The sequence below is a fragment of the Diceros bicornis genome, chromosome 34 (genome assembly GCF_020826845.1).
Source record: "Diceros bicornis minor isolate mBicDic1 chromosome 34, mDicBic1.mat.cur, whole genome shotgun sequence".
In the NCBI taxonomy this organism is placed as follows: domain Eukaryota; kingdom Metazoa; phylum Chordata; class Mammalia; order Perissodactyla; family Rhinocerotidae; genus Diceros; species Diceros bicornis.
In genome coordinates this window covers 37,327,178-37,399,266 of record NC_080773.1, presented here as the reverse complement: position 1 = coordinate 37,399,266, position 72,089 = coordinate 37,327,178, and the positions used below count along the sequence as shown (strand labels likewise).

Genomic DNA, 72,089 nt, shown 5'->3' with positions numbered 1-72,089 from the left:
CCAAATGTTTAACCTAGGGTCACAGCTTTGCTTTGTATAATAAATCTTCTTTTTAGACTTTTGCATGACCATGTCTAGATAAAATTCAATGAATTGATTATGGTTTCTCAGTTTGGCATTACCTAAAGCAGAAAGAGAATAGAATCCTTCTGCATTACATGATATTGTTAAGTAAACAATGTCACATTCAATTTGACAGAAAATTTTATAATCATCTAAAATTTAGATAGTTTCCAAAGAACTCAAATTAGGATTCATCAAAACAAGAACTGTCTTTATTTTTGGAATACTATTTTACATGTTTACTTTAATAATTAACAAGTTATTAAATTACAATAAGTAATTTACCTGGCATTAAAATTTGGGAAATAGGAGAATCTAGATGGAGTATAGATTAGTTAAAAGAAATTGGTGCTAAAAAATAAAAAATGTTTCTGGAAGGATACACAATGATCAATAACAGATTAACCTCAGTGTTAGTTATAGAAGATGGAGAGAATAGTGGATGAGAAAAGAACACGCATTTCACTATACGCACAAAAATTTGTTCAAATTTTTCATAGGAATAAAGTATAAGATTTGTAACAACAAATTGAAACCGTAGTAGAAATTGATCGACAAATCCAAATAAGAGAGATAGAATGCCCCGTGAAATCATAAAGGAGTCATAAACATAAAATTGAATTATACACAGTCCAGACCATTGAGTAAGAGAGAAAAGAGCAGAATTTTGGTAAATATTTTCAAACAAGAAATGATCTGAATCCTGGACCAGCTGTGGTTGTGGATCCCGTGCCCTTCAGGAACTGCACTCATTCATGGAAAAACAAAGACCTTTCTCCTTCCCTTCACCAAATCATTTCCTACGGAGTCCCAATTCGGGGCCACCGGGCACATCTTCCTTCCCGAGCAGAGATGAGCAGATGCCCGCTCCACAGCTCTCCCAGCTCGAAGCTTTCACTGCTGAAGAGCGAGTGAGGCGACAGTTTCAGGCGCCGCAGCGCATCTGGGGCAGATGCAAGGTTCGCAGACCGTCACAGCACTTTTATCTGGTTACAAGTCAGAGTCGCAGTAAGATGCCAACACATTTGTGGGGCCACCTGGTAGGGTAGAGTTTAAGTTCTCCTGCTCCACTTTGGTGGCCTGGGGTTCGCAGGTTCCAATCCTGGGCGCGGACTGATGTACCGCTCATCAAGCCACTCTGTGGCGGTGTCCCACATACAAAAATGGAGGAAGATGGGCACAGCTGTTAGCTCAGGGCCAGTCTTCCTCACACACACAAAAACAAAACAAACAACAAAAAAAAAGAATGAATCAAGGATAGTCCCTAGGTTTGCCAGCTAAGCAACTGGAAGGATGAAGTTGGCCTCAGCTGAGGGCAGGAAGGCTGTGGCCAGCGCAGCTCACATTCCTGTGAAAGTCACACACCCAAGTTAAAAATACTCCTCAGTTTGAATGCATGTTTTACTCCTAATTAAACCATAATAGGTAGTTGTGTAATGTCCTATTTAACTATCATACCATATTATGAACATCTTACCTTCAATTGAAAGTGTTATGAATGTGTGTTATTCATTTTTTAAATGGTGAGACATGGTGTTAAGATTCCATCTGTAGCCTCACCCCTTACCAACCATCTCTATGCACAGAAACCTTCAGCCTCCTATCTCTGCTCACCTTCCCTGAATATTCTATATATTTGCCTTCTGTACATTTTCATATCTGCTCATCTCTTCTCATTAACGCTTAGTGAACAAATGACACCCTGTGTGAAGTTCTGTGGCTGCAGCTGTGGACAGAGCAGACACAGAGCCTTTGCTCCCATGGACCTCCCATGCTGGAGAAAGAGGCAACTGTGATGAAACTGGTGCCTGCCCTCCATGCTCCCTGAGGACATCTCACTTCTCCTGCAAGCTCACCGCTGAGAACATTCTCTGTTACCCAAGGCTTCACTAACCCTTGCTCTGCCCTCAATGCTCCCATAACATCCCAATATCCATCATTTAGTGCAGCACCATGTTATGATTATTGTGGTCTTCCTACTCAACTGGTCCTTGGGCAGTGCATCACAGCCTCCCCATTGCCACAGAGCTCCCAGGAGGTGTTTGTGGTACATGAAGGAAGACAGCAAACTCTGTTATTCCTCCCATTGAAAGAGTCTGTTTCACTCTGAAAGTGGATGACTTGTTGACCAAAAGAATTGGTGAAAAAGTAATTTTTTAAAAAAAATTTCTGAGAACAAGATATAAACAAGACACCCTGGGCTGCCATGTAAGAAGTCTACCCACGAGTAAGTGCCCTGGTTGAAAGCTCCCGCTGAGCCCAGCCTTCCAGCCATCTATAAAGAGGCACAGCAATGTGAGTGAGGTCATCCCAGACCCTCTAAACCAACCCACACACCACCCGAGTGTCGCCAAGTGATTTCCACTGATGCCACGTGGAAGAGCAGACTCACCCAGCTGAGCCCTGTTCGATTTTCTGACCCCAAGATTTTGAGAGTTAATGCACTGTTTGATATTTTAAACTACTTACGTTTGGTGTCATATTTTCACGCAACAACAGACAACTGCAAAGTAATGAATTCTTTTCACCCACCTAATTCCTAACCTCCTAGAAGGACAAGTGGAGGTCCCACCCTCTTCTTTGTAAGTTCTTTCACAGACTCATTTTTCCCTCTGGGGATCCCGCATGGTCCAATGAGCTCACAGAAAATGAAGAACTTACCTGACAGGTGAGGTTCTCTCCTTGAGAATTCAAGAGAAAAGAAAAATTCTAACTCAGAGAAATGTAGACGTCTGAACTCTCCTGACTCTTTTCAGTGCCCCCTTAGACCTCAACATCCTTGAATATATTCAGGAGTCTCTGTCTCTCAGCCATTGCAGAGACCAGCCCTGGGGGACGACTCTCCTCCCATCCCCACCCTGGCAGGCAGAGCTTATCCTCATGATGCAAACTATTGGACAAGTCAACCAGCAGACCAGGCTTTATGGTCACCTGGAGCTGAGAGTGAACAGCGCCCTGGGGCCCCTGATAGGGGCCTGTCAAGTGCCCATGTTCCCTCAGGGAAGGCAGACTCGGCCTTCATCTGGGAGGCAGGAGTGTGAAGGAAACTTGCTTGGGTGTCAGGAGACCTGCGTTCTGGCTTCAGGCCTGACACTTCCAATTTGTGTGACATTGGATAAGTCCCTTCTCCTCTCTCCCACATAGAGGTAGCCCTCTCTGTGACTGTGTCCCATTTTGGACAATGAGAAGGTTAGGCTGTTAATTCTGGTGACCATTTAAACAAGCTAAGAGTTTTTTCCCACTTCATTGAAGCATGATTTAAAAACAAGAAAGTGCACCCATTTGAAGTATACAATTCTTTGAGTTTTGACAAATGTTTGCACTCGTGTAGCCACCACCATAATCAAAACACAGAACCTTTCCATCTCCCTCAACATTCCTTGTATCCCACTGCCATCAGTCTCCCCCAGTACCATAGCCCCAGATGACCACTGATTTGATTTCTCTCATTAGGTTTCTGTTACCTTTTCAAAAATGCTGTATAAATGGAATATATACCATGTATTTGGCTTGTTTTACTTAGCATGATGTTCTTGGGACTCCTACAGCTGGTTGCATTTAGCAATAGTTAACTCCTTATTGTTGTTGAGTAGTATCTCACTCTGTGACTGGGAACTAGGCAAGGAAAGTGTTACTGAGAATCTGATCAATAATTAATGCAAGGAGAAAACTAAACGTCCTGTCTTTCAGAAGTTGCTGTCCCCGTTTTTGCAGATGTTGCCATCTTACAGTGAAACTTATGCAGTTGCAGCAAGGCTCCCACAAATTGCTCCAGCTCCAAGTGTCCAAAAGTTACTGTGGACCTGTTATGTAATGACATGTTCCTTGAACGCATTATATAATGGTACCACGAACTCATTGTGTAATAATCTGCACATCCATTCTGATTGAGCCCAGTTGTTACACAGTTGTGACATATCTTCTGTACTCTTGTGTATAAAGGCTCCAGTTCACTAGGCTCGGGGATGGGCATATTGCTTTGGAAGCTATTCCTAGTGTTCTCCATTGCTTGTGGAAGCAATAAACCTTTTCTTCACCCACTTCAGCCTTGGTTGTGCTTTTTAGCTCCACACTCACCAAGAGACAAACTCCTTGAGTTCAGTTACAATTCAATGGACATAACACATTTTGTTTATCCATTTACCTATTTCAGAAGATCTGGTATGTTTCCAGATTTGACTACTATAGAATAAAGCTGCCAGGCAGTAATCATGTTTATTCACAGTTATTCAATAAATGAATGAATGATTAAATACTATGTATTGGACAGTTCCTAGTCACATATATTGAGACTGGATGACAACGGTGAGCTCTGTGCACATCAGGACGCAGAGCTAGTGATCAGTAACCCTGGACAAGAGTCCCCAACTCCTTGGTTCAGTGACAATTATCACTTGCTCTGTGTTTACCAATAATGAGGATTTCCTGTATTTTGCAGATGTTGCCTTGAGGTGACTCTGGCCAGTCCAAGTGGCATGAGCTGGGAAAGACTGATGGCTGATAAAGAATCCACTTTCAAGAGGGGGCACTGGCTTGACGGGCATTTTGGTGCTGACAGATGGCTGGACTCTGAGCCAGTGTGCTGGGCAACATCTCAAATGGCTCTCAGGTGAGAGTGTGGAGGAGCCAGGCCAAGAGATCCAGGGATGGGTACAGGCATGTTCCGTTTGATCCTATTCCATCCACAACGGAAATCTCATGACCAAGCTAGAAGGAAAGACGGGAGTGTGAGTGGGCAAGCGTAGGCCCAGAAAGGGGAGAAACAACGTTAATAAAAAATTTGCAGTCTGCACCACACAAACATCTTGTTAATTTTATCCTGAGGATCAGTAATTTTTTTTATATTAAAGTCAATAATATATTGTAAAAACTTCTTTTTTGTCTTATGATTCTCCTTTGTGGAATTGTAATTTATTTTTGATACTTATTTCATATATGGCAAACTCTATGAGCAAACTTATTTCATATATGGCAAACAGGTGTCATAAGTACACCAGATATTCATGACATGTTAGTTTTTGAAAAATTTCTGTGTGAAATTATGATTTCTCAAATCATACAATTTGAGAGAAATTATAGGTCTGTAAATGCTATTCCAATTACTTTAATCTTTTTTTGTCTGTGTCATAGCCCCAGCTAGAATGTCTAGTATGATATTTAATTTAAGCACTAATAATGACAACCTTGTTTGGTTGCTAATTTGAAAACCAAAATTTCTGACATTTTCTTATGAAAAATCAGGTTTATTAAGTGTTTTCATTGATAAATTTCAACTAGTTAGGGGTGTATATTTCTATGCATAGTGTGGCGTTGCTTTCTAATGTGAATGGATTTGTATTTTACCTTTTCTGCGTTTATTAAGATAGTCACATGATGTTTACAATCCATTAATATATTGAATGATATTAATGTATTTTTCAATAATAAACCATTTTTGAATTTCTGAGATGCTTTCAACTTGTATTACATTCTGTAAGCATAGCTGAATTCAGTTAACAAGGTTTATGACAATGTTATTCTAGCACTGTAAAATGAGCTGGTGAATAGGAATCAGATTTTGAATGCCTTCATAATCCTTTCATTGAATGATTCATGGAACTCTGTTTCTATAAGTCTGTCAGGGTCTCGAATTTTCTCTTGGAGATTATTTAAAAATAGGAAATATCCGGGCTGGCCCAGTGGCATAGTGGTTAAGTTTGTGTGCTCCACTTTGGTGGCCTGAGGTTCGCAGGTTCGGATCCTGGGTGTGGACCTATGCACCACTCATCAAGCCATGCTGTGGCGGCGTCCCACATACAAAATAGAGGAAGACTGGCACAATCATTAGCTCAGGGACCATCTTCCTCAAGCAAAAAGAAGAATATTGGCAATAGATGTTAGCTCAGGGCCAGTCTTCCTCACCAAAAAAAAAAAAAAAAGGAAGTATCAGATAGATTTCATATTGGTTAGTTTGTTCAAGAAAGGCATGTCTGGGGGTTTGACGCTTTTATGTTTTTATTTATTTCCATTAAAATTTTTATTTTATTTTATTTTTTAATCTCAGCTTTATTGAGTTATAATTGACATAAATTGTAAGATATTAGAGTATACATGGTATGTTGGTGATTTGATATATACGTACATTGTGAAAGGATCCCTCCAACAAGTTAATTAACACATCCATCACCTATTTATCTTTTGTGTGTGTGTGAGAACATTTAAGTTCTATTCCCTTACCAAATTTCCATAGCATCATACAGTGTTGTCAACTATACTCACCATGTCTTACATTAGATCCTTCAACCTTGTTCCTGTTATAGCTGAAAGTTTGTGCTCTTTCACCCACTTCTCCCTATTTCCTGCATGCCCCATTTCCCAGGAACCACTTTTATCTCTCTGTTTCTATGAGTATGACTTTTACTTTTTTTTTTAAAGAATCACCATGTTAAGTGATACCATGCAGTATTTGTCTTTCTCTGTGTGGCTTATTTCACGTGGCTTAATGTCCTCAAGAGCCAGCGATGTTGTCACAAATGGCAAGGACATTTCCTTCTTTCTCATGGCTGGATAATACTGCATTACATATATATATATATATATATACTGCATCTTCTTTATCCATTGATGGACATTTAGGTTGTTTCCATATCTTGGGTATTGTGAATAATGCTGCAACAAACATAGAAGTGCAGATATTGCTTTGATATCCTGTGTTCATTTCCTTTGGAATTATACCCATAATTGGAATTGCTGCATAGTATGGAGTTCTATTTTTAATTTTTTGAGGGACCTCCCTATTCTTTTCCATGGTCTGCACCAATTTACAGTCCCACAAACAGTGCACAGGGGTTCCCTTATCTCCACATCCTTGATAACACTTGTTATCTCTTGTCTTTTTGATGGTAACTATTCTAACAGGTGTGGGGTGATATTTCACTATGGTTTTCATTTACTTATGCTGATATCTAGTGATGTGAATACCTTTTGATGTGCCTATTTGAATATTTTCTTTGGAAAAATGTCTATTCAATTCCTCTCCCCATTTTTTAATTAGTTTTTTTTTCTATTGAGTTGTATGTGTTCTTTATATATTTTGGATATTAACTTATTATCAGGTAAATCATTTGCAAATATTTTCTCCCATTGGGTAGGTTGGCTTTTCATTTTGTTGCCAGTTTCCTTTGCTGTGCAGGTTTTTGGTTTGATGTAGTCCCACTTGTTTACTTTTGCTTTTGTTGCCTTTGCTTTTGGTGTGAAATCCAAAAAAATCATTGCCAAGGGAGTGATGTCAACATCATGGCAGAGTGAGTTGTTCCCTTAGTGTCTCCCCACTAAGATACAATGAAAAAGACATTCATTAACCAACAGAGGACATCCACACAGCACAATAGGAGATCCATGAGAGATCCATGAGAGCCATACATCTGAAGGTGGGGGGACTGGATCCCTGGGAAGCATTGGAAAGAGGTAAGTGGATCTCCTCCCCCTCCCCAATGGCAGCGATCTAGGGCACGGAACCTCACACAGCAGCCGGCATGCAACTCTGAGAGGAGATGGGGGAACAGGCAGCCTGCCACAGGAACACTTTCACTCTCCAAATTGCTTCCCAGCCTGTGGGAATGCCCCACACCAAGGCAGCTCAAACACCACATTGGCACCCCCACCAAGCCAAGCCGCCCAGGCCGGCTGCCAGTGAGTGCAGAGTGGGATTTCACAGATCACCTGCATGAAAGAAAGCATCCCCCCTTCCGCCTGGCACACCAGCTTGGCTGGTTGGCCTGGGCAGCAGATCCGCACCAGAGTGTCTGCGCCTGCATGTGTGTAGCAGTGGTGGCCAGCAGGCAAATGCAGAAAGCCCCATCAGCATAACTTCCAGCAAATGTGGCTGGTTCAGAAAACATAGCTCCTGCCCCCCGCAGTGGTGGCAGCTGGAACATGCAACCAGATACTAAGACTATGTGCAGGCAAAGGTCCACTCCATCAAATGCCAGGAAGAAATACATTAACACTCTAAAGCAGAAGGAAAATGACAAGTCTCCAGAATCCAATCCTGAAGTCACAGAAATTTACAATTTAAATGACACAGAATTCGAAATGGTTATCATAAAGAAACTCAATGAGTTACAAGAAAACTCAGACAGACAGTTCAATGAACTCAGGAATAAAATTAATGAGCAGAAGGAATTCTTCACAAAAGAGATTAAAACTCTAAAAAAAAAAAACAAACCAATCAGAAATGCTGGAGATGAAGAATACAATGAATGAGATCAAAACAATCTAGAATCCTTAAAAAAACAGAGCTGACATTATGGAGGACAGAATTAGTAATTTAGAGGACAGAAATATAGAAATGTTTCAGGTGGGAGAGGAGAGAGAACTAAGATTAAAAATAAATGAAGAAATTCTCCAAGAAATATCTGACTCAATTAGGAAATGCAACATAAGGGTTATAGGTATTCCAGAAGGAGAAGAGAGGGAGAAAGGAGCAGAGAGCTTGTTCAAAGAAATAATAGTTGCCAACTTCCCAAACATGGAGAAGGAACTGGAATTATAAGTAAATGAGGCTAACAGAACTCCTAATTACATCAATGCCAAAAGACTTTCTCCAAGGCATATATTAGTAAAACTGGTAAAAGTAATTGACAAAGAAAAAATATTAAGGGCACCAAGGCAGAAGAAAATAACCTACAAAGGAACCCCTATCAAGCTTTCAGTGGATTTCTCAGCAGAAACCTTACAATCTAGGAGAGAATGGAATGATATATTCAAAGTACTGAAAGACAAAACTATCAGCCAAGAGTACTCTATCCAGTGAAACTATCCTTCAGATATGATGGAGAAATAAAAACTTTTCCAGACAAACAAAAGCTGAGGGAGTTCATCACCACAAGACTGCCACTACAAGAAATAATCAAGAAGCCCCTCATACCTGAAACAAAAAGGAAAAGGTTTACAATGCCTTGAGCAAGGAGATAAATAGATAAAATCAGAAAATTGCAGACCTCTATCAGAACAGGTTAGCAAACATTTAATTATAACATTAAAGATAAAGAGAAGAAGGGGCCAGACCGGTGGTGTAGCGGTTAAGTGCACATACTCTGCTGTGGTGGCCTGGAGTTCGGATCTTGGGCGCACACTGACACACTGCTTGTCAAGCCATGCTGTGGCGGCATCCCATATAAAGTGGAGGAAGATGGGCATGGATGTTAGCCCAGGGCCTGTCTTCCTCAGCAAAAAGAGGAGGATTGGCAACAGATGTTAGCTCAGGGCTGATCTTCCTCACAAAAAGAAAAAAAAAGATAAAGGGAAGCAAAACATCAAAAATAACTATAAACACTTTATTTTAATCACAAAATCACAACACAAAAGGGAATATGTTGGACAACAATAACTTAGACAGCCAAGAGGAAAGGAATGGAAACTGCTTAGGCTAAGGAGATAAGAGGCTATCAGAAAACAGACTACCTCACCTAAAAGATCTTTTATACAAACCTCATGGTAACCACTAAAACAAAAATCAGAACAGAGACACAAATAATAAATAAAGAGAAAACAATCATAGAAAATCACCAAACTGAAATGGCTGTAAAGCATACACAGGATGAGAAACAAGGGAAATATAGAACGACCATAAAAAAAGAGATAAAATGGCATATATCAATTATCACTCTAAATGTAAATGGATTGAATTCTCCAATCAAAAGACATACAGTGGCTGGATGGATTAAAAAACAAGACCCAACGGTATGCTGCCTCCAGGAAACACATCTCAGCTCTAAAGACAAATAGAGGCTTAGAGTGAAGGGATAGAAGATGATACTCCAAGCTAATGGCAAACAAAAAAACGCAGGTGTTTGGGCCAGCCAGGTGGCGCAAGTGGTTAAGTGCACGCACTCCGCTGCAGCGGCCCAGGGTTCGCTGGTTTGGATCCCAGGTGTGCACCAATGCACTGCTTGGCAAGCCATGCTGTGGCAGCATCCCATATAAAAAGTGGAGGAAGATGGGCACAGATGTTAGCCCAGGGCCAGTCTTCCTCAGCAAAAAAAGAGGAGGATTGGCAGATGTTAGCAAAGGGCTGATCTCCTCAGGAAAAAAAAAAAAAAAAGAAAGCAGCTGTTGCCATACTTATATCAGACAAAGCAGACTTCAATATAAAAAAGGCAATGAGAGACAAAGAGGGTCAATATATAACGACAAAACAGACATTCCACCAAGAGGACATAACACTTATGAATATATATGCACCTAACACAGGAGCACCATAGTACATAAAGCAACTATTAACAGACCTAAAGGGAGAAATTGACAGCAACACAATAATAGTAGGGGACTTCAACACCTCACGTACATCAACAGACAGATCATCCAGACAGAAAGTCAAAAGGAATTAAATGAAAAACTAGACCAGATGGACTTAAAAGATATATATACAGATTCCATCCAAAAACAGCAGAATACACATTCTTCTCTAGTGCACATGGAACATTCTCAAGGATAGACTATATGTTGGGAAACAAAGCAAGTTTCAATAATTTTAAGAAGATTGAAATCATATCAATCATCTTTTCAGACCATAATGCTATGAAACTAGAAATCAATTATAAGAAAAAACCTGGGAAAGTCACAAATATGTGGAGACTAGACAAAATGCTACTAAACAACCAATGGATCATTGAAGAAATCAAAAGAGAAATCAAAAAATATCTGGAGACAAATGAAAATGAAAATACATCATACCAAATCTCATAGGATGCAGCAAAAGTGGTCCTAAGAGGGAAATTCATAGCAATACAGGACACCACAACAAACAAGAAAAATCTCAAGTAAGTAATCTTAAACTACACCTAAGAGAACTAGAAAAAAAAGAACAAAGCCCAAAGTCAGCAGAAGGAGGGAAATAATAATAAAAAAACTAGGGCAGACATAAATGAAATAGACACCAAAAAAACAGTAGAAAGGATCAATAAAAATAAGAGGTGGTTCTTTGAGAAGATAAAATTGACAAACTCTTAGCAAGACTCACTAAGAAAAAAAGAGAAAACACTCAAATAAATAAGATTAGAAATCAAAGAGGAGAAATTACAATGATGCTACAGAAATACAAAGGATTATAAGAGAATACTCTAAAAAACTGTGTGCCAAAAAATTGGATAATCTAGAAGAAATGGATAAATTTTGAAACTCATACAACCTCCCAAAACTGAACCAAGAAGAAACAGAGAATCTGAATATACCAATCACAAGTAAAGAGATTAAAACTGTAATCAAAAACCTCCCCCTAAAAAATGACCAGGACCGAATGGCTTCTCTGGAGAATTCTACCAAACATTCAAAGAAGACTTAATACCTATCCTTCTCAAACTATTCCAAAAAATTGAAGATGGAATGCTTCCTAACTCATTCTGTGAGGCCAACACCACCCTGATCCCAAAGCCAGACAGGGACAACACAAAGAAGGAAAATTACAGGCCAATATTGCTGATGAACATAGATGCAAAAATCCTCAACAAAATATTGGCAAACCAAATACAGCAATATATTAAAAGGATCATACACCATGATCAAATGGGATTTATACCAGGGACATAGGGATGGTTCAACATCCTCAAATCAATCAGTGCAATACACTACACTAACAAGATGAGGAATAAAAATCACATGATCATCTCAATAGATGCAGAGAAAGCATTTGACAAGATCCAACATCCATTTACAATTAAAACTCTCAATAAATGAGTATACAAGGAAAGTACCTCAACGTAATAAAGGCCATATATGAAAAACCCACAGCCAACATCATACTCAACTGTGAAAAATGGAAAGCCATCCCTCTGAGAACAGGAACAAGACAAGTGTGCTCAATCTTGCCACTTTTATTCAACATAATACTGGAGCTTTTGGCCAGAGTAATTAGGAAAAAAAGAAAAAGAAATAAAAGGTATCCAAATTGGTAAGGAAGAAGTGAAACTCTCACTGTTTGCAGATGACATGATTTTCTAATATAAAACCCTAGAGAATCCATCAGAAAACTCTTAGAAATAATCAACAACTATAGAAAAGTTGCAGGGTACAAAATCAACTTACAAAAATCAGTTGCATTTCTATACTCTAATAATGAACTAACAGAAAGAGAACTCAAGAATACAATCCCATTTACAATTGTAACAAAAGAATAAAATATCTAGGAATAAATTTAACCTTAAATTTAAAATTTAAGGAGGTGAAAGACCCATACACTGAAAACTACAAGACACTTTTGAAACAAATTGAAGATGACGTAAAGAAATGGAAAGATACTCCATGCACATGGATTGGAAGAATAAACATAGTTAAAGTGTCCATATTACCTAAAGCAATCTACAGATTCAATGCAATTCCAATCAGAATCCCAATGACATTCTTCACGGAAATAGAACAAAGAATCCTAAAATTTATATGGAACTACAAAAGACTCCGAATAGTGAAAGCAATCCTGAGAAAAAAGAACAAAGCTGGAGGCATCACAACCCCTGACTTCAAAATATACTACAGAGCTATAGTAACCAAAACAGCATGGTACTGGCACAAAAACAGACACACACATCAATGGAACAGAATTGAAAGCCCAGCAATAAAACCACATATCTATGGACAGCTAATCTTCGACAATGGAGCCAAGAACATACAATGGGGGCCAGCCCGGTGGCACAAGTGGTTAAGTGCATACACCCAATCATCCTCAAGAAAAAAGGGGAGGATTGGCATCAGATGTTAGCTCAGGGCTAGTCCTCCTCACACACACACAAAAAAGAACATACAATGGAGAAAGGAAAGTCTCTTCAATAAATGGTGCTGGGAAAACTGGACAGCCACATGCAAAAAAGGAAAGTAGACCATTATCTTATGCCATACACAAAAATTAACTCAAAATGGATTAAATATTCTAAGGTAAGATGTAAACCATAAAACTCCTAGAAGAAAATATAAGCAGTACACCCTTTGACATTGGTCTTAACAGCATCTTTTTGAATACCATGTCTCCTCAGGGAAGGGAAACAAAAGAAAAAATAAACAAATGGGACTACATCACACTAAAGAGCTTCTGCAAGGCAAAGGCCAGGGACAAAATGAAAAGACAACCCACAAACTGGGAGAAATTATTTGCAAATCATATATCCAATAAGCGGTTAATCTCCAAAATATATAAAGAACTCATACAACTCAACAACAAAAACAACAAACAACCCAATCAAAAAAATGGGCAGATGATATGAACAGACATTTTTCCAAAGAAGATTTACAGATGGTCAACAGTCACATGAAAAGATGTTTAACATAACTAATCATTAGGGAAATGCAAATTAAAACTACAATGAGATATCACCTTACACCTGTTAGAATGCCTATAATCACCAAGACAAAAAAATAACAAATGTGGGAGAGGTTGTGGAGAAAAGGGAACCCTCATACACTGCTGGTGGGAATGCAAACTGGTGCAGCCACTATGGAAAACAGTATGGAGATTTCTCAAAAAATTATAAATAGAAATACTATATGATCCAGCTATCCCACTACTGGGTATTTATCCAAAGAATTTGAAATAAACATTTCAAAGAGAGTGATGCACCCCTATGTTCATTGTAGCATTATTCACAATAGCCAAGATGTGGAAGCAACCCAACTGCCCACCAACTGATGTATGGATAAAGAAGATGTCGTATATACATACAATGGAATACTACTCAGCCATAAAGAAAGACAAAATCATCTCATTTGCAACAACATGGATGGACCTTGAGGATATTATGTTAAGTGAAATAAGCCAGACAGAGAAAGACAAACACCACATAATTTCACTCATATGTGGAAGATATACAAACACATGGACAAAGAGAATAGATTAGCGGTTACCAGAAAAGAAGAGGGTTGGGGGGTGGGCAAAAGGGGTAAAGGGGCACATATATATGGTGACAGATACAAACTCGACTATTGTTGGTGAGCACAATGCAGTTATACAGTACCTGATGAATAATGTACACTTGAAATTTCACAATGTTATAAAACATTATGACCTCAATAAAATAACAATAATTTTTAAAAAATCATTGCCAAGATCAATGGCAAGGAGCTTACCCCCCTATGTTTTCTTCTAAGAGTTCTATGGTTTCAGGTCTTACATTTAAGTCTTTCATCCATTTTGTGTGGATTTTTGTTTATGGTACAAGATAGGGGCCCAATTTCATTCTTTTGCATTTGGCAGTCCAGTTTTCCTAACACCATTTATTGAAGAGACTATCCTTTCCCATTGTGTATTCTTGGCTTTCTGTCATAAATAAATTAACTACATATGTGTCGGGGGAGAGGGAGAATCTCCCTCTGCCCTTTCCCTTAAGGTTCTTCTGGCTGGCCAAATAATCAACAAGACAGGTTAGCAGGAGAAAATAATACCAAGTTTAATAACATGTATACATGGGAGAAAGCAGGGACACTGCGTTTCTCAACACAATAGCAGAAATTCTTGTCTTAAATATCTTTTTCAGCCAATGACAAAGGAGGATTTTGGCGGTGGGGGGAGTCAGTTACAGGAGATTACCACTAAAGCACAGTAAACAAGAGTAAGGTTTATTATGTAGCTCAAGGCCTCACCTTCCACATTGACAAGTCACTAGAGATGAGCTCATCCCCCTCTCTTCTCCAAACAGAGAGGGAGATACATTTACAAATGGAGATTTCCCTTATAAATGTAAATGATTGTCTGGCAACTCTTCGCAGGGTCATCCAGAGAATGTGGCCAGAGAGACAGAACTCCTGATAAGAGGGGCTTGTTGGTGCCTTTCCTGTTGTAACATTTACCCTACGTTATCTTTACAGCCATCATGATAGATCTGTTCCAGGAAGGAGCCACCATGTCAAATTCTTTAGGCAGTTAGTGGGGGAGGTCAAATGTCCTCAGAGAAAACAACCAAGGTAAAGAGATAGATTTCAAGGTGGCCAAATCTTGATCTCCCACATATGCATGGATTTATTTCCGCACTCTCTATTCTGTTCCATTGATCTAAGTGTCTGTTTCTAGGCCAATGATGACATTTAAATGCTTGTTTCATTCTATACTCTTATGTTATTCTTGGAGTATGATTTCATATTTATAAACTTGCATACACTCTGTGAATAGTTATTGGGCTTAAGTTCATGCAATAGGCTGTGATGAGGCCCTATCCTTCCCATACCTACATTCACAGAACCTCCTCAATCAGGTCAAGGGTGGGTTTTGTTAAACCAGAATGACTTGAATGCTTTCCAATTAGCTACCAACTAACTTTTGCCCCCTGTAGTCCTCAGGTCATTTCTGACCCAGTCATGTCTGAAAAATTTTAGGAGGAAACATCAAAATAAAATCATACTTTGGGGGCTAGCCCTGGTTGCCTAGTAGTTACGTTCAGCATGCTCCACTTCTGTGGCCCCAGTTCAGTTCCAGGCGCAGACCTACAGCACTCGTCTGTCAGTGGCCATGCTGTGGCCAGGGCAAATACAAAAAGAGAGTCACATACAAAAAGAGGCAGATTGGCAGCAGATGTTAGGTCAGGGCGAATCTTCCTCAGCAAAAAAAAAAAAAAAAAAAATTACACCTTTGCCTGCTGACAGCTAATGGATGCTGTCAAGCAATGAAGCCACAGTAAATAAAGCAGTTTCCTTACCCACACTGACACCACGGTGTCACTCACTGTCAGAACCTTCGCAAAGAAGTGAGCACTCACTGACTTGCTCTAACTTTGTCTTTCTCGTTTATTTCATTTGTTTCCATGTCTGTCCCTCTATTCATTGTCCGTTGCCCCTGTAACAAATCATTGCAAACTCAGAGGCTTCAAACAGTGCAAATATATCATCGCAGTTTCTGTAGACAACCCATAGCAGGATCTTGGTTTTCAACTCACTGCGAAAATCACTTTGAATTGGTCTTTGAATTAGTCTTTTGCCATTCAAAGGAATTATTAATATAGTTGGAGTAATACTTACCATATTTGTTACTAATTTCCACTTTGTTCCAATTTTTGCCTTCTACTCTTTTTCTGGGGTTTTTTTTGTGTTTTTAAATCAGCATTTTATATGATTCCATTTTTTCTCCTTCTTAGCATATCAGTTATACTACTTTTTTTTACTTTTTTAAGTTGTTGCCATAGTTTCCAATCAATAATGACAACCCATCCAAGTCCGCTTTCAAATAACACTATAGCATTTCCCAGGTAGTGTGAGGACCTTACACTAACAAAATTACCCCAATTCTTTCCTCCAGTCACTTGTATCATTGATGCCATTCATTTTATTTACAGAAAAGCATAATAAGCATATATATACACACACACATAGATAGGCATACATAATACATTGTTGGTATTACTATTTTGAACAAACTGCTCTCTGTTTGTCATTTAAGAATAAGAAAAATAATACTGGGGCCGGCCCCGTGGCTTGGCGGTTAAGTGTGCGCGCTGCGCTACTGGCGGCCCAGGTTCGGATCCCGGGCGCGCACTGATGCACCACTTCTCCGGCCACGCTGAGGCCGTGTCCCACATAACAGCAACTAGAAGGATGTGCAACTATGACATACAACTATCTACTGGGGGGCTTTGGGGAAAAAAAGGAGGAGGATTGGCAATGGATGTTAGCTCAGAGCCGGTCTTCCTCAGCAAAAAGAGGATTAGCACGGATGTTAGCTGAGGGCTGATCTTCCTCACAAAAAAAAAAGAAAAATAATACTTTTTATTTTACCTTCATTCATTCCTTCTTCGATGCTCTTCCTTTCTTTATGTTGATCTCTGAGTTTCTGACCTACATCATTTTCCTTGTCTGGAAGGAAGTGCTTTTAACACTTCTTGCAAGGCAGGTGCTGTGGTCTCAATGTTTGTGTCCCCGCAAGATTTATATGTTGAAATCCTAACCCTTGAAGATGATAGTATTAGGGGGTGGGGCGGTTGGGAGGGGCTTAGGTCATGAGGTTGGAGGCCTCATGGACACGATCAGTGTCTTTATGAAAGAGGCTCGGGAGAGATCCCTAGCTCCTTCTACCACATGAGGACACAGCAAGAAGGGCTATGAACCAGGAAGAGGGTCCTCACCAGAGAACTCATCCAGGCTGGCACCTTAACCTTGGACTTCCCAGCCTCCAGAACTGTGAGAAATAAACACTTATTTTTTATAAACTACCCAGTCTGTGGTATTTTGTTATAACAACCGGAATGGACTAAGGCGGCAGGTTGACTGGTAACAAATCCCCTCACTTTTTGTTTGTCTGACAGAGGCTTCCTCTCCCCTGCACTAATGAAGGGTAATTTCGTCAGGTACAGAATTCTAGGAAGGTGATGGTTTTCTCTCAACACTTTAAATATTTCATCCCTCTCTTGTTGCTCGCATGGTTTCTGAGGAGAAGTTGAGTGTGATTCCTATCTTGTTCCCCTACAGGTAAGGTATTTGTCCCCTCTGGCTTCTTTCAGGATTACTTCCTCACTTTGATTTTCTGTAATTTGAAAATGACAAGCTACATGGAGCTTCTGGCATTCATCCCGCTGAGTGTTCTCTGCGCTTTCTGCCTCTGTGGTCCGCTGTCTGATATTCATTTCTCCCTCGACAACACACCACGGACAACCGAACCACGGACTTGAGTCCCGACGGTCACGTGCGCCGCCAGGGGGCGCCCGAGCGGCGGGCCGGGGCGGCTCCGAGCGTCCCCGGGCCGGGGGGCGGAGGGCGGGGCGCTGCCGGGGGCGGGAGCTGGGCCGGGACCGCGCCGCGTCCCTCGGGGCCGCCGGGCAGGAGTGCCGGGAGCATTGGGCGTGGCGTCGCCTTAGAGGGAGAAGAGGGCCCGGTGCGGAGGCTCCTTCCTGAACCCCCTCCGCGGGGTGCGACCCCCCGGGGGTCTCCTCCGGGCCGCCCGCCCCGGCACCGTGGGTCTGCGCTGCCCCGTGGGCCCCCAGCACCCCACCCTGCGCCCGACCTGGCTCGCCCCCACCTTCCGTCCCCTCCAGATGCGACCTCGGACCCCACGAGGCTCTGGTGACTGGAAGCACGTGGGGCCGCGGAGGACAAGACCTCCCCAGGGGCCCCGGGAAGCGGGAGCAGGGAGACCCCAGCGGGACCCGCCCGCGTGGGGCGCCCGGAGGCCCCTCGACCCGCCGCCCCCCACCCCGGGAAGGCAAGAGTCCTCCCGGAGCTGTGGTGTCTGGAAAAGCAGCCCACAGCGGTGGGAGACGCACGGAAGGGGAACCCCGGTTGGAGACCAACAGGCAGTGAGCACCGAGGGAACGAGGAAAAGGGCGGGACGGAGAGCGTCCAGAGGGTGAGAAGCCCTTACAAGGTCCCGGTTGGGGTCGGAGGAGGCAACTGAGAACCGAAGGTGTCTGCTCTGATACCTTGTCACTAAGGTCAGGCCACTCAGGGTCTCCAAGACCCCCCAGGATGTTCAGGGAGAACTCTCCCCTCCAGCCCGTCAGGATTCTAATGTCTCCCGCCTGTGAGGCCTCCGCAACCTCCCACCTCCCCACAGCCCCCAGCTGCCTGCCTGGCCTTGTCAAGTCTCCTGCACATGCCAAGTTTGGTTTTTCACCGAACACCTGGGGATCCAAGTGGAATTTTTCTGCTCCTTCTCTGTGCCCATCTCACTTCCATGGTGGGAGAAATTACAACGTGGAAATTGGCAAACACTAGAAACCAGGGCTAGATTTACTATATTACTGAATGCCTGGAGTTAACTGATGGAGGTTATGGTAATAATGCAGACGAAACTTAACCGTGTATGGTATTCCTCACCATGACATTATGTGTGACACAAAAAGCTTGAGGAAAAACAATGAGGAAACAGCGTTCTAGTATTTAGAGACAATGACTCCATACAGAAAAATGTCACGCCATTTAAGAGTAAAATTCCAACATATGTCTGTGTTGCTTCAGTGTCTTATTTGAAAATGAAAAAGTAAATAGCCATAACTCATATGGAATAAAATAGGCAAATGGAATGAACAGAAATTATACAAAAGATAAACAATTGGCAAGTAAATACACGAAAAATGCTAAAAATCAAGAATCCTTTAGGCAATGCAATTAAAAGGCCACTGAGGGGCTGGCCCCATAGCTTAGCGGTTAAGTGCACGCGCTCCACTACTGGTGGCCTGGGTTCGGATCCCGGGCATGCACCGACGCACCCCTTGTCTGACCATGCTGAGGTGGCGTCCCACATAGAACTAGAAGGATGTGCAACTATGACGTACATCTACTGTGGCTTTGGAGAGAAAAATGGAAAAAAAAAAGGAGGATTGGCAATAGATGTTAGCTCAGGGCTGGTCTTCCTCAGCAAAAAGAAGAGGATTGGCATGGATGTTAGCTCAGGGCTGATCTTCCTCACAAAAAAAAAAAAAAAAAAAGGACACTGAGATAGCACTATACACTTATTAAAAAGATGACATTGAAGAATGACCATATCAAGTATTGGCAGGGACTTGGAGGAAATGGAACTTTCACACACTGCTGGTGGGAGTTCAAAACCAAGCAATCATGTTAGATCAGGGTCTGGCAGTTTCTTCAAGAGTTCAACAAGCCATTTGCACTCTAAGTTATTGACGAAACATAATAGAAACATACATTGTATAAAGAACTGACACAAATGTTTGCAACCGCTTTATTTTCAATAGTCAAAATACAGACATAACCTCAATGACCACAAAAAGATGAACAGTGGTATATCCATAGATAAGAGTATTACTCAGAAAGAGATGAGCTACTCATATATCACTGATGAGTCTCAAATTATGAAACATAGAGGCAATCAGATAAAAACAGTAAACAGTTTATGATTCCAGTCATACAAATTCAAGAAAATGTAAAGTTATCTATTGTAAGGAAAGTAACTGAAATGTTAGCTGGAAAGGTAGGAATGGTGAGAAGAGATTATGATAAGATGTGAGGAAAATATACAGAGATAAGATCATTATCAGGGCTATGAGGATGGTTTCAGTTCACACCTATGTCAAAACTTATCAAACTGTACACTTTAAATATATGCAGTTTAGTACAATTATACCTTAACAACGCTTTAAAAATTGGCTCAAGAGAAAAAAATCTGTATACCCCACTTTTCGGAAAATAGGTTTGGCAACCCTGTACTGACTCCACCGTCTCCTCGTGCCCTCTGGGGATCAGCCATCTCTCAGTGACAACAAATATGGCGAGAAATGAAGGACATTTCTACCTGAGTCTACAGGAATGTTGCCTGGGTCAGAAGAGCCAGGTCCGTGGACTATAAATCCCCATTTTCTTTTTCCTGCCTGTGTAGTAATGACCTTGAAGTAAACAGCATTGTGAGGTTATAGAAATCCACAAAATCTTTTATTTTTGATGACTTCAGCTACAGAAGATAAACATGCCTGGACGTCCTGAGATTTGTGTACAACCTGATCCTCACAGTTGCTGTCACAGAACCATTTCTGGATGCACTTCTAGAAAAGGCACATTCCATCTAGTTGGCTGCAGTCTCCTCCACTCCCTGGTAAGCCAGTCTCTCTGTACCAATTATGGTTTTCCCTGGACCAAATGGTCTTACAACCAGTGACCCTCACCCAATGAACTGTGGACAACAGCACACATGGCTCTTCATAGATCTGGGGAAGATATCCCCTACGCAGTGCTGACATCCCATGAGACCCCCTATGTAGAAGAGGTAACTGCTCTCAGATGCACTTGAGGTTCTCACAGCAGCCCTCCACTCAGGGTCATCACTGAGACTCCTGAAACACGACAAAAGAATGTGCAGCAGGCAGGCTGAGTTCATGATTTGGAAGCTGGAAAAATTCATCACAAGGATCATGTGAGACCACATGTCTCTGAAAAAGGCAGTCATTTTCTGCAAGCTGACAGCCCAACTCATATTTTCTGGTCCAACACTGATTCAGGTCCACATCCAGTAGTCAAGGCAGACAGACAGCTGACCCCCAAGGGCTCACGTTACTCCTAACTTGCTATAATACTTGGGAGAACAGAGGTCAGCTTCCTTGAGCACATGGGGGTGGTGACCGATGCACACCTGCCAGGTGGTAGAGGGGAAATGGCTTTGGCCACAGAAACTAGGAGTGACAGCAATCTAGAAAGAGCTTCGGACAGCTTAGAAACGTCCACATATTTACAGAACCTTCCCACATAACTAAGAGGAAATCTCCTCACTGTTCACTCAGATGTATGAGAATCAATTCAGACAAATGGCTCCTCACAGCTTCCTCTGGTGTCATTCCACTGAACAGGAAACTGCACATTCCCTGCATATCTAAGGCCTTTCTCTAGCATGAACTCTCTGATGTTGTGAGAGGGTAGATTTTCGCATAAAAAATTTCCCACATTCACTGCACTCATAAGGCCTTTCTCCAGTGTGACCTCTCCGGTGTTGACTGAATTGGGAACTATCCCTAAAGGATTTTCCACATTCACTGCACTCATAAGGCCTTTCTCCAGTGTGAACTCTCTGATGATAACGGAGTTTGGAGCTAGAGATAAAAGATTTCCCACATTCACTGCACTCATAAGGCCTATCTCCCGTGTGAACTCTCTGATGGTAACGGAGGGTGGAACTAGAGGTAAAAGATTTTCCACACTCACTGCACTCATAAGGCCTTTTTCCTGCATGAACTCTCAGATGATAAGAGAGGGTGGCACTACTGGTAAAAGATTTCCCACACTCACTGCACACATAAGGCCTTTCTCCTGTGTGAACTCTCTGGTGTCGAATCAGTATTGAGCTATTAGTAAAAGATTTTCCACATTCACCGCACTGATAAGGCCTTTCTCCTGAGTGAACTCTCTGATGATAACCAAGCCCAGACACAGAGGTAAAAGATTTCCCACATTCACTGCACTCATAAGACCTTTCTCTATTATGAATTTTCTGGTGTATTGAGAGGGAAGATTTTTGGCTAAAGGATTTCCCACATTCATTACACTCATAAGGCCTTTCTCCAGTGTGAGCTCTCTGGTGTTTATTGAATTGTGATCTATCCTTAAAAGTTTTGCCACATTCACTACACTCATAAGGCCTTTCTCCAGTGTGAACTCTGTGATGATAACGGAGGCCTGAGCTAGAGGTGAAAGATTTCCCACATTCACTGCACTCATAAGGCCTATCTCCTGTGTGTACTCTCTGATGATAACGAAGGGTGGAGCTAGAAGTAAAAGATTTCCCACATTCACTGCATTTGTAAGGCCTTTTTCCCGCATGAGCTCTCTGATGATAACAGAGAGTAGAGCTACAGGTAAAAGATTTCCCACATTCACTGCACACATAAGGCTTTTCTCCTGTGTGAACTCTCTGGTGTTGAATGAGTGTCCACCTATTGTTAAAAGATTTTCCACAATCACTACACTTATAAGGCCTTTCTCCTGTGTGAACTCTCTGGTGTAAAGTGAGGTTATTTCTTCGGATAAAAGATTTCCCACATTCGCTACACTCATAAGGCCTTTCTCCAGAATGAACTCTCTGATGATAATGGAGGTCAGACTTAGAGATAAAAGATTTCCCACATTCATTGCACTCATAAGGCCTTTCTCCTGTGTGCGCTCTCTGATGATAATGGAGGGCAGAGCTGGTGGTAAAAGATTTCCCACATTCACTGCACTCATAAGGCCTTTCTCCCAGGTGACCTCGCTCATGATACTGCAGGGTGGAACTACAGGTAAAAGATTTCCCACATTTACTGCACACATAAGGCTTTTCTCCAGTGTGAATTCTCCGGTGTCGAATGAGTGTCCACCTATCATTAAAAGATTTCCCACATTCACTGCACTCATAAGGCCTTTCTCCTGTGTGCACTCTGTGGTGATAACGAAGGCTGGAGCTAAAGGTAAAAGATTTTCCACATTCAGTGCACCCATAAGGCCTTTCTCCTGAGTGAACTCTCAGATGTATAATGAGGTTATTTCTTCGGGTAAAGGACTTCCCACATTCATTACACTCAAAAGGCCTTTCTCCAGTGTGAACTCTGTGATGATAACGGAGTGCAGTACGAGTGATAAAAGATTTCCCACATTCACTGCACTTGTGAGGCCTTTCTCCAGAATGAACTCTCTGATGATAACGGAGGTCAGACCTAGAGATAAAAGATTTCCCACAATCACTGCACTCATAAGGCCTATCTCCTGTGTGAGATCTCCGATGATAACTGAGGGCAGAGCTAGAGGTAAAGGATTTCGCACAGTCACTACATTTATAAGGCCTCTCTCCAATTTGAACTCTCCTATGTTGAATGCACACCGAGCTATGGCTAAAACATTTTGTGCATTCACTGCACACATAACTCTTTTCTCCATTTTGCCATCTTTGAGGATGAATGAGGACAGATTGGTGGCTTAAGGATTTCCCACATTTGCTGCACTCATATGGCCTTGTCCCAGTATGAATTCTTCGATGTTGATTGAGGGTTGAATTTCGCCTAAAAGATTTGCCACATTCTCCACACACATGAAGCCTTTCTCCAGTGTGGACTCTCTGGTGCACAACAAATGAGGATTTGTACCTGAATGTTTTCCCACATTCATGGCATGTAAAACACTGTCTTCTAGCGTGGACACTCTGGTCCTGAACAAGTGTGCGTTTGGGGCTGAAGGCTTTCTTGCATTCTCCCCAGGTGTAATGACTTTTTCTGCCTGGTAAAGTGGCTCCACACTGTGTGATTTTGCTTGGCTTCTCCCTGGTATGAGTGGCTTGTTGCTGCTGACGTCCCAAGCTGCCCAGGAAGTCCTTCCCAACCTCCCCCCAAGGAAAGGGCTTCCCTGACACGTGGAATCTGCAGCTCTTCACAAACAAGGCCTTGTCTACATTGCTTCTGAGGGGTTTCTCTCCCACGTGCTGCTCCTGGTGCTGCTGAAAGTTTGCACTGAAATAAAACCGTTTTGCACAAGCCCCACACCTCAACAGTTTCAGGCTGTGTTGTGTTCCGTGCTGCTGAGCCCAGTGGAAAATCTCTCTCAAGACTGGACCACACATCTCCCAGGGGTGGGTCTTCTGGGAAGATGGAGCTCCCTTGGGAGTCCTGGCAGGTGAAACTTCTACAGAAATGCTCTGCTCACAAGGAGCCTCCACATCCTCTGCTCCACAGCAGCAACCTGAATGCAAAGAAACCTTGGTGAAGTACATGTTGACTACAGGGAGGGGCAACCCCATCACAAATGTGCATCTGTCTCATCTCACAATGAATCTATGGGATGCTTCTCAAGACAAAGGAGTTGGAATCCAGCTGAAGGGGCAGTTAGCTGCTCTACATTACTGGGCCCTTAAGGTCACAGATTGCTGGAGACCTCACCAGGGGAAGGATAGAAAGACACAGAGTGACATAAGGAAGAGAAGCAGAGTCTACACACTGTTCTCTGCCCACAGCTTCCTGCAGGACTTTTTCTGTTGCTGATATGAGGCTCAGTAGAAGATGTGTCCAAGCCCAGGAAAATCCAATCACAACAAATTAGCAGCTGCTCAAGGTCAATGTAAGGATATGTTTACACTTTACAGCCCAACATGTGAGGGCCAATGGTGGAGAGCACTGCAGAAGGAGTGTTAAGTGTTTACAGACATGGACCACAGGTGCCTGCCTTGCAGAAAACACTAGCAGCTTTCACACTAAGGTAACTAATAGTTATTGCCATGGGAGACCTGCCAGAGAAGAACTTGCTGAGTTGTGCCGCCTCACGAAAGAAGGAGCTATTGCTTCATCCCAGGACCAGGACTGCCACCTCTCTCAACTGTACATGCTGCAGACACCAGAGCCCCACGTGCTCCACAGATGCTCATACTCCATAACCTGACTCCATGGCTATCACTCGAGCACCTGTACCTCAGGCACCAGAGCCACGGCTGCTGTGGGCAAGCCAGCTCCTCAGACCCCAGAGACACTGTCTCTCTGTGTTCACCCATGCTCTGGTCACACACTCCATTACTGCTCAGGGTGTGACTGCATCTTACACAGTGAAATCAATGCCACTGCAAGCTACTCAGAATCTGGGACCCTAGAACTGCTATTGCTCCACGTCTGTTCACACCCTAGAATCCAGATCCCTACCTGCACCACAGGTGCCTGCGCATCAGACACCAATATCACCACCATCAGGAAGGCACCCAAAAGCCAGACTTGCCATCAAGAGGGACCCCTCAGTCAAAAACTTTCTCATGGGAGAAAGAGATCATGAGTTCCCTAGCAGCATTCTCCACTGCTGTTGACACCCACAGCCCTAACTGTTGGGGACCCCTTCAATCTTCGCTGATGCTGACCTCAGGTGACAGAGCTATGCAGACACTAAGCTGCTGGGACGTTTTGTAGTAGCAACCACCACACCCCAACAAGATGGTAAACTTGCACCCTCACACAGGTGAAGAGCTCCTGCACCAAAACCTTTCCGTAAAGTCTGGAAGAAGTGACTGCTTCATGAAATGTACAGACATCAACAAAAGGCTACAAGAAACACAGAAATCCAGAAAACATGATAGCCCAAAGGAACATAATAACTTACCACTCACTTAAAAAATGCAAACCTATGAAGTATCAAAGAATTCAAAATAACTGTTTTAAGGAAGCTCAGCAAGCTACAAGAAAACAGACATAGACAATTCAACAATATAAGAAAACAATATGCAAACAAAATGAAACTTTCAACAGAAAGACAGGAAATATAAAAAAGAACCAAACAGAAATGATGGTGCTGAAGACTATAATGAATGAAAAAATGCAATAGAGAGCATCAACAGCCAACTTGATCAATCAGAAGCATGAATCAGAAACTGAAGGTAGGTCTTTTGAAATCATCCAGTGAAAGAAGAAAAAAGACCAAAGAACTAGAATGAAGAGGGCCGGCCCCGTGGCTTAGCGGTTAAGTGCGCGCACTCCGATGCTGGCGGCCAGGGTTCAGATTCCAGGCGCGCACTGACGCACCGCTTCTCCGGCCATGCTGAGGCCGCGTCCCACGTACAGCAACTAGAATGATGTGTAACTATGACATACAACTATCTACTGGGGCTTTGAGGGAAATAAATAAATAAAAAAAAAAAGAATGAAGAAAGCCTACATGAATTACAGGATATCATAAAACAAAACAATATTTGCATTATGGCAGCCCATAGGAGAAGAGAGAGAGAAAGGGGCCTAAATCTCATTGAAAGAAATAATGGCTGTAAACTTCCAAAAGAAGTGGACATCCAAGTACATGAGGCTTATAAGTCTCCTTACAGATTCATTCCAAAAAAAGACTTCACCAAGATATATAATAAAACTTAAGTGATGACAAACAAAATTCTGAGAACTGCAAGACAAAAGAAACTCAATGTATATAAGGGAACCCTCATAAGGATATGAGCAGTTTTCTTTGCTGAAATACTGCATACCAGGAGAGAGTGGGATTATGTTCTAAATGCTGAAAGAAAAAAACTGCAAACCCATAATACTTTACCAGCAAAGCTGCCCTTCACACATGGAGAAGAGAAAAAGACTCTTCCAGACAAACAGAAGCTGAGGAAGTTCATCACCACCTAACCTACCCTACAAGAAATGCTAAGGGGAGTTTCTCAAGGTGAAATGAAAGTACACTAATTAGTAACATGAAAATACAAAACACAGTGCTAAAGTATACAGTCACACTCAGAATATTCTAATGCTGTAATAGTGTGTTAATCACTCAACTGTAGTATAAAGGATAAAAAATAAATAGTATAAAAAATAACTATACCCACAATTGTTTGTTAATGGTTACACAATATCAAAAGATGTAAGTTGTGACATGAAAAACATAAAATTTGTGTGTGAGGGAGTTAAACAGTAGAGTTTTTGTATGTCGTCAAAGTTAAGTTATTATCAGTTTAAAATAGAATGCTATAGGGGGCCGGCCCCGTGGCTTAGTGGTTAAGTGAGCGCACTCCACTGCTGGCTACCTGGGTTCGGATCCTGGGCTCGCACCGACGCGCTGCTTCTCTGGCCATGCTGAGGCCGCATCCCACATACAGCAACTAGAAGGATGTGCAGCTATGACACACAACTATCTACTGGGGCTTTGGGGGGAAAAAATAAATAAATAAATAAAAATAAAAAAATAAAAAAATGAAATAGAATGCTATAACTATAAGATGTTTTATAGAAGCCTGACGGTAACCACAAAGCAAAAGCCTATAGCAGATACACAAAAGAGAAAGAGAAAGGAATGAAAGCATACCACCATGGGAAATCATAAAGGAAGACAGCAAGAGAGGAAGAAAGGAACCAAGGAACTACAAAACAGCCAGACAATATTTAACAAAATGGCAATAGTAGGTCCTAATAAAATTGTCCAATCAAAAAACATACAGTGGCTAAACAGAAAAGAAAACAAGATCCAACTACATACTACCTACAATAGAGTAACTTGAGATTTCAGGACACACACGGGCTGAAAGTGAAGAGATTGAAAGAGATATTCAAGGCAAATGGAAACCAGAGAGCAGGGGTAGCTATACTTATGAGATAAAATAGACTTTACGTAGCCGGCCTGGTGGCGTAGTAGTTAAGTTCGTGCGCTCCACTTCAGCGCCCTGGGGTTCACAGAATCAGATCCTGCGCGCAGACTTATGCACCACTTAGCAAGCCATGCTATGGCTGGCATCCCACATATAAAAATAGAAGGAGATGGGCACACCTGTTAGCTCAGGGCCAATCTTCCTCAGGAAAAAAGGATTGGCAACGGATGTTAGCTCAGGGCTAACCTTCCTCAATAACAAGAAAATAGACTTTAGGGGCCAGCCTGGTGGTGCAGCGGTTAAGTGCGCATGCTCAGCTGCGGCAGCCTGGGGTTCGCAGGTTCGGATGCCGGGTGCGCACCAACGCACCGCTTGTTAAGCCACGCTGTGGTGGCATCCAATACAAAGTAGAGGAAGATGGGCAGGGATGTTAGCCCAGGGCCAATCTTCCTCAAGAAAAAAAAAGGGGGAGGACTGGCATTGGATGTTAGCTCAGGGCTAGTTCTCCTCACAAAAAAAAAAAAAAAAATAGACTTTATGTCAGAAACTGTCATAAGAGACAAGGAAGGTCATTATATAATGACAAAAGAGTCGATTCATCAAGAGGATGTAACAACTGTATGTATATATGCACCACACATCAGAGCATCTAAATTAAGTATTAAGCAAATACAAACAAATCTGAAGGCAGAAAAGACAGCAATGGAATATTCAGAGGGAACTTCAATATCGTGCTTTCAACGATGGGTGGATATCCCGACAGAAAATTAATAAGGATATATGAATTGAATGACACTTTAGTTCAAACAGATCTAACAGACATATACAGAACATTCCACCCTACTACAGCAGAATACACATTCTTCTTAAGTCCATACAGAATATTCTCTAGGGCAGATCCTATGTAACGTCAAACAAGTCTTAAGAAATTCTGAAGACAGAAATACTATCAAATTTGTTTTCCTAACACAATAGATAAAACTGGAAATCAGTACGAGGATGAAAGCTGAAAAATTCACAAATATCTGGATATTAAACAACACACTCTTAACCAATCAATTGGTCAAAGGAAAAATCAAAAGGAAACTCAAAAAACGTCTTGAGACAAACGAAAATAAAAACAAAACATATGGAATGGGAAAAAGCAGTTCTAAGAGCAAAGTTTAGAATGATAAATGCCAGCATTAATAAAAAAGAAAGATCTCAAATAAACAACCTAACTTTACACTTCAATTAGAAAAAGAGAAAACTAAGACCAAAGTTAGCAGAACAAAGAACAAAACAAAGATCAGAGCAGAAATAAAAAAGAAACTACAAAAACAATGGAAAGATGAACAATACTAAGAGCTAGTTTTTTGAGAAGACAAGCAAAACTGACAAACCTTTAGCCACACTAACTTAGAATAGAGAAAACTCAAATAAGTGACCTCAGAAATAAAAGAGGAGGAATTACAACCGACAGTACAAGAACAGAAACGATCATAAGACTACTGTGGACTGCTATATGCCAACAAATTAGATAACCTAGAAGAAATAGATAATTCCTAGAAACATACAACCTACCAACACTGAATCACAAAGAAACAGAAAATCTGAATAGAAAAATAACACAGAAGGAAATTGAATCAGTAATCAAAAATCTCCCAACAAAGAAAAGGCCACAAACAGATAGATTCACTGATGAATTCTATGAACGTTTTAAGAAAGATTAACATCAATTTTTCTCAAACTCTTCCAAAAATTTGAAGATGAAAGAACATTTCCAAGGTCATTTTAGGAGGCCATCATTAACCTGATACCAAAGCCAGACAAGCAAACTACCAAAGATTACAGGCCAACATCCCTGATGATCACAGATGTGAAAAAACTCAACAAAATACTAGGAAATCAAATTCAACAGCACATGAAAAGAATCATAAACTGTGGGACTTATCCATCCTTGGGATGCAAGGATGTTCATCAAAAGCAAATCAATAAATGGGCTACACCACATTAACAGAATGAGGCAAAATATCATATGATCATCTCAACAGATGCAGAAAAAGTATTTGACAAAATCCAGAATCTTTTCATGATAAAATCTCTCAAAAAATTAGGTATAGAAGGAATGTATCTCAATGTCAAAAAGTCTATATAAGATAAGCCCACAGCTACCAGCAGATTCAACAGTGAAAAGGTAAAAGCTCTTCCTCTAAGATAAGGAACAAAGCATCCTAAAATTCGACTATAAATGACCTCGAATAGCCAAAGCAATCTTGATCAAGAAGATGAGAGTTAGAGGAATCACACTTCGTGATTCTAAACTATAGTACAAAAGACCTGTAATCAAAGCAGTAAGGTACTGAAATAAAAAGACACACAGACCTATGAAAAGGAACAAAAAGCCCAGAAATAAACCCATGAGTATATGACAACTACTCTTTGACAAGGTTGCCAAGAATACACAATGGGGAAAGGAAAGTCTGGATATGCACATTTAAAAAAAATGAAACCAGGACCCTACCTTACACCACTCACAAAAAATAACTCGAAATGGATTAAAGACTTAAATCTAAGATGTGAAAATGTAAAACTCTTTGGGAACAAACAGAGAAAAAGCTCCCTGATACTGATTTTTGCAAGGATTTTTTCAATATGACACCAAAAGAACAGGCAGCAAAGGCAAAAATAAACAAGTCAGGCTACGTCAAACTAAAAAGCTTCTGAATAGCAACGGAAGTGATCAACACTATGAAAAGGGAGAAAATATTTGCAAATGTTGTATCTCATAAGGGGTTAGTATCTAAAATATACAAAGTACTCATAGAGCTCAATAGCAAAAGAACAATGCAATTAAAAAATGGGCAAAGGACCTGAACAGACACTGTATGAAAGAAGACCTACAGATGGCCAGCAGGTATATGAAAAAATACTCTTCCTCACTAATCATCAGGAAAATACAAATCAAAACCACAGTAAGATATCACCTCACACCTGATAAAATGGCTACCATCAAAAAGAGCAGAGATAAATGTTGGTGAGGGTGAGATGTAAGTAAGGGAACCGTCGTTCACTGTGGTTGGAACGTAAAAAAGAACCGAAATCATAGAAACACAGAGTAGGATGCCAGAAGCTAGGGCTGGGGGGAAATGGGGGAGATGTCGGTCAAAAGGTACAAACATTCAGTTATAAGATGAATAAGTTCTGAATGTGACGTACAGCTTGGTGACTATAAACAAACCCATAGAGACAGAGATTGGATTGGTGGTTACCAGAGGGGAAGGGGGAGGGAGGAGGGCGAAGGGGATAGTTCAGCACACGTGTGTGGTGATGGGTTGTAATTAGTATTTGGGTGTTGAGCATGACATAATCTATGCAAAAACAGAAGTATAACGACGTACGCCTGAAATTTATATAATGTTATAAACCAATGTTACTGCAATAAACAAAAAATTAAAAAAAAATGTACAGCATGGTAACTATAGTTAATAATACTGTATTGTATGCTTGAAATTTACTGAGTAGACCTTAAGCATTCTTAGCAAAAACATAATAATGATAATAAGGTAAATTTAATAGGTGATGGATGTTTAATTAACTTCATTGTAGCAATTATTTCACAATGTATACAGACATCAAACCATCACGTTGTACATTTTAACATACAGGCAGCCTCCATACCCCCGGGTTCCACACCTCTGGTTTTTCTACCAAGGACGGATCAAATATATTTGAAAAAAGAAAATTCCAGAAAGTTCCAAAAAGCTAACCGTGAATTTGCCACACACTGAAAACTACCCTGAATCCACATGAATAAAGCGATGTGTGGGCAGCTAGTGACACAGCACTTACACTGTATTAGGTATTAAAAGCTAGGGGAAAAAAAAAAAAAAAGTAAGCTAGAGATGATTTAAAGTACACTGGAGGATGTGCACAGACTATATACAAAGACTATGCCATTTTACGGAAAGGACTTGAGCATCCTCAGATTTTGGTATCCATGGGGGGGTCCTGGAACCAGTCAATCCTACTGTGGATACCAATGGCCGAGTGTATACAATTTTATATCCACACAAGGCTGGAAAAAAAAAGAAAAGAACACATCTAAACACTATAAACCATGCAGGAGAGTAGTGAAAAGCAGCCCATGGTTCAGGTTAGTAGTGACCACGACAATGCCTATGTGCCTGGCACAAGCAAGCATGAGGAAATGTCAGGGAAAACAAGAGAGAAAACCTGGGATACAGAAGTGATATGGATGTGGACACAGTGACCTGGAGAGAGGGCAAGCACGGTAGAATCCATTAAGCTCCTGGAATCCTTTCTAAGAAGGTCCATACAGCAGGTATTGGGGCTGCAGGAGAGAGAAGAGGGCAGTGCAAACACCCTAGCCCTAGCAACACAGCAACGACCCAGAAAACTGAGGAAGCAAGCAGCGTCCATGGTCTTCATGAAGAAGGATTGAGCAGGAGTGTGTAGTGGGGAACAGAGCCTAGTCCAGGTCACTGTGAGGCTGTGAGAGTCTTACCTAGTGAGGATATGAGTGCAAAGTTCTCCAGCATCACATCCAGGTACAGGCGTCTCTGAGGCTCATCAAGGAGCCTCCATTCCTCCCAGGAGAAGTACACAGCAACGTCCTCAAAGGTCACACAGTCCTGTTATGATTGGGACAGATGAAATCATCAACATTCTCTCTCTGAAATCCCATAATCCATCTCCCCACACATCTACTCCACACTCATCCTCCTCCAGAGCTCCCCATCTCAGAAGAATTCCGGCCTAGGTGTCACTGATCCCCACCTTATCCCCAGGGTCCCTTTATTCACTGTGTTCAGCCCTCAGAAACATCAGACAGCAGGGCACAGAGACGACATCCAAGCTCTGGTCCTAGCCTGTAGGGTCCCACCCATCCTGTAAATCAATTCCCCTGGAGTCTCCAGATTTGGACTCCAGGACACAGCCAAACTTGGGCCCGTGCTTCACCCTTCAGTCTCCAACACCACGGCCCTAGGGCCATCAGCTCACATGTCCTCTCCACGTACACATCATTCTGTAGATTGTACCTCTCTCAATTCTTCAGTGCCCACAGTTGCACTCTCACAGCTCTGTATTTAACGAAATCCCCAAATGCTGCTTTGAAGGCCTCCTCTATAACTCTGATCCTTGCTTCAATATTAGCCACCCAGAAGCACGTGTGAACTACAGATGCCCATGACCTACTTCCACTTCTGTGCTGCACTTCCTGTCTCCTCAGAGACCACAACCCTCTTCTCTCCACTCAACCTTACTTAAAACCCCAGCCCTGATGGTCTCTGTGCCAGGCACAGTGACTCTCACAAATGACCACATTCGCCCCACACCTCATCCACCATCAACACTGAACACCCCAGACCCCACTGAAACTCACCACAAAATTCTGGTGAAGCAGTACATTAGTGAATGAGCAGGAGCCCTGGCCTCAGTGTGATCTTGTCTCAGTTACTCCTCTGTCTCCATAGCCATCTCATGTCCACTCATCCCATGGAAGCCTTAGTCACCTGCCAAACCATGCTTTCTCCCATACGGTCACCATGACCACTTCTCCCCTTCACCTGGGTTTGTGTGCAGCTCTGCAGCTCATTAGGTGCAGACCAAGAAAACCACTTTTCATTGTGCATCCCCCTCTTTCTGACCAGCTAATAGCATCGTCATGACAACCTGCATTCCTCCACCTAAATGGGATGCACAGCTCCTTCCTGGTCCACACAATAGACAACACTTTTTGATGTCTCCATCCTGAACCCCTCCTCAGATTTCCAGACCTGTGTGTCCAGCTGCCCACTTTACGCCTCCAGTCACTGTTCTCTGAAACATCTCAGACTCCCCACAGGGCCAAAAAAACCCTTCTTATATTCCCAAGGAAAATGAATCTGTCATGAACTGCCACATCCCAGTTGGATCTTCCATCCCTACAACTACTAAGACCAGTGACATGCAGTCATCCTTGGCTCTTTTCCTGCTCTCCCTCACCTATAACATCCAGAAGTCTACCTGACCCTTCTTAAAAAAACAGACAGAGTTCAACTTTTTGCCCACTTCTATGGCCACCACTCTGCTCCATCAACACTCATCTAAGTTGTAGTTGCCTCCTCCTGGGCTCCCTGTGTCCTCCTTTAACCTCATAGTCTAGACTCCACTGTGCAGCCAGATGGAGCCTGTTAAACCTGGATAAGACCAACTCCTTCCTCTTACCCAAACCTCCCATTACCTCCCAAACAAATGCCAACTTCCCAGGCAGTCACATTACTGGCCTTTTTCTTGACCCCCTGCTCCTTGTTCTTAACAGAAAGAATGGAGACTGGATGTCCCCTGTCTCCAGCTCAGTTACATCTCCAAGCATTTGCACACACTGGGGTCTGTTCCAGGGATAACCTTTCACACGTGTTTACACCGTTTGCCAGAAATGGAAACAGCTCCATGTCACCCTTGGCCTCACTCAGGACCCTGCCTGGGCTTAAAGGGTATCCCCAGGGTGCCAACACCCAAAAGCAAGGAAAATAGCAAGAGAAGAGGCTCAAGTCACCGAAATCCCTGATACAGGTGGTGTCAGGTCCACTGAGTGTCTGGGACACCCTCTCCTTTCCTGTGTAGGTTCCCTAAGTGATTTTTCTAGTATCAGAACCTGTGGCAAGAGGCAGACAACCCCGGCTGCGCTAAATGTGCACAGGCCTCCTCTGTATCCCCGCCCAGCCCTGGAACTTGGTCACCTCGGGTTCACTTACTAATCTCCGTGCCTCAGTCCTCACAGCTGCCACTTACCAGCTCTGTGACCTTGGACGAGGACTCAGCTCCCTGTGCCTCACTGTCCTCATCACCCCCATTCCACTCTGTTCTCTCTCTGAGCAGCTTTTAGAAAACTTTTTAAACCCTAACGCACACTGTGTCCCTCTTCTGTTCACAACCCTCCACGGCTCCCAGGGCCCTCGGATTGAAGGAACAGCCCCTAAGCCTCCAGTCCAAGCGACACTCCGCCTCACACTCTTCACTCCACACAGAACACGGACCCCGGGTCCCCGACTCCTCCCGGCTCAGTCGCCCTGACGCCTCTCCCCCGCGGGCCCTCCCCTGGGACCCTCTCCCACACCCGTCACCCCGGCTCTCACAAACAGGCCCCACGAGCGCCTCCCCGTCCCGGACACCGGGGCCTGGGCTGCAGGCCCGTGAGCGGCGCCTGCACTCGGGGCTCTAGGGCTGGGCTGGGCTGGGCTGAGGGCGGGGAAGGCGCGGAGCGCAAGCACTGACCTGAGCCGGCTCCCTCCGCGCGGCCGCCGCCATCGGACTCTGGGGGCGGAGCGGGGCCGGGAGCGGCGGGAGAGGAGGGGACCCGGGCACGGCGGTCCCTGTCCCGGCCCTGGCGCGGGTCCCCCGGGCGGCGTCGCGGAGCCTCAGACCCACCCTCTGCTGCGCGTACAGCGCTTCCTTCTCGGTCCCGTCACCTCAGCGCCAGACCCAGCACCCAGCAGCCTCTGTTCGGGCGAATAGACCCAGCAGCAGACAAAATGGTCGCCCCGGGAGGACGCCGGAAGTCCCGCCCCTGACTCATTGAATTCGCACGGAAATACTTTCACCTTGATCTTTCATTGGGTCAACTCTGCGCACGTTCTTTCGGGTAATGTAGTTCCCGGAGCTCTAGTGCCACAAGGAAGGCGACCGTCCGAGGGATGCTTAAAAGTGGTGTTCCTGCCTAGAGGGGCCTTTGCTCCTTGTGAAATGCAGGGAAAAGATGTACTTTCATTCTCCGTGAAGCTTAGCCCGCTCCCAGAGCATAAAATTGTTAGAGATGCTCTCAAATCTACTGCTCTAAATGGCCATATCCTTCCATAGTCACTCAGACATAAAATGATTCCACGCATAGCTGGAGACATTATGTTATTCCTCTTCCAGTGCATACAGCCTGGGGCATTAGCGAGTTTGTGAGTTTCACTATGGTTGGCTAGGAACAAGAGAGACCCTGAGGGCTATGAAGGGAAGGAAGAAGAGGGATGTTAGGCTGCCCTGAAACAGGTGGACAAGGAGGACCTCTGCCTCTGGTTCCCACAGAAAACTTCTGCCTTGCTTGTATAGTGATTGTGTTCTACCTATTGAGGAACAGTTTTACCAACATAATATTTCTTACTCCATACCCTAAGACATACTCAATTCCATTTAGCAAACTGACTTCTATCTCAAACGGAGACCAACTTAGCTAATGCTGTTTTGGCTTGGGTCAGTGGTTGCAACTTGCAGTCGCAGTACGTCTGCAAAAGGAACATCTGAACCTCGAGATAAAAGAGACATCTGAACCCCATGATCTCTTCTCCTTGTTGATAAATGATGATCATTTTCCAGTGATTGCAGGTACAGTTCTGCATGGGGAATTGAGATTATCTCAGAAAAACTGTTTTGAAATGCAAATTTCAGAAAATTAGTAGTAATGTTTATGCAGTTTTATCACACAAAATTGGGGTTCTCTTGCCCGATGTGCATAAACAGCCAATTAATTACAGCATCAGCTTTTGGGGAGAAATCAGCTTTATTCTGTGAGCTCGATCTGCAGGGAGATGGGGCATGTGCCCTCAGTTCTGTCTCCTCAATTCAGGATTTGGGGTGAAATTTGAGAAGTTAGGGGGCCAGACAGGCTGGCATGCAGAAATGCTAGCAGGACAGGTTTTGACTGGTGGGATTCAAGCACTTATGGTAAGGTTTTAAACATTTATGACAGGGTTCTAAACATTTATGATGAGCTTCTGAACTTTTATGATAGGGTTCTAAACATTTTTGATGAGGTGGGGAAGGAATTTTAACACCGGATCTTCCTGAATGAGGGATCCCTGCTTCTGATAAGAGTCCGACTTTCAAGTTCCAGTCCTGTCCTGGTCCTCGGGTTCCGTGGGGAGGAGGATCTTTGGTTCCTCAGTCATTTCAGGTCAAAATTTCTTCTTCTGCACATGCTCTGGCTATGTGATTCTGCACATTTTCTGAAAGACAATTCTTAATCACTCTGTTGGTAAGAGGTGGGGTCAGTTGAACTGGTCCTGGAGGGCCCATGGTTACAAGTTGTTCAAAGATAGGTCAGAAATAGCTCTGGGGAAATATCAGGGGATGCTGAAGAAAGTTAAGACCTTAGAGAATTTTTACCAGGACAATTATTTTTGAAAACATTAATCAATACCAGCTTGGAGGGAAGAGTTGAAGTGGACATTTATAGTAGCCAGATTAGTAAAAATGAACAAGAAACTGAGGTGTCCTGTTTATTCACAGCTCTACAAATGTTCATTGAGCAAATACTCAGTTGCAGGTGATACCGGCTCAACACAAGGTTCACGTAAGGGAAGCCACATTGTAGAACAGAAACCATATTGTAACTTTGAATGACCTCTGACTAGCTAACCCAGCTAGGTATGGACCCTACAGGAGATCTAACTGCTCTGTAGATTTTACAACCCCTGCTTGTGCATGTACCTCCTAGCTGTGATAAGATAATAACTTCATTCTTCTGAGTTTCTTAGGAATGTGATGACCGCCAGACAGAGAGTCTATCTGGTGTGGCCACTCCCTGTCAGTGACGCAAGAGGATCAACATTCCTAACCCTCTCACCTGTAACACACTGGCCTATATAACTGCTTCAAGATTCTGTGCCCCCCTTAAGATGGTTCATTTGGACATTAGTCGGCCATCTTCCCTCTTGCTAGCAAGCTGTAATAAAATGCCCTTTCTCTGCCACCATCTTGCCTCTTGACAATTGGCTTTTGTCTCACAGCGAGCAGATCGTGCCCTTTGTCCAGTAACACAGGCATTTATGTAGGTGGGTAGAAACATTAAGAAACTAGAGAGACCAAGACCCTGGTATTCAGACAGCTTAAATTCTTCCAAGAACACAGGCACATAATAGGAAAGAAAATTACTAAATTATATAGCAAGTTAGAATGTGGTAATACAACTCTGCACCCAATTCCAAGGTGTAGAGTTTTTCCCTCCACACCAGCATTCTCCAACACCAGCGAGGCATCCTACAATTTACCTCAATTCCGAAACAACCTAGAAATAACATCAGATCCCATGGGTTAAGGGATCTGCCCCCCACTTCAGATGCCAATTGCAAGTCCAGGTTGTTACCTGTGCTTCTGTAACCTCAGGACCAGGAACAGAATTTGCCACCTCAAAATATGCCTCTTTGGCATAAGGGCTATATTGAGCTGATGATTATTAAAAAACAGCTGATGTAGGAAAAGCTCTGAAAACCTAGTAGAAGTTACCCATTTGTAAGGGAAATTTACATTTATAAGAAAAATCTCCATTTGTAAGGGTGCCTCCTTCTTTGTGCCAGGAAGGGGAGGATGACTCTAAATCTCTAGAAACTCTTTTGACTTAAATTTGCATAACAACTTTACCCTTATTACTGTGCTTTTCCTGGTTACCTCCCATAACTGATTTCATCTTAAACTGATTTCATCTTAACAACAGGATGTTAAAGCTATTTTTCAAGGGCCACAAGCCAGTCAGGAGCATGTGCAGAAGAGAACATTTTGATCTGCCAATCAAAACTCATTCTGCAGTGCTTCTGCACACCAGCCTGCCCTCCCTGATCCCTTAAACCTTACCCCATACCCTGTATCAGGGAGACAGAGTTGAGAACCTGTCCTTCTGTCTCCTTACTGATTGACTGCTTCTTTTCTCAAAGACCTGTGTGCCACGGTATCAGCTTCTGTGGGCATCGGGTGGCGAGCCCTTGCTCAGTAACACTTTGGACCAACAGGCTATAATTCAGAGGTTCCCACAACCCCCTCCTTGGGCTGGATTAATTGGGTAGAGTGGCTCACAGAACTCATAGAAACATTTTACTTACCACAGTACCAGTTGATTATAAAAGGATATAACTCAGGAACATCCAGATGCAAGAGATGTATAGGGCAAAGTATGTGGGAAGGGGCATAGAGCTTCCATGCTTTCTCTGAGCTCACCACTCTCCCAACATCTCCATGTGTTCACCAACTTGGAAGCTCTCCAAACCCCATTCTTTTGGATTTTTATGGAGGCTTCATTACATGGGCATGCTTGATCAGATCATTGGCCATTTGTTTGATTCAACCTCCAGCCCTTCTTCTCTTCCTGGAGGTCAAGGGGGTGGGACTGAAGGTTCCAACCTCCAATCATTTTGTTAGTTCCCCTGGCAACCAGCTGCTATTCTTAGATGCTTTCCAAAATTCACCTCATTAACATAAACTCAGATGTGATCAAAAGGGGCATGTTATGAATATCAAGACACCTTTGTCGCTCATATCACTGAGGAAACTCTAAGGTTTTATGAGCTCTATGCCATAAGTGGTGACAAAGACCCAAAAATATATTTTTTTTATTATAAATCACAATATCACAGGTAGAAACCATGAAATGAAGGGAAGACGAGTGTGCCCAGAAGTGAGGAGATGAGATGTAGTATTACACATTGTAGTAAAGCAGTCCTGCTTGATAAGCAGGCAATTGAGCCATAGAGGTATATTTGGAATAAGTTTGGGGCAGAAGAAGCAGATGACTAGCTGGCTTTGACACGTGGAGCCCTCATAGGGTTCAAGAGTAGTGAGGGCCTGGGACACAAGCACAGTTGGCCATTGATCTGCTTTGCTCACTGCAGAGACACTCAGAGAATGTGGGTGAGAAAACCTGGATCCCTTCCTTGGAGCCAGCACATCTCCACCTTGGTGGACTTGGGCCTGGAACCAAACAGCCAGGACTTCATAGAACGCTGGTTTTCATAGTCTGATCCTTCGACCTTTCACTATCAGTGTTACCTGGGGAGTCATTGGAAATGCACATTCTCAGTCCTGAACTCAGACCTATCGAATCAGGCACTTGAGGGCAGGCCCTAGAATCTGTGTCTTAAAAGCTTCCAGGTGATTTTGATGTACATTGAAGAACATTCCATCTTTCTATTGTGATTCCTGTGTACAGGGTACCTGCGATTAAGTGGTGTGAAAATTAATAAACAGAAATCTCATTTAAAATGCAGTCATGAAACCAGAAGGGAGACTCTCATGTTCTACACCCATAGCAAAACCCAGTAGGAAGAAGAAAGACTTCCTCTTCTTGCCCAGCAACAGCTCAGCCAAAAGAAACTGTCACAACTCAGCCAATGAAAAGCCACTACATTTTGAACTCTCAATTCCTCCAATGAGCTCTTTTCTTACAAGAGCCCTACCAACTTCCTCTTTGCCTCTATAAAAGAGTTTGTTTTTATTTTTTTCTCTTTTTTGTTTTTTGGTGAGGAAGATTAGCCCTGAGTTAACATCTCTTGCCAATCCTCCTCTTTTTGCTGAGGAAGATTGGCCCTGGGCTAACATCTCTGCCCATCTTCCTCTACTTGATATGCGGGACGCCTGCCATAACATGGCTTGATAAGAGGTGCGTAGGCCCACACTGGGGATCCAAACCTGTGAATCCCTGGACACTGAAGCAGAGCGTGCAAACTTAACTACTATGCCACCGGGCTGGCCCATAAAAGTTTGGGTTTTTTTGTTTATTTATTTATTTATTTTTGTGAGGAAGATTGGCCCTGGGCTAACATCTGTGCCCATCTTCCTCCACTTTATATGGGACGCTGCCACAGCATGGCTTGAGAAGTGGTGCATCAGTGCACGCCCGGGATCCGAACCTGCGAACCCTCAGGCCACTGAAGCAGAGCACGTGCACTTAACTGCTACGCCACTGGGCCGGCCCCAAAGAGTTTGTTTTCATAGAGCCCTTATTGCTGGGGACTTGCACATGGCTTTCCATGGTTGCAGACCTCAAACTGCAATTCTTTGCTGATCCCAAATACACACTTTTGCTGGAGAAATAACTGGCTATTTGTTTAAGGTAAACAGTGAAATCCCTTATACATCTACAAAATTTTTGCACTGAGGGTGCATAAAGGCTTCGGTGTACATTTGTATCCTAACATTTAAAAAAACATACAAAATGTCAAATTTTTTATTAAAGGGGTACTCTCCACCCAAGGAAAAAATTGTGCAGGGACAACAGAAAGTACCTCTAAGACCTCTGGTCACCAAGAAGGTAGTAAACATGGAGCGTGTTTGGGTTGATGTAGGACCCACAGCTCGCTGTGGAACAATCACAGATGGCTGTACGTGATCCCGACACACAGGAGGTTACTCCCAGGGAACAGCCAGCCTGGTGGATTGGATAAAGGCCACTGTAAGGTCTGCTTACCCTGAAAAGGGGGACTGTCCGTCTCCCCTGTGAATGCCAAGTGGAGCGCCCAGACGAAGCAGCTGATAGGCTTCATATGCAAGCCATGGGGGACTGGCTTCAGGATGACTGGGACATTCATTTGTCGATTATGCCCGTTACCTTGGTCATGGTAAATGCTGTGGTTGAGGGGGCCCCTTTCACATGGGCACCCCATATAACCTTGTTTTTGCAAAACCAAAGAAACCTTATGGAAATGCTGTCTCAGCTTCCCCTCAAGGGTCTTACAGATAATAATAAAAGTATTAGGTTAATTAACAAGACAATGGGGAAAGGCAGAAGAAAGGGTCAAGAGACTCATTTTAGCAGGGTGGAAATTTTTAAACGGTTATTAAGACATAAGATGAATAAAACAAATATTGATTGGAGTGAAACAAACAGGATGGTTATTAAGAAATTGGAGGAATAAAGCAAATACGGATGGGGTTGAAACAAAGGTTTTAATACACCACCACCAAAGGTTGGGCAGGCCAAAGGGACTCCTTGCTGGCCCCAACATTAAAGGGCCCCAAACAAATCCAGATATTTATCGCAGTTTAGAAAAATTTAAAAAGCCAGAAGACAAAGATTACAATGAGAAACCTGACCAGCAATTGCTTGGGACAGTCGTTAGGCAGATTATCAAGTTAAAGATTGACAGAGGGCCAGGGTCCCTTGGCTCCACTCCTTGCTGGGGACCCAAAGTCTTTTGCACAGGAGTGGATAAAACACTCAGGCGGTGGAGAAGAAAAGTTTCCAGGACTCCCTTGATTCATGAGCACCATGAACTGTGGTACCAAAACCTATCGGTGAAGTGCTGATGCAGGCTACAGTTAGATTGAGAGAACATAAAAATGTAAGCGCTGATAAGATTATAAAGGTTGAAATGTTTAAATAAGCTTTATGTAAAGAGGTTGTGTCAACATTACCTGAATGTCTGATGGGAATAGATATTATGTCTGCCTGGGAAAGACTTCCGCTACCTAGTGCTGTGAAACCAAACCCTGTGGATGACATCCTAATGGAGGCTACAGTTAGGAATGTGAGGGTTGATGGAATTAAGGTAAAAGTTTGTGGGAGAATTGGTATGTGTGAACAGGCTTCATGTGAGATGGTTTCATCTGATTGTACTATGAGAATGGAAATCGTATCTGACTGGGGGATGTTTCCACTTCTGAGTATTGTAAACAGAAGGCAGGTAAATCAGGAAATGTTAATTGGACCTGCTAGATGGGAACCAGTAAGACTGCCTGAGCCCACACAGTGTGGAATAGAAGCGGGAGGGCTGGTAGGGACAAATTCTCTGTGACATAGATCTGTGGAGCCTATACAAGGCTTATGGCAAAAGCCTGTGAGCACCTCCCTGTGAAGACTACTGGGAATTTTGACTAGAGAACTGAAACACTCTAATGGGGATGGCAGTGCCCAGTAGAGTCCCATCATAAAATGGAAATGGTTTATACAGGATCATGCTGTCTGGGAAATGCAAGGAGGAGTTACGAGCAAGGAGCCACTTTTCCTCTGGGACAGACTCTGGAAATGTGTGAGGAGCTGCTGGATTCATTGTCATTGAGGCAGTGTTCTACAAAGAGCTGCTTGGTTTATGGTTGGCAGTTCCAAGCTGAGTGGACAACACCCCATTTGGAAGGACACCACTCTGATTGAAGAAGATAAAAACAAATCAGCTAGGTGGGCTGACCTGCATGCTTTTTTCCCCCAGCAGTGATGGAAGAATTAACAGTGGTAAAAGTCCCTATATTTCAGGTTCTACTGACTCATGGGTAATCAACAATGGCCCAGCGTTATGGTCAGGCAAGAGGACAATGGAGACCTGGCCTATTAAAGGAAAGCCAGGGGGCTGGCTCGGTGGCCTAGTGGTTAAGTTTGGCGTGCTCTACTTTGGTGGCCTGTGTTCGGGGGTTCGGTTCATGGGCACAGACCTACACCACTCATCAGCCATGCTGTGGTGGCGACCTACATACAAAATAGAGGAAGACTGGCCATGGGTGTTAGTTCAGGGTGAATATTCCTCAAGCAAAAAGAGGGAGATTGGTGACAGATGTTAGCTCAGGATGAATCTTCCTCAGCAAAAAAAATAAAAAAAATTTTAAAAATAAAGGAAAGCCCATATGGGGCACAGCCCTATGGAAATCACTATGGGAATTGGAGGGTGCATTAAAGTAGCACGCGTCCAGGCCCATCAGGGGAACTCCCTTCTGGGTTTGGAAGGTGACTGAAATCAACAAGCAGATATTTCAGTGTGCCTCCTAGAGGTGACCACCTGGGTCCATGACATGAGGGGACACGGGTGTACTGCAGCAATGCAGAGATGGGCTGAATCTAGACATAGTCCTCTTACATGCTCTAAGGCACAAAATGCCAAAAAGAGAAGTTGTGTGCCAATAAGAGCAAATCTGCAATAAAAGAACCAGAAGATATTTTACCAATATGGATGGCTAACCGTCACTTCTTCAGACCAGAGAACACACTTTACAGCCCATAATGTCCAACAATGGGCAGAGAGAGATCCTCCTCAGAGTACTAGTTGGATAGAGAATTGAAACAGGCAATTAAAATACTGGTTGTCTAGGGGCTGGCCCGGTGTACTGGTTGAGTTCATGCACACCGCTTTGGCGGCCTGGGGTTTGCAGCTTCGGATCCCGGGTGCAGACATACACACCACTTATCAGGCTATGCTGCGGTGGCGACCCACATACAAAATAGCAGAAGATTGGCACAGACGTTAGCTCAGGTACAACCTTCCTCAAGCAAAAAGAAGAGGATTGGCAACAGATGTTAGCTCAGGGCCAATCTTCCTCACCAAAATCAATCAATCAATCAATCAACATAGGTTGTCTAAAATGGGGGAAATAAAGTCATGAAGGGCTGGCTTACACGCCTTCAGGAGCATGTGCTCACCCTCATCATGAACATGAGTGGGGCTAAAGGAGTGGCCCCATGGGATAGATTTGTTTTTCTGGTGAATCTGGGGAAGAGGGGTAGGGAAGGCGCTGGTATGACTCTCTAATTCTGGCCAAGGGAGGAAACTGGTGTAAATGACTATCCTTTTTACTCTTTCTCTTTCTTCCTCACATCACCTTAACTTTTTCCCCCCTACTTGATGCAGTGGTCACAGGACCAGGGCTGCAACTCTAAGGGCTGGAAGCAAGGATGACTCCCAAGCAAGAAATTAATTGTGCTTTTAACCTTAATGTCAGAATTCCTAAGGGCTGGATGGGGCAGGATGTGCCTTCACTTCTCTGGCAAGATTGAGGTTAACAGTGAATGCAGCTCTAGTGCCTGGTGGTAAAGACAGCCCGCCAGTTCTGCACCTGTGTGATTTTAAACCAAATGAATAAATGAGTTACATAATGAGGGAAATCCAAGATTTCATTAACACCTCGAAAGAGGCTCAGAGCAACAGATGAAGCACAGGTTGGCAAGAAGCACAGCTGACAACCTGGACTGGCAAGTGGTGTCTGAAGTGGAGAGAAGGCAGTCTTGTAGGACTGAGCTCTTAACCTGTGGGATCTCATGCTATCTTCGGGTAGGCAGTGTCAGAAATGAGTTAAATTGTAGGACACCCAGCTGGCATTGCAGAATTGCTTGGTGGTGTGTGGAAAACCAACTCCCCCAACATTGGGATTGGGTTCAGAATCTTTAGGCAGTAAGCAGAAACCATTGTGTTCTAAGATGTAAAAGAATTAAGTTAAGCCCATGCCTAAGCTGGAAACTTGGCTACTGAGAATCTCTTGTTTCTACAAAATTTGGATTTCTTTTCACCCATGAGAACTCTGAGGAAATTTAAACTTAAAGGGAAAGAAATAATCAAGTGAGAGTAGAAAGAGGTGGAAGAGTGGAAGAAAGCTACAGCCTTGTGCTGTTTCATTGTTTCAAAAACATTAAACATCTCATCTGCTTCAGAGGTTCGTCTAGATGTTATAAACCAGTGAAGAAAGAAATGCGTCCTCATGCAGCCTTCATTCACAGCCTTTAGTTAGGGGAGCAGCCAATAAGTAATGAAGAAAATATTCTATATTACAGTAAATTATAAGGTGACAGGTGCTGTGGAAGCATAAAAGAGCAGCACCGAGTAACGGCAGCATGTGGAGTCAGAAGGATTTCACTAGGAAAGAGAGGAGTCAGAGTTGTTCTCGCAGGGAGATGACACTGGAGCACAGTTAAAGGGGGGGAAAGGAGAGATTTGGATACATGGGAAATATGCTCCATGAGGAGAAATAGCCAGTACAATGTCCAAGTGCCAGGAGTCTGCCTGAAGTGCCAGAAAATCAATGTCATCATTGTTTGACATGGTTGCTGATATATTATGGTGAACTGTAATAAGCCAGAAACCTTCCTACTGTGCACACATTCCCACATCCATATACCTCTACTGCAGACCTCCTTGTCAACTGTCTTCTTAACTTTTCCTTCCTCACCAGGGCAGATCATTGGCTGCTACCCTGGAGTCTATATATATTGTCACCTTTGGATAATGATTCTTCCACACAAAATGGATGGTCAGATCATAGCATAACCCATCGGAAAAATGTTGCTTCTTCATTATCTTTCAGGGATATCCTAAATGTGACTGTGATGCAGCCACCATGCATTTTACTTGCAGTCATAAACCAAAATGACCCAAGCAGAACCCAAGCTCAGGCTTTCTCCTGCCCTCAGCTGGTTGTGCAGGATACCCACTGCAGTGAGCTGTTACTACCATGCTGCAGTCTCACCTACCTGCTCACACAGCCTACTTGTGTTCTCTGGACCTGATGTGGCTCCATCCTGGCTGTACATCTCTACCTTACAATGGAATACAGCAGTGCCCTTCTGACCTTATGACTTGGTTGGTCCAAGAGAACTCTCCTCACAGTGGGTCGTTCTGGATGCATGGGGACTTGATACCCCATATTCAAGTGTTCTGTTACGTGCGCAAAATGACACAACAGTTGTTGTTTCACAATGATTTATAATTCTGTACTGCAGATGGCATGGACTTCCTCTAGAGCCTCAGCAGCCTGCACTGTGATTCCCTGGATGGGACTTGCTAACACTCCACACTGCATGCTTCCCGGCCACTGACACCATCCACACCAAGAAGTCTGCCAAATCATATGGCCCCAGTGGCAGGACTGCTTGTGCCACAGCCCAAACCTGTGCCAACTTCTTCCTGCTCTAGGACCCCCACAAGCTGGCCCTTCTTCCACTGGTGGATGAGTTGGATTCCTGTTGTGGAAAAGGTGCCTCTTGAAGTCAAAGGAGGCTACCAGGCACTGTTCTTCCATTTATTTAATTTATTTATTTAGCAAGAATAATCAAGAAACACACATTAGAATGGCTAGTATTAGAAAGACTGATTACACAAAGTGTTGGTGAGGATCTTGAAAACTCAAATTCTTATACACTACTGGTGGGAAAATAACATTGTATAACCACTTTGGAACACTTTGGCAGTTTCTTTTTTTTTTCTTTCCCTTTTTCTTCCCAGAGCCCCAGTAGATAGTTGTATGTCACAGTTGCACATCCTTCTAGTTGCTGTATGTGGGATGCCGCCTCAACAAGGCCAGACAAGCGGTGCGTCGGTGCGCGCCCGGGATCTGAACCTGGGCCGCCAGTAGCAGAGTGCGTGCACTTAACCGCTAAGCCACGGGGCCAGCCCCTGGCAGTTTCTTAAAGACAAAAATTTTGGGGGCCGTGGCCTGGTGGTTAAGTTCAGCATGCTCTGCTTCAGTGGCCTGGGTTCAGTTCCCGAGTGCGGACCTACACCACTTGTTGGTGCCCACGCTGTGGAGGTGATCCACATACAAAACTGAGGAAGATTGGCAAAGATGTTAGCTCAGGGCCAATCTTCCTCAGGCAAAACAAGGAAGATTGGCAACAGATGTTAGCTCAGGGAGACTCTTCCACAGCAAAGAAAAAAAAAGTTAATTATCATCTGCACTAGCTACTATACTCCTCAATATTAAACCCAAAAATAAAACACATTTTCATATGAAGTCTTGATATAAATGTCTGTGGTAGCCTTATCTATAACAACGAAGAGTGGAAACAACATAAATTTAAAAAAACAGATGAATGGATAAAACACTGTGTTCTATCTGTACAATATTCAACAATAAAAAGAATAAACTAGTCATATACACAATGATAAAACTCAAAATAATTATGTAGCAGGAAAAAAGCCACAAAAAAGGAATAAAGATTTGCTTTATTTAAAATTCTAGAAAAGGAAAATTAATCTATACATGAATAAAGTAAACAAATGGTTGTCTAGGGAATGAAAACCATGGAAGGCAGGGAGAGAGGGATTCTCTAGGGGCAGGAAGTAATGTTGAGAGATATATTTATGTTCATTAATTTCTTCATGATGATGGATTCACATGTGTGTGGGCGTGTGCTTGTGTGCCTCTCTGTGTGGGGAGGGTGGGAAAAGAATGTCCTATACATATGTATATAATTTATTTTACATATATACTTGACATAAATATGTCAAACCTTACCAATTAAATATGTGCCATTTATTACATATAAATTATATATCATTAAGGTGTGGAGAATTGGTTCTACATAAAATTCTGCTTTTCTCACCTGTCTTTAAAACCCAGGAGGGGCCAGCCCCGTGGCATAGTGGTTAAATTTGTGTGCTCTGCTTCGGCAGCCCAGGGTTCACGAGTTTGGATTCTGGGTGCGGACCTACACATCATTCATCAAGTCATGCTGAGGCAGTGTCCCACATAAAACAACTAGAAGGATGTACAACTATGACATATAACTATCCACTGGGGCTTTGGGGAAAAAAAAGGAGAAAAACAGGAAGATTGGCAATAGATGTTAGCTCAGGGCCACTCTTCCTCAAAAAGGAAAAAAAAAGAAAACCCAGATTTGAAATTGCTACATTTTTACCACATCTCTCTTCATATGTTTGGAGAAGTAACTCTGCCTCAATGGCAGAGAAAACTGGTGAGTAATAAAGGCTTTTTTCCCCAGAGCCACCAGCAACCAGAATTTGGTCATATAAGACCTATCTATGAACTACAGGCCTCCTCTTCTCTCAATTCCTGTTTTCTTGACTGTGCAGCAATGCCCTCCAGGAATAGCTATGGGCACCTGCAGAATCTTTAGATTGATTGTATGGCCAGTGACCTGTGTCATGAAAGACACAGCACCAGCCATACTGAGAATTTCTATACACCCACATGGTGCACCTCCAGATTCTTGGGAATATTTGTGGAGGCCACCTCAAAAGGGGCATGTCTTCTCTACTCAGCTGCAGTCTTCCCAACTCCCTATTCACCTCGCCTGATTCTGTGCCAACTATGGTTCCCACGTCATCCCCACAGCCAGTAACAACTGTCCATCAGATTCTGGACTTCAGGGCACGTGGATGATGGGCAGGTCCCAGGGAACAGGTTTCCTCCATCAGCGCTGGAGAAAATGGAACATACGCTGGAAACAAGTGGCCCAATTCATGCTGCTCCCACCTGCACTGGATGTTATCACAGCAACTGCCCCTCTCCAGTGACCTCAAGGACGTTTTTACTGAGATTGTGTTGTTAGGAAGATACCTGGGGAGCATTCATGGCAAATGTCTCCCTATGGGTGCTGCATGACTCACTCTCTGAGAACAGCCCCTCATCCATGACTCTGCTACCGGGCTGTGGGAACACTTCTCCCAACCAGGCTGGGCTAGCTTCCTTCCTGTGGAATCTGGAATAACAACCTCATATTGAGGCCCACATGTGCTAGGCACTGGGGTGAGGGTTTGTGTCTAGAAAGTTGACGTTGCTACACAAAGATCCCTGGTACAGACACAGGGAGGCTGGAAAAGAGATGGGTCTAGAACATGGTGAGAGCTAGAAGTAGGAGAAAAGGTGAGCTCCATTGCTCTTCTCAACCAGCCACAGGCCTGGACGGAGAAGGCAGAATCAAAGAGGCTGCAGATCCCCTGCATGGAGAGGGGAGCCTTTACCCAGTGAGACCAGGAGCCCACAGGCCTCTAGCGTCACCTGAAAATACAAAATGTGTCAGCTCTGGGCTGGGCTCAAAAAGGGAGGAGCACTCAGTCTTTGGACTTGACATAATTATGGCTGAGAGAAAAGCCTCCCATGGGTGAAGGCACTGGAGAGAACACCATCAGTGGCATTCCCTTGAGAACTTGGGGGCAGACCATAAGTGCTCTGGGACATCAAAGGAATAGGGTGAAATGATCACGACAATAATTCCAACAATGAAAACAGCAGCAGCAACAGCTGAGCCTCCCTGGTCCTCACTGTGTGTCTGCCCTGGGCTGAGAGCTTCACATGCTGAGGTAAAGGGATTAAATTTCTCAAGCTCTGGAGCTAGACTCAGTGGTATGAATCCAGCCTCTTTAATCTGACACTTGTCCACTGTGTGAACCAGGAGAACTCACTTCATTTCTCTGATCCTGAATTTCCACAGCAATACAGTAATAGTCCCCACTTCCTCATGTTGTGAGAATTAAAAAGAAAACAACTCAAAAAACAAGTAAGAACTCAATGTGGTTTGTTACTTTTATAAATCCTCACAGAGACCAAGGTAAATGCTATCATCACCTGCTGACATCACAGTCAACTGAGCCTTCAGGAGCTCTAGTGGCTCAGACATTTCCTGGTGGGGAACCCACGCTGAGACTTCAGTACCCCACAGCCCCCTCCTGCCTGCAGGGATGGAGGGGTGCCTTGTCTCGGAATCATCATTGCACACAGGTGGAGACAGGTGTAGCCGGTGCGAAGTGAATGGGCACCTTGGCTATTCACCTCTTCCAACGGCCCAGGTGCAAGGTCATCCCTAACCTCCATTTTATACAGGAGTAAACTGAGGCTTAGAAGAGAGTCATTGTCAATAAGCTCCAGTGATGGATAGGGATTCGAGATTCAAACTCTGGTCACATGGGGTGTCTGATCAATGTCCTTGTTCCCTCCCCACAGGGCTTTGAACACCCAATCCATCTTGATGCCATCTGGTCCATCTGTTCCAACCCACCAATGATAAGTCAGGAAAATGAACAAATACTACAAGGCAAGGCAAGACATTATTTTATTATTGAATGTCTAGACTTAAGAAACAGATGGAGAATATGTTAACAATGCAGATTAATGTAAAAAATATGGTGTATATGTCCATTACATTGTGCATAGCACAAAAGATATTTTTAAAAATTAGAATATATTCTTCCAGTATTGAAAACTATTCCATTAAAAGAGGAAGTCATGCACGTATTTGAGAATGAGTGAAATTCCAACATACATCTTTGTTGCTTCACTGTCCTATTCATCAAACAAAAGGAAAATAACCAAAGTTCATAAAAGAACAGACAAAAGATATCGACAGACATTTTACCAAAAACACAGAGAGCAAATAAACATCTGAAAACCTGCTTATCAAAAATCCTTAGGAAAATGCAATAAAAAAAAAAAAAAACACTGAAATAGCACAACAAAGTTATTAAAAGGGTTAAATTTAAAATGATTTATGACATTTGGTACAGCATAAGGATGTCCTACATTGTGAATTTTCCTGTATTCGATGAGACTGGAGTTTTTGGAAAACATATTCCACATTCATTGCACACGGTGCACTGTGAACTATTGATTTAGAAGGAACATAATACTTTAGCTAAAGAATTTCCCACATTTGCTTCACTCTTAAGGCCTTTACCCAATGTGGACTCTCTGGTGTTTACTGAATTGGGAACTGTACCTAAATGACTTCCCACATTCAGTGCACTCAAAAGGCCTCTCTGCAGTGTGAACTCTCTGGTGTCGATTGTAATGTGAACTACTCATGAACGATTTCCCACATTCACTGCACTTATAAGGCCTTTCTCCTGTGTGAACTCTCCGGTGTCGATTGTAATGTGAACTACTCATGAATGATTTCCCACATTCGCTGCACTTATAAGGCCTTTCTCCTGTGTGAACTCTCTGGTGTTGATTGTAATGTGAACTACTCATGAAGGATTTCCCACATTCCCTGCACTCATAAGGCCTTTCTCCTGTGTGAATTCTCCGGTGTTGAGTAAGTGTTGAGCTATTGGTATAAGACTTCCCACATTCACTACACTCAAAAGGCCTTTCTCCAGTGTGAATTCTTTGGTGTTTTTTGAGTTGGGAAACATCCCTAAACAATTTTCCACATTCAGTGCACTCATAATCTCTTTCTCCAGTATGAACTCTCTGGTGTTCATTGAAATGTGAACTACGCCTGAAAGATTTCCCACATTCACCACACTTATAAGGCCTTTCTCCTGTGTGAATTGTCCGGTGTCGAATAAGTGTTGAGCTATTGGCATATGACTTCCCACAGTCGATACACTCATAAGGCCTTAACCCGGTGTGAATACTTTGATGACAACGAAGGCTCGAGGGAGACGAGAAAGATTTCCCACAGTCATTACACCTATAAGGCTTTTCTCCAGTGTGAAATCTCCAATGTTGAATGAGATGAGAATTTACTCTAAAGGATTTCCCACATTCACTGCACTCATAAGGCTTTTCTCCAGTGTGAACTCTCTGATGATCACGAAGGGTGCTCCTAATGCTAAAAGATTTCCCACATTCACTGCACACATATGGCCTCTCTCCTGTGTGAACTCTCCGGTGCACAACAAGATTGAATCTTATGATAAAGGATTTCCCACAATCACTGCACTCATAAGGCCTTTCTCCAGTGTGAACTCTCTGATGATCACGAAGGGTGCTCCTAAGGGTGAAAGATTTCCCACATTCACTGCACTCATAAGGCCTCTCTCCTCTGTGAACTCGCTGGTGTATAAGAAGTTTGGATCTTCGGATAAAGGATTTTCCACATTCACTGCACTCATAAGGCCTATCTCCTGTGTGAACTCGCTGATGTCTAACAAGATGGCATCTTTGGATAAAGGATTTCCCACAATCACTGCACTCATAAGGTCTTTCTCCTGTGTGAACTCTCTGATGATTACCGAGTTTGGAACCAGATGAAAAAGACTTCCCACATTCACTGCACTGATGAGCCCTTTCTCCAGTGTGAAACTTCTGATGATAATGGAGTCGTGAGGTAGAAATAAAACATTCTCCACATTCACTACACTGATAAGGCCTTTCTCCAGTGTGAACTCTCTGATGATAACGGAGGCCAGGACGAGTGATAAAAGATTTCCCACATTGACAACACTCAAAAGACCCTTTTTCACTATGAACTCTCTGGTGTTGAGTGAGGTAAAATGGATGGCTAAAAGATTTCCAACAGTCACTACACTCATAAGGCCTTTTTCCTGTGTGTACTCTACGGTGTAGAATGAGTATGGAGCTACTGTTAAATGATTTCCCACATTTACTGCACTGAAAAGGCCTTTCTCCTGTATGTACTCTCTGGTGGAGAACAAGTACTAAGCTGTTGGTAAAAAATTTCCCACATTTGCTGCATTCATAAGGGCTTTCTCCAGTGTGAACTTGCCAGTGTACAATAAGGTAAAATTTTCTTCTAAATGATTTCCAACACTGAGTACACTCATAACGCCTTTCTCCAGTGTTAACTGTTCGTTGTCGAATAAGGATGGATTTACGGCGAAAAGACTGTGTACATTCACAGCACAAATGACAATTTTCTCCAGTGTGACTTCTCCACGGATAAATGAGGACAGATTTTTGGTTAAAGGATTTCCCACATTTGCTGCACTTGCACTGTCTTGCGCCAGAATGAATTCTTCGATGCTGACTGAGGGTTGAGCTCCGCCTAAAAGACTTGCCACATTCTCCACATACATGAAGCTTTCCTCCAGCATGGACTCTCTGGTGCACAACAAATGAGGATTTGTACCTGAATGCTTTTCCACATTCACAGCACACAAAACACTGTCTTCCAGTGTGGACACCCTGGTCCTGAACAAGTGTGTGTTTCAGGCTGAAGGCTTTGTTGTATTCTTCCCAGGTGAAATAACTTTTTTTCAGACCTGCCTTGGGAGTCCTGGTCTGTGACACACCTACAGAAATGCTGTGTTCAAAGGGAGCCTCTGCATCCTCTGCTCCACTCCAGCAGCCTGAATGCAAAGATACCCTGGTGAAGTACATGTTGACTTAAGACAGAGGGGGAAACCCCATCACAAATATGCATCTGTAACGTTTAGGAAGTGGTCTTCTCCAGAGAAGGGAGTTGGAATCCGGTCGGGGAAGTGGCTACTGGGCATCACTGGGCCCCTAAGGCAAAAGAATGGCGGATACCTCACCAGTGATGAACGTAAGAATAAATGAACAGAATAAAAAGTGAACATCAGAATAGGAAGAACTTGAGAGGCATATTTTAAAATTTTCTCTGCAAAAGGACTCCTGCAGGACCTTTACTGCTGGTGACATGAGGTTATGTAAAAGCACGTGTCCAAACCCAAGAAAAAACAACTGCAATAGAGTGGCTGCTGTTGAAGGCCAATGTAAAATACGTGCACACTTCACAGCACATGTACACAAATGTTGCAGAGCAGTAGAGGAAGGGGTATGAAAGAAATGGGTGAGATATGAAGTACACAGAGGTCGAGATTCTCCCTGGGTTAAAAAGTCAGAGTAGAAAAACGTAGTAAAACTGACTAGAAGACAAAGTACCAACCATGGAGAAGGAAAAGTAGAAATGTGGTGTGGCACTGGCAATGACAACAAAACACTGATTAAATGAGAAACGTTCCTGGTATGATCTGAACACAGATCTGGAGACATCACACCCTCCCCAGCCTCACAAGGTCCAGGTACCTGTGAGTTCACCTTGCAGCCTTGGCTACTGAGAATCCCTACAATCTTTGTCACCCCAGATCTCAGCTGATGGAGCTGCACAGTGATTATGTGGCTGCTTCCTCCCTAGAGCCAAAAGCATCACAACCCACCAGGCTGGTGACTTTGCAACTAACACAAGGTAAAGGTCTTTCCCCACCAAACCAGCCACTAAAGGTGGGAAAAGATGACTGATTTACCAAATATGGAGCTATCAACAAAAGGCTATAAGGAACATGAGAAATGAAGAAAATATGACATCCCCAATGGGGCACAATAAGTTTCCAGCAAGGGAAACCAAAGAAACACAGATCCACAAACTGCTGGACAAAGAATTCAAAAAAATTGTTTTAAGGAAGCTCACCTAGATCCAATAAAACACAGGCAAATCAGTGAAATCAGGAAAACATATATGAACAAGTGAAGCAGTTCAGAGAGAGAGAGAAAAAAAGACAAAAGAAATTCTGCAACTGAAAAATACAATAAATGAAATGAAAAATACAATAAAGAGTATCAACAGCAATCTTGATCAAACAGGTGAAATATGTGTGACCTCAAATCAGGTAATTTCAAATCATCCGGTCAGAGAAAAAAAAAAACAAAAGAAAGACTATGTAAATTATGGGATGCCATTAAGGGAAATAACATTTGCATTATGGGAGTGCTGAAAGGACAAATGAGGCAGAAAGGGGCAGAAAGCTTATTTAAAGAAATAACAGCTAGAGCTGGCCTGGCGGCATAGCGGTTAAGTTCGTGCGCTCCGCTTTGGCAGCCCAGGGTTCACAGGTTCGTATCCGGGTGTGGACCAACACACCACTTACCAAGCCATGCTGTGGCAGCATCCCATATAAAGTAGAGGAAGATGGGCACAGATGTTACGCCAGGGCCAATCTTTCTCAGCTAAAAAAAAGAGGAGGATTGGCAATAGATGTTAGCTCAGGGCTAATCTTCCTCAAAAAATAAATAAATAAATAATGGCTGAAAACTTCCAAAATCAGAAGGATGTGGAAATCCAGGTACATGATGCTCACAGGTGCCCATACAGATTCAATCCAAAGAGGTCTTCACCAAAACACATTATAATAAAACTACCAAAAATCAAAGACAAAAAGAATTTTGAAAACAGAAAGAGAAAAGAAACTCATCGCATACATGGGAACCCCCATAAGGCCGCAAGCAGATACAACACCAGAAACTGGGCTGGCCAGAAGAGAGTGAAATAAATTGAAAATGCTGATGGAAAAAAACTGCCAAACACGAATGCTTTATCCACCAAAGCTGTCCTTCAGAAATGAAGGAGAGATAAAGACATTCCTAGACAAACAAACTGAGGGAGTTCATCACCACTCAACCTGCCTTACCAGAAATGCTAAGTTCTTCAAGCTGAAATGAAAAGACATTAATCAGAAAACATACGAAAATACAAAGCACACTGATAAAAGGAAGTATATATTTTATCCTTCAAGATAAAATATCCTTTTATCTTAAAGGATAAAAGACGAGAGTATTAAAAATAACCATAGCCACAATAACTTCTTAATGGTTACACAATATAAAAAGATATAAAATGTGACATCAAAAAGATAAAATGCAGGCAGTGGCATACTAAAAGAGTACTTTTTATGTGATTGATGTTAAGTTGCTATCAGCTCAAAACAGGCTGTTTTAAGATGCTTTACGAAACCTTATGGTAACCACAAAGCAAAAACCTACAATAGATAAAAGAAAAAGGAATCAGAGCACACCACTATAGAAAACCATCAAATCACAGTGGAAGAGAGCGAGAGAGGAAAAAGAGACTATAAAAGAGCCAGAAAACAATTAACAAGATGGCCATTGACAAGTCCTTACAAAATTCTCCAAACAAGACACACACCAGATGAGCAGATAAACAAAACAAGACCCCATTACATGGTGCCTATAACAAATACATTTTAGTTCTAAGGACACAAATAAGCTGAAAGTGAGGGAATCCAAAAAATTATTCCACGCAAATGGAAAATAAGGGAGAGTAGCTTATAAGACTTTAACTCAAAACCTGTCATAGAAAACAAAGAATGTCACTATATAATGATAAACGAGTCAATCCATCTAGAGAATACAACAATTATAAGTATACATACACCCAACATCAGAGCACCTAAACCTATTAAGTATTAACATATGGAAGGTAGAAAAGACACCAACAAAATACTAATAGTAGACTCAACATACAACTTTCTAGAATGGCTAGATCATCCAGACAGAAAATCAATAAGAGTGAGAGAGAGGTCAAGATGGCAGCGTAAGCAGACTCTGAACTCACCTCCTCCCGAGGACACAGCCAATTTACAACTACTCGTGGAAAAATTACCCCTGAGAGAGAACTGAAAACTAGATAAGAGGAACTCCTGCAACAAAGGACCATCCTAATTGAGGTGGAAGAAGCAGAAACTCCCTTCTGGAAAGGAAAAACGCCACCTTCACAAGCCGCCAGCTTCACAGCCACCCAGGGGCAGCCCAAAGGTACACAGCCCTCCCTGGAGGACTGGGGCCCTGAGCCGGGGAGTGCTCCTGCTGTGGGCATTCTGTGGACCCAGCACAATTGAGACAGGTAACATAATATCTGACTCTCCCCGCTATTAAAACATTGGGGAGTACCACCAGAAAAGCTGGTTCACAAAGAAATTAAAACCGGCTCTTAAAGGGCCCACGTGCAAACTCACCTGTTTCAGAAAGCAACCTAGAATCACCAGAAAGAAAGGTGCCCAGTACTTTGGTGAAAAGAGACTCACCTGATAGGCTCTGAGTGCATTGCAGTGAGAGGTGAGACCTCTCCAGGGACTGGGACATTGGCAGCGGCCATTGTTGTGGCCTGGTGTGGGCTTGCTGACACAGGCACCATTGGAGTTCTCCCTGAGGCCTGCTAGCCCAGGGTCTGCCCCACTCACTAGAACACTGATTTAATCCAGCTCAGCCAGGGCAGGCAGCCCACCCTAGAGACTGGCCACACTCAACAACAAGCCCTCAGGCAACTTGTGGGCCTGCATAGATTGGTGACTGGATTCTCTGCAGCCTGGCAACTGAGCCCACTTCAGTGGGGCAGGGCGTGCACAATGAGCAGGTGGAGAGTATGGGACGGTGGTGGAGTGTGTGGGGCTCCCGCCGTGGAGAGACTGGGTCCACTTCAGGAGGTCGGGGAGCGCACCTGGGGCAGGACTGAGTTGACTGTGTGTGTGGACCTGTGGGCAGCAGGACTTGTCAGCTGCAGAAGACTTGTGCTTCTCAAAGACCCACATAGGGGGTTTGCCCCACCTTCTGAAGCCTGAAACAATGGGGTGCTCCCGTGCCTGAGGCCAGCCCCACCCAGCTGCAATCCTCAGAGAGCTGACAAGGGACCTAAAGGCTGCAGGCTTATAGCATTTGTAAGCCCCTGAGCCTAACAACCTGCCACGCTGGGGGCCTACTCACTTAAAAGAAATACTGCAACACAAATGTGGTATTAGAACTTGCAGCCAACTGTGCTGGGGCTCCCCACACCTGATAAAGAGACTGAAGAGCCCACAACAACTACAAGCAGCTGAGCATTACAACAGCTGGCCAGGAGCATAACTCAGCCTCCCTGGGCGCCTACAGGGAGAGCAAACAGGCCACAACAGAAGGACACACATAGCCAACATAGGGGTCATCCCTGGAACATTGAGAACTGAGGGAAGCACACTGCAGGCCTCCTAAGCCATCACTTACATAAGATCACCTATCTAAGAGCAGGAGATGTAGCTGACCTACCTAATACGTAGACACAAGCACAGGGAAAGAGGCAAAATGAGGAAGCAAAGGAATACATTCCAAGTAAGGGAACAGACAAAACCTCAGAAAAAGAACTAAGTGAAACAGAAATGAGCAACCTACCTGACAGAGAGTTCAAACTAAGAGTGTTAAGGATGCTCACTGATCTGGGGAGAAGAATAGATGAACTCAGTGAGAATGTCAACAAAGAAATGGAAGATATAAAAAAGAACCAATCAGAAATGAAGAATACAATACTGGAAATGAAAAATTCACTAGAGGGACTCAAAAGCAGAGTAGAGGATACAGAAGAACGAATCTGTGAGCTGGACGAAAGACTAGAAGAAATTATCCAAGCTGAACAGGTAAAAGAGAAAAGAATTAAAAAGAGTGAGGACAGTCTAAGGGACCTCTGGGACAACATCAAGCACACTAACATCTGTGTTATAGGTGTCCTGGAAGGAGGAGAGCGAGACAAAGGGGCAGAGACTCTATTTCAAGAAATAATAGATGAAAAATTCCCTAACCTGAAGAAGGAGGCAGACATCCAGGTACAGGAAGCACAGAGAGCCCCAAACAAGATAAACCCAAAGAGGCCCACACCAAGACGCATCATAATCAAAATGCCCAGAATTAAAGATAAAGAGAGAATCCTAAAAGCCGCAAGAAAAAGTCAAGTTACATACAAAGGAAACCCCATAAGGCTATCAGCTGACTTCTCAGCAGAAACCTTACAGGCTAGAGGAGAGTGGCACAATATATTTAAAGTGCTTAAAGGAAAAAACTTACAGCCAAGAATACTCTACCCAGCAAGGTTATCATTCAAAATGGAAGGAGAGATCAAAAATTTCCCAGACAAGCAAAAATTAAAGGAGTTTGTCACCAAGAAACCAGTGCTACAAGAAATGTTAAAAGGACTGATTTAAGGGGAAAAGAGAAGACCACAAATAGGAAAAATTATCTATTTCCATGATAAGAGGGCAATGGATACAAATGCACAAAAAAGAGATTAGATATGATATCAAAAACATAAGAGGAGGGAGGAGGGGAGTTAAAGAGCAGAGCTTTCAGACAGAGGTCAAACTAAAGAGACCATCAATTCTGCATAGAAGAAGAAAGGAACAGAGAAGGACTACTAAAACACTGAGAAAAAAAAAGTTAAAAAATGGCAGTAAGTACATACTTATCAATGGCTACTTTAAACGTCAATGGACTAAATGCTCCAATTAAAAGGCATAGGGTGGCTGACTGGATAAAAAAACAAGACCCATATATATGCTGTATACAAGAGACACACTTCAGACCTAAAGACACTCACAAACTGAAAGTGAAGAGATGGAAAAAGATACTCCGTGCAAATGGCAATGAAAAGAAAGCTGGGGTAGCAGTACTCATATCAGACAAAATAGACTTTAAAACAAAAACTGTAAAAAAAGACAAAGAAGGGCATTACATAATGATCAAGGGAACAATCAAACAAGAGGATATGACACTTGTAAATACCTACGCCCCCAATGTAGGTGCACCTAAATATATAAAGCAATTATTAACAGACATAAAAACAGAAATAGACAGTAACACAATAATAATAGGGGACTTTAACACTCCACTTACACCAACAGATCATCCAAACAGAAGATCAATAGCGAAACAGTGGCCTTAAATGACACACTACAACAGATGGACCTAGTAGATATATACAGATCATTCCATCTAAAAATCGAAGAATACACGTTCTTTTCAAATGCACATACAACATTCTCCAGGATTGATCACATATTAGGTCACAAAACAAGTCTCCATAAATTTAAGAAGATTGAAATAATACCAAGCATCTTTTCTGACCACAGTGGTACGAAACTAGAAATCAACTATATGAAGAAAATCAGAAAAGCCACAAATACGTGGAGATTAAACAAAATGCTACTGAACAACGACTGGGTCAACGAAAAAATCAAAGAAGAAATAAAAAAAAATACCTGGAGACAAATGAAAATGAAAATACGACATGCCAGAATTTATGGGATACAGCAAAAGCGCTTCTAAGGGGGAAGTTTATAGCAATACAGGCCTATCTCAACAAACAAGTAAAATCTCAATTAAACAATCTAATAATGCACCTAAAAGAACTGGAAAAAGAAGAACAAACAAAGCCCCAAATCAGTAGAAGAAAGGAAATAATAAAAATCAGAGCAGAAATAAATGAAATAGAGACTAAAAAAAAATAGAAAAAATTAATAAAACCAAGAGCTGGTTCTTTGAAAAGATAAACAAAATTGACAAACCTTTAGCTAAACTCACCAAGAAAAAAAGAGAAAAGGCACAAATAAGTAAAATCAGAAATGAAAAAGGAGAAATTACAACAGACACCTCAGAAATACAAAAGATTATAAGAGACTACAATGAAAAGCTATATGCCAACCAATTCAACAATCTGGAAGAAATGGATAAATTCTTAGAACCATACAACCTTCCAAAACTGGATCAAGAAGTAGAGAATTTGAATAGACCAATCACCAGTAAGGAGATTGAAACAGTAATCAAAAACCTCTCCAAAAATAAAAGTCCAAGACCAGACGGCTTGCCTGGTGAATTCTACCAAACATTCAAAGAAGACTTAATACCTATCCTTCTCAAACTCTTCCAAAAAATTGAGGAGGGAGGGAAGCTCCCTAACAGACTCTACGAAGCCGACATTACCCTGATACCAAAACCAGACAAAGACAACACAAAAAAAGAAAATTACAGGCCAATATCACTGATGAACATCGATGCAAAAATCCTCAACAAAATACTAGCAAATCACATACAACAATATGTTAAAAAGATTATACACTATGATCAAGTGGGATTTATTCCAGGTATGCAGGGATGGTTTAACATTCGCAAATCAATCAACGTGATACACCACATTAATAAAATGAAGAATAAAAATCACATGATCATCTCAATAGATGCAAAGAAAGCATTTGACAAGATACAGCATCCATTTATGATAAAAACTCTGAAAAAAATGGGTATAGAAGGAAAGTACCTCAACATAATAAAGATCATATATGAGAAACCCATAGCTAATATCATCCTCAATGGTGAAAAACTGAAAGCTATCCCTCTAAGAACAGGAACCAGACAAGGATGCCCACTGTCACCACTCCTATTTAACATAGTACTGGAAGTCCTAGCCAGAGCAATCAGGCAAGAGAAAGAAATAAAAGGGATCCAAATTGGAAAGAAAGAAGTGAAAATGTCACTATTTGCAGATGACATGATTTTATATACAGAAAACCCTAAAGAATCCACCAGAAGACTTTTAGAAGTAATAAACGAATATGGTAAAGTTGCAGCGTACAAAATCAACATACAAAAATCAGTTGCATTTCTATACACTAACAACGAAGTAGCAGAAAGAGAAATTAAGAATACCATCCCATTTACAATTGCAACAAAAAGAATAAAATACCGAGAAATAAACTTAACCAAAGAGGTGAAAGAGCTGTACACAGAAAACTATAAAACATTGCTGAAAGAAACTGAAGAAGACACAAAGAAATGGAAAGATATTCCGTGCTCTTGGATTGGAAGAATTAACATAGTTAAGATGTCCATACTTCCTAAAGCAATCTATAGATTCAATGCAATCCCTATCAAAGTTCCAACAACATTTTTCACAGAAATAGAACAAAGAATCCTAAAATTTATATGGAACAACAAAACACCCAGAATAGCTAAAGGAATCCTGAGAAAAAAGAACAAAGCTGGAGGTATCACACTCCCTGATTTCAAAATATACTACAAAGCTACAGTAACCAAAACAGCATGGTACTGGCAAAAAAACAGACACAGAGATCAATGGAATAGAATCGAAAGCCCAGAAATAAATCCACACATCTATGGACAGCTAATCTTCAACAAAGGAGCCAAGAACATACAATGGAGAAAACAAAGTCTCTTCAACAAATGGTGTTGGGAAAACTGGACAGCCACATGCAAAAAAGTGAAAGTAGACCCTTACCTTACACCATACAGAAAAATTAACTCCAAATGGATTAAAGACGTGAATGTAAGACCTGAAACTATGAAACTTCTAGAAGAAAACATAGGCAGTACGCTCTTTGACATTGGTCTTAGCAACATATTTTCAAGCACCATGTCTGACCAGGCAAGAGAAACAACAGAAAAAATAAACAAATGGGACTACATCAGACTAAAAAGCTTCTGCACAGCAAAGAAAACCATCAACAAAATGAAAAGACAACCTAACAATGGGGAGAAGATCTTTGCAAACCATACATCTGATAAGAGGTTAATCTCCAAAATATATAAAGAACTCATGCATCTCAACAACAAAAAAACTACCAACCCAATTAAAAAATGGGCAAAAGACCTGAACAGACATTTCTCCAAAGATATACAGATGGCCAACAGGCACATGAAAAGATGTTCAAAATCATTAACTATCAGGGAAATGCAAATCAAAACTACAATGAGATATCACCTCACGCCCATCAGAATGGCTATAATTAACAAGACAGGAAACAAGTGTTGGAGAGGATGTGGAGAGAAGGGAACTCTCATACACTGCTGGTGGGAGTGCAAACTGGTGCAGCCACTATGGAAAACAGTATGGAGATTCCTCAAAAAATCAAGGATAGAACTACCATATGATCCAGCTATTCCACTGCTGGGTATTTATCCAAAGAACTTGAACACACCAATGCGTAAAGATACATGCACCCCTGTGTTCACTGCAGTGTTATTCACAATAGCCAAGACTTGGAAGCAACCTAAGTGCCCATCAAGGGACGAATGGATAAAGAAGATGTGGTATATATACACAATGGAATACTACTCAGCCATAAGAAACGATGAAATCCAGCCATTTGTGACAACATGAATGGACATTGAGGGTATTATGCAAAGTGAAATAAGTCAGAGGGAGAAGGTCAAATACCGTATGATTTCCTTCATTAACTAGTACATAATAACAACAATAAACAAACACACAGAGACAGAGATTGGATTGGTGGTTACCATAGGGGAAGGGAGGAGGGAGGAGGGCGAAAGGGATAATTCAGCACATGTGTGTGGTGATGGGTTGTAATTAGTATTTGGGTGGTGAACATGATGTAATCGATGCAGAAATAGAAGTATAATGATGTACACCTGAAATTTATACAATGTTATAAACCAATGTTACTGCAATAAACAAAAAATTTTTAAAAATTAAAAATTAAAAAAAATCAAGTAAAAAAGAAAAGAAAAAGAAAATCAGTAAGGAAATATTTGACTCGAACTACACGTCAGACCAAATGGACCTAACAAACATATACAGAACATTCTATCCAACTACAGCAGAATACACCTTCTTCTCAAGTGGACACAGAGCGTTCTCTAGAACAGATCATATGTTAGGTGACAAAATAAGTCTGAACAGATTAAATAAGACTGAAATCATGTCAAGAATCTTATCCAGCTACAAAGGTGTGAAACTAAAAATCAGGAACAGAATGAAAGCTATAAAGTTCACGAATATGTGGACGTTAAAAAAAACACTCCTGAACAATCAGTGGGATAAAGAAAAAACCAAAATTTAAAATAAAATTATCTTGGGCTGGCCCGGTGGCTTAGCGGTTAAGTGTGCGCGCTCCGCTGCTGGCGGCCCAGGTTCAAATCCTGGGCACGCACCGACGCACCGCTTCTCTGGCCATGCTGAGGCCGCGTCCCATATACAGCAACTAGAAGGATGTGCAGCTATGACATACAACTATCTACTGGGGTTTGGGGGGAAAATAAATAAATAAAATCTTAAAAAAAAAAAAATTATCTTGAAACAAACAAAAATGGAAAGAAAACAGGCTAAAACTTATGAAAAGCAGCAAAAGCAGTTTTAACAGTAAAGTTTTTGGCAATCAATACCTACTTTAAGCAAAAAGAAAAATCTCAAATAAACAACCTAACTTTACACCACAAGGAATCAGAAGAACAAACTACACCCAAATTTGGGGGAAGAAAGGAAAAGAACAAAGATCAATCAGAGCAGAGACAAAAGAAATACAGGTTAGTAAAACAATAGAAAACAGCAACAAAGCTAAGTGTTGTTTTTCGAAAAGAAACAAAATCGAAAAACGTTTAGCTAGACTAACTTAGAAGAGAGAGAAGATTCAAATAAATAAAATCAGAACTGAAACAGGAGACAAAAACTGATACTGCAGAAACACAAACATCTTAAGAGAATACGATGAACTCAATTAACTAGAAGAAGTGGAAAAATTCCTAGAAAAATACAATCTATCAAGACTAAATCATAAAGAAACAGTAAATCTGAATAGACCAATAATGAGTAACAAAACTGAATCACTAATCAAAAATCTCCCAACAAAGAAAAGCCCAGGACCAGATAGATTCACTGGTCAATATTACCCAAGATTTTAAGGAGAATTAATGTCAATCCTTCCTAAACTCTTCCAAAACAATGAAGAGGAAGGAAAATGTCCAAACTGAATTTACAAGACCAGCATTACCCTGATACCTAGCAAGATATGGACTACAAGAAAATTAACTTACAGGCCAATATCCTTGAAGAACATAGAAGGAAAAATCCTCAACAAAATACTAGCAAACCAAATTCAACAGCATGTTGGAAGAAGCTTACACTATGATCAAGTGGGATTTATCCCTGGGATGCAAGGATGGTCCATCACACACAAATCAATAAACGGGATACACCATGTTAACAGAATGAAGGATAAAAATCATATGAAAATTCAATAGATGCAGAAAAAGCATTTAACAAAACAGCATACTTTCATGTTAAAAACTCTCAAGAAAATAGATACAGGAGAAAGGTAACTCAATATAACAAAGGCTATATACGATGTGCTCACAATAACATCAAACTCAACAGTTAAAATCTAAAAGCTTTTCCTCTAAAAGCAGGAACAAGACAAGGATGCCCACTCTCCTCACTTCTACTCAACACACTTCTGGAAGGCCTAGCCAGAACACTTGGGCAAAAAAAAGAAACAAAAGGCAGAATCACAAAAGAGGAAGTAAAACTGTGTTTGCACAAGACATGATCTTATAGATAGAAAACTCTAGAAGCCACCGAAAAACTCTCACAGTTTTCCTGAAACAATTTCTGTAAAGTTGCAGGATACACAATCAATATACCAAAATCAGTTGTGTTTCTATACACTCACAGTGAAATATCTGAATAAGAAATTAAGAGAGCAATCGCCCTGACAATATCATCTAAAAGAAATATGTACGAATAAATTTAACCAAGGAGGTGAAAGATCTGGACTCTGAAAAAAATAAGACACTGACGAAAGTGAAGACACAAACAGAAAGACATCCCATGTTCTTAGAAGAATTAATATTGTGAAAATGCCCATATACCCCAATGTGACGTACAGAATCACTGGAATTTTTCACAAAAATAGCAAAGGAATCCGAAAATGCATATGGAACCACTAATGACATCAAATAGCCAAAGCCATCTTGAGTAAGAAGGTCAAAGCTGGAGGTATCACACTTCTTGATTTCAAACTTCATTAGGAAGCTATAGTAATCAAAACAGTGTGGTACTGGCATAAAAACATGCACACAGAGGAATGTAACAGAATAACCCAGAAAAAGTCCTATCCATATATGGTGAACTAATCTTTGACAAGGGCGCCAAGACCACACAATGGGGAAATGATGGTCTCTTCAATAAATGGTGTTGGGAAACCTGGCCATTCACATGCAAAAAGATGAAATTGGAGCCCTATCTTCCACCACTAACAACAATGAACTCGAAGTGGATTAAAGAGTTAAATATAAGACATGAAAATGTAAAATCTCTTGAGAAAACAGAGAATAAGGCACTAGACAGTGGTCTTGGCAATGATATTTTGGATATGACACCAAAAGTCCAGGAAAAAAACATCAAAAATTAACAAGTGGAACTACATCAAACTAAAAAGCTTCTGCACAGCAAAAGAAACAATCAACAAAATCAAAAGCCAACCTACAGAATGGGAGAAAATATTTACAAGCCATGGATCTCACAAGGGGATAATATTTTAAAAATATAAGGTACTCATACAACTCAAGAGCAAGGAACAATCTGATTAAAATACGGACAAAAAATTTGATTAGACATGTTTCCAAATTTGATACACAAATGGCTAATGGGTATATAAAAAATTGCTCTTCCTCACTAATCATCAAGAAAATGTAAATCCAAAGCACAATGAGATATTACCTCATACCTCAGGATGGCTATCATCAAAAACAGGAGGGATAAGTGTTGACAAGGGTGTGGAGAGAAGGGAGCCCTTGCTCACTGTTGGTTACTTGGAAATTGGTAGAGCCATTATGAAAAAGAGTATGGAAGTTCCTCAAAAACTTCAAAGTAGAACTACCATATGATCCAGCAATCCCATTTCTTGGTATAAATCCAAAGGAAATGAAATCAGAATGTGGAAGAGATAATCTGCCCTCTCATGTTCACTGCAGTGTTATTCACAACACACAAGATATGGAAACAACTTCAATGTCCATTAAAGGAATGCGTGGAAGAAAAAAAAGTGTGATGTACACACACACCTGGAATATTATTCAGCCTTGAGAAAAAAAGGACATCCTGGGGCTGGCCCCGTGGCCTAATGGTTAAGTTTGGCACACTCTTCTTTGGCGGCTGGGTTCGGTTCCTTGGCCCGGACCTACACCACTCGTCAGTGGCCATGCTGTGGCCATACAAAAGAGAGGAAGACTGGCACAGATGTTAGCTTAGGGTGAATCTTCTTCAGCAAAAAAAAAAAGAAAAGGAAATCCTGCCATGTGACCATATGGATGAATCTGGAAGGCATCATGCTAAGAGAAATAAGCCAGTTAGAGAAGGACAAACACTGTATGATATCATTTATATGAGGAATCTAAAACAAACAAAAAATGTTGAACTCATAGACAGTAGTATGCCAGGGCCTGGGAAGTGGGCAAAATAGGGAATTGTTGTTCAAAGGTACAAACCGGGCTGGCCCAGTGGCGCAAGCAGTTAAGTGCGTGCACTCCGCTGCGGTGGCCCGGGGTTCGCGGGTTTGGATCCTAGATGCACACTGACGCACCACTTGTCAAGCCATGCTGTGGCAGCATCCCATATAAAGTAGAGGAAGACGGGCATGGATGTTAGCTCAGGGCCAATCTTCTTCAGCAAAAACAACAAGAGGATGATTGGCATCAGATGTTAGCTCAGGGCTGATCTTCCTCACAAAAAGACAGGTACAAACCTTCAGTTATAAGATGACTAAGTTGTGAGGATCTAAATTACAACATGGTGACTACACTTAATAATACTGTATTTTACACTTGAAATTTACTAGGAGAGTATATGTTCAGCGTTCTTACCAAAAAAAAAATTACTATTTGAGGTGGTGGAAGTGTTCATTAATTTGATTATGCAGTTATTTCATAATGTATACATATATGAAATTATGACATTGTACCCTTTAAATATATACCATTTACTAGAACGACAATGCTAGAACAAAACAAAGAAAAAAAACAAAAAAAAAGAGATCTAAACTAAACAGTACAAACCCTGCAAGAGGGTCTTGAAAAGCAGCCCATGGCCCAGGTAACTAGTGACCATGACAATACCTCCAATTCCAACCACAGGCAGGCACAAGGAAATGTCAGTTAAATGAAGCCACCAAACCCCCAGGACACAGAAGTGTCATGGAGCTGGACACGTTCACTAGCCAGGGAGAGGGCAGGCAAGGTGCCATCCATTAGTCCCACTGAAAGACTACTGACCTGGAATCCTTCCCTATGAGGGTTCAGTACAGAGGGTACTGGGGCTGCAGGGGAGAGAAGAGGGCAGTGCAAACACCCCAGCCCTAGTAACACAGCAAGGACCCAGAAAGCTGGGGAAGCAAGCAGTGCCCACATTCCCCAGTAAGAAGGACAGAGCACCCCCCAGGGAAAGGGGGTGAGGCAGGATACAGAGCCTAGTCCAGGTCACGGGGGGAGAGGAGGGCCTTACCCAGCGAGGATATGAGTGCAAAGTTCTCCAGCATCACATCCTGGTACAAGTGCCTCTGAACTTCATCAAGGAGCCTCCATTCCTCCCAGGAAAAGTATACAGCAACGTCTTCAAAGGTCATACTGTCCTGTCAAGATGGGGACAGATGAAACCATGAACTTTCTCTCTCTCAGAACCCACAATCCACCACTTCACACATCTACTCCACACTCCTCCTCCTCCAGAGCTCCCCACCTCAGAGCAGATACCAGGCCCTGCTGCCACTGATAACCTCTCTCTTCTCACTGTGTTCAGCCTGCAGCAATAACAGGCAGGGGGACACACAGATGCTATCCAAGCTCTGGGCCTGGCAGGCAGGGCTCCATCCCTTCTGCCTGGCAATTCCCCTGCATCTCCCAGATTGTACCTACAAGACACAGCTAAACATGGGCTCATGCTTCACCCCTGAGTCCCCACTACCAGGGCCTTGGAGCCCTCAGCTCACACTACCTATTTAAATGCAAATCATTCTGGAGATACCACCTCTCTCCATCTCTCTCACATCTTCAGTCCCCACAGCTCTGCCACCTCCCTGCCCTACAATACAGGCATCTCCCTGCCCTCACCCATGGACGTGGCACACGGCATCCAGAGGGTTCTGACAAACTCAAACACAGTCCAGTACCTTCCCAGTTTTGATGGATCCCATAGCCAGGGAAAGCCCCAAATGCTGCTTTGAAGGCCTCCCCACCTGCCTCTGATCCTTGATCAAGATCAGCCACCCAGAACCACATAGGAGTTGCAGATCCCCAGGACCCTCTTCCACTTCAGTGATGCACTTTCTGTCCCCTTTGCAGCCACAATCCTCCCCTCTCCGTTCAATCTTCCTTAAAACCCCAGCCCTTGCAGTCTCCCTGCCAGGCACAGTGACTCTCACAAATGACTACATTCACCCCACATCTTACCCACCAGCAAGACTGAAACACCCCAGACCCCATCAAGGCTCACCACACAATTCCGGTGAATGTGAACAGTAGGGAATTAGCAGAAGCCCCAGTCTCACTGTCAATTTGTCTCAATTACTCCTCTGCCTGTGAAGTCATCTCACACCCACTCATCCTATGGAAGCCTTGGCCACCTGCCAGACCATCCTCTCTCCCACACCATTCCATGGCCACTTCTCTCCCTCACCTGTGTTTCTCATACTCAGGAACCTCCACTAGGTGCAAAGCAAGAGAACCATTCCTTAGCATGCACCCTAGTCTTTCTGACTTGCTAACAGCATTATCACCATATCCTGCATTATACTTCGTAAACGTGATCCACAACTCCACCCTGGTCCTCAGAATAGCCACCACTTTTTCTTTTATTTTGTGAGGAAGATTGGTCCTGAGCTAACATCTGTGCCAATCTTCCTCTATTTTGTATGTGGGATGCTGCCACCACATGGCACATGGCTTAATGAGGAGTGTCTAGGTCCGTGTCTGGGGTCCAAAACTGCGAACCCCAGGCAGCCAAAGCTGAGTGCACGAACCCAACCACTATGCCACCAGGCCAGCCCTCCAGCCAACTCTTTTGAAAGCTTCCATGCCAACCCCCTCCCCAGATTTCCAGGCCTGTGTCTCCAGCTGCCCAATTGATGCCTCCACTCAGTTCTCTGAAACATCTCAGACTCTTAACGGGGCCAAAACAAAACTTCTGATATTCCCAAAGAAAATAAACCTACCGACAACTCCCACATCCCTCTGGATGGAATTCCCATCCCTTCAGTGGCTACAACCCAAAACCCTGGAGTCTTCTCTAACCTCTCCCTCAACTTTGTTGCTGTTAGTGCCATTGAGTGGATTCAGACTCCTAGATACCCTGTCTGCAGCAGAGCAGAACCCTGCCCAGTCTTGTCTGTGGCATCCTCTCATCTTCCAGAGCTGTATCAGACAATGCCCTATCGTCATTCATAGGGTTTTCAGAGTCAATTCTTTTGGAAATTGGTGGCCAGGTTCTTCTTCCTCATCTGTCTTAATCTGGAAGCTCTGCAGAAACCTGTCCACCATGAATGACCCTGCTGGTATTGAAGTACTGGTGGCATAGCTTTCAGCATTACACCAACAACCAGCTGCCACAGTATGACATCTGACAAAAACGTGGTGTGGTTCCCTGACTGGGAAACAAACCTGGGCGGTGGCAATAAGAGTGCCAAATCTTAACTAATGGACCAGCAGGGCTGGCCCTCCCTCAACTACAACATCCCAAAATCAACTTGGCCCTTCTTCAAAAATGGACCCAAAATCCAAACATTCCTCCCACCTCCATGGCCACCACTCTGGTCCATCAACACGCATCTGGCTTATAGCAGTAACCTCCTCCTGGGCTCCCTGCCTCCTCCCTTAACCCCACAGTCTGTGCACTTCTCTGCAGCCAGATGGAGCCTATTAAGACCTGGGTAAGATCACCGATTTCCTCTTATCCAAACCTCTCATTATCTCCATAAACAGACACCCAACTTCTCAGGCAGCCACATCAAGGCCTCATTACTGACCGCCCCACGCCCACCTATGTTCTTCACCAAAGAATGGAGACCTGTGTACGCTGTTCCCAGCTGAGTCACACCTCCAAGCATTTATTTGTACATGCTGTTACCTGTTCCTGAGATCAACTTTCACACCTGTTTATACTGACGACCAGAAATTCGAACACCTCTATGACCCTTGGCCTGCACTCAGAACACAGGGCTTCGGGGTAGCCTCAGGGTCCCCGCACTCAAGAGCTGGGATTACAGCAAGTATTCCTGCTGAGTCTCAAGACACCACAATCCCAGACACCACACGGGTCGTGTCCTAACCAATGAGGGAGTGGGGCACTCTCTCCTTCCTTATGTAGGTTCCATAAATGCTTTTTCTAGTATTAGATCCTGTGGGAAGAGGCAGGCAACCATAGCTGGGTTCCACGTGCGCAAGCCTCCCGTGTATCCCTGTCCAACCCTGGAACTTGGTCACCTCGGGTTCACTTACTAACCTCTGTTTCAGTTCTCAGAGCTGCCTCCTACCAGCCCTGTGACCTTGGACGAGGACTCAAATCCCTGTGTCTCACTGTCCTCATCACCCCCATCCTCCTCTATTCTCTCTCTGAGCAGCTTTTGGAAAACTTTTTAAACTCTAACGCACGCTGTGTCCCTCTTCCGTTCACAACCCTCCACGGCTCCCAGGACTCTCGGATTGAAGGAACAGCCCCTCAGCCTCCAGTCCAGGCGACACTCCGCCTCACACTCTGTTCACTGCAGACAACACGGACCCCAGGTCTCCGACTCCTCCCGGCTCAGTCACCCTCCACGCCTCTCCCCCGCCGGGCCCGCCACCTGGGACCCTCTCCCACACCCGTCACCCCGGCTCTCAGAAACAGGCCCCACGAGCGCCTCCCCGTCCCGGACACCGGGGCCTGGGCTGCAGGCCCGTGAGCGGCGCCCGCACTCGGGGCTCTAGGGCTGGGCTGGGCTGAGGGCGGGGAGGGCGCGGAGCACGAGCACTGACCTGAGCCGGCTCCCTCCGCGCGGCCGCCGCCATCGGACTCTGGGGGCGGAGCGGGGGTGGGAGAGGAGGGGACCCGGGCACGGCGGTCCTGTCCCGGCCCTGGCGCGGGTCCCCGGGGCGGCGTCGCCGAGCCTCAGACCCGCCCTGTGCAGCGGGGACGGCGCCTCCCCTCGCGCCTCCTTGGTCCCGTCACCTCAGCCTCGACCCAGCAGTCTGGAACCAGAACACACCCACAGCACCCAAAATGGCCCCCTCGAGGAGGACGCCGGAAGTCCCGCGCCGACTCGTTGAAGTCGCACGGAAATGCTTTCACCCTGCTCTTTCATTGGCTCATCTCGGCGCAGGTTCTTCCGGGTAATGTAGTTCCTGGAGCTCTAGACACCGCAGGGAAGGTGTTCTCCATCCTAACCAACCAGTGAATTGGCCGCACTGAACCATGAGGAATGCTGCATATGCGTCCTCCTACCCACAGAAACGGGCTCTGCTCTTTGGTATAGGCAGCGAATACATGTAATTCAGACTTCAGCAGGTGAAAGTCCGCCTGCTGCTACAGGATAAAACGATTATTTAAAATGCTCCCAAATCTACTGATCTACATGGCCACGTCGTTCCATACAGTCTGACATAAAATGAATCCACGCGTTGTTGGACACATTATGTTACTGCTCTTCAAATGCGTGTAGCCTGAGGCAATAGTTTTGTGAGTTCTACTAAGATGCTGTCTTGACCTGAGTACAGCCATGTTTGGCCGCTCCATTGACCTACAGCCACCAGCACAAAAAAGAAATATAAAAGCTGCTTTCTGCGTGGTGGGAACTGACCCTTCTCCCATGGAGATAGTTGCAATGTGTAAAAATTTCAAGGTCCTTTGGGCACCGCAGCCTGGGACAGACTGGCCATCTGTGCCAGGCTGGGACGATAAGCAGTGTAAACAATGCACATACACAACTACTGGGCTGGGACGATAGCCAGGGGGCTCAGTGCACTTTTGCTACTGATAACCATTTGTGCATGGGAACACTAAATGCTTGCTCTGTAAACTCTGTAACTGCTTATATAAAATGCCGAAAACCAAGGCCTGGTGAGAGTTCCACCTGTGGAAGGGACGCCTTGCCCAGGACGTGTGATCCTTGCCCAGCTGTGTGGATTGACAGGACTCTCCTGGCAGGGGGGCGTGGATATTGTGAGTAATTGATGTATTGTGGAGTAATTGATTTATTGTGGAGTAATTGATTTATTGTGAAGTAATTGATCTGATGTGTTCTCTTTTCCGTCAACTGGTGTTTCTCTT

General features: G+C 43.0%; 2 protein-coding genes across 5 annotated transcripts; both read right to left on the bottom strand.

The window, feature by feature from the left end:
• Window positions 1-19,658: 19,658 nt before the first annotated feature.
• On the bottom strand, window positions 19,659-67,359 carry LOC131397538 (zinc finger protein 814-like). Of its 4 annotated transcripts, XM_058530588.1 has the most exons (4): window positions 34,778-35,026; window positions 32,025-32,151; window positions 23,958-24,153; window positions 19,659-23,138 (listed from the first exon to the last, which is right to left on the bottom strand). In XM_058530588.1, the coding sequence occupies exons 1-4, from the start codon at window positions 34,808-34,810 to the stop codon at window positions 21,326-21,328; spliced, it is 2,169 nt and encodes a 722-aa protein (XP_058386571.1). In that variant the 5' UTR covers window positions 34,811-35,026; the 3' UTR covers window positions 19,659-21,325. The 4 variants fall into 4 exon arrangements, with proteins under 4 accessions (XP_058386571.1, XP_058386569.1, XP_058386568.1 ...); XM_058530586.1 differs by lacking the exon at window positions 34,778-35,026 and adding an exon at window positions 67,296-67,359 and having other exon boundaries at window positions 19,659-24,153; XM_058530585.1 differs by having other exon boundaries at window positions 19,659-24,153.
• Window positions 49,787-70,848, bottom strand: LOC131397542 (zinc finger protein 345-like). Its single transcript, XM_058530619.1, has 3 exons — window positions 70,799-70,848; window positions 67,296-67,422; window positions 49,787-52,782 (listed from the first exon to the last, which is right to left on the bottom strand). Exons 1-3 carry the CDS (start codon window positions 70,829-70,831, stop codon window positions 50,417-50,419), a joined length of 2,526 nt encoding a protein of 841 aa, XP_058386602.1. The 5' UTR covers window positions 70,832-70,848; the 3' UTR covers window positions 49,787-50,416.
• Window positions 70,849-72,089: the final 1,241 nt, after the last annotated feature.

Excerpts from the sequence above, each read along its gene's own strand:
- LOC131397538 (XM_058530585.1), bottom strand. The coding sequence starts at position 34,810 with ATGGCGGCGGCCGCGCGGAGGGAGCCGGCTCAG. Across the intron at positions 32,152-34,777 it reads CGCGGAGGGAGCCGGCTCAG|GACTGTGTGACCTTTGAGGA; the intron begins GTCAGTGCTTGC and ends CAATCATAACAG. Across the intron at positions 24,154-32,024 it reads TGCACTCATATCCTCACTAG|GTTGCTGCTGTGGAGCAGAG; the intron begins GTAAGACTCTCA and ends CTTTGCATTCAG.
- LOC131397542 (XM_058530619.1), bottom strand. The coding sequence starts at position 70,831 with ATGGCGGCGGCCGCGCGGAGGGAGCCGGCTCAG. Across the intron at positions 67,423-70,798 it reads CGCGGAGGGAGCCGGCTCAG|GACAGTATGACCTTTGAAGA; the intron begins GTCAGTGCTCGT and ends CCATCTTGACAG. Across the intron at positions 52,783-67,295 it reads TGCACTCATATCCTCGCTGG|GCTGCTGGAGTGGAGCAGAG; the intron begins GTAAGGCCCTCC and ends CTTTGCATTCAG.